The following is a 72,089-nucleotide window of genomic DNA, read 5'->3' as shown; positions in this document are numbered from 1 at the left end:
TGTTTTGATGGAAAATGGCCAATGCTTTGAAACGGAGCTTGAGGCTCTGGCTATGAGCTCTTGAACAACAGTTTTAATTTGGGCTATTTCTTTACAAGCTTTATCACAATGTTTTACTTTTATCATTTGTTTTATGTCTCTTTCTGTGGAAATTTCAATTAAAGTTCCTAATAAATTATTCTAAAGTATCACATGGTGGTCGTCGTATTTTTTATTTTATTTAAAAAAGAATGAATACATTTTATTTTACATTATTATTTTATTTAGTTTAGCAGGTTTCTACATGGTGATTGTGTTTTCATTTATTTCAATACATGGTAAATTCTTACTTTGCCAGGTCTTTTCTGAGTTGAATGCTGGTCCTGGCCTCTCACCTGGTGCAATCAGAGGGCTTTGAAGAAGACATATGCTGTGCTAATAATTTCAAAACCTGTTATGTCTTGGAAAAAAAGAAAACTGTGGCTATGTTTATTAAAATCATATTGGAACCATCTCCTAGGATGACAGACATGTTGTGCCTGAAAAAGCAATACTCTGTGATTCTACACTGGGCAGCAGAACCCCATTTAATGACATACTCTCTCAGAGACCCCTATGTAAATGGCTGCATTTATAAGCGATTTTATCCAAAGCGCTTTACAATTTGTTCCTCACATTTTTACCCATTCACTCACACATTCACACACCGACGGCGGGGGCAACCATGCAAGGTGCCAACCTGCTCATCGGGAGCAATTAGGGGTTAAGTGTCTTGCTCAAGGACACATCGACACGCTGCCCGGGAGGTGCGGCAGTGGCGTTGTTAGCCCTGGGCTTCCGGGGCTTTAGCCCCGGATGTTTTTCTCCTATCCCCGGAGCTTAAAAAGATTTTTTTTTTTTTTACATTTTTCTTTTTCTTTTTTGTTTTAATGGCAGCATCCCCATTGTCTGTGCTGAATGTTTGTTAGTGTTTGGTATTTTTTGTTGGTTTTTAGTACTTTTAAACATCCATTTTTAGTAAGTAGTAGTTTTCATTTGATCCTATAATTTGTTCATTAATTTTTTTAGTGTCCTGAAAGGCGCCTTATAAATAAAATGCATTATTATTATTATTATCATCCAGGAGGGAAAAGACACTTTGGATAGTAGGGACTGCATCTCTGCCTGTCCTGGCCAGGAAACACTTTGCAACTGTGATCTCCTCTGGCAGTAGTTGGATATTGTAATGTGTGGCGAGGGGTTGCAGCAATTCCAAACTGGTCTGAGGCTGGATAACATGCCTGTATGCCTCTCATAAGTTGTTCTCCAACTCATGAGAACCTGCTCTCAAGCTCTTGCAGCATTCTGTCGAGGACTGGATAGAACAGTCTCTGTCTCAGCTGATCTCCTGAGCTGAGGTCTGAGCTTGTGCCACAACCCACAAGATGACTCAACTACACTCGTCCATCCTTTTCTGCTTCCTCCTTTGGCTGGTAGTATGTTCCTCAATCCCAAGGCCATTACATATGGCCTTTGTCCTGTCATACATGTCCACTGCCATCTCTGAGGTGCGATAACCTTTGAGTGTGTCCTGCACTGTGCTTTTAAATAGTACAGATAGGTATTGAAGATGTGCACTTTAACGCAGCAGCACCTGGAGCCATCCATACCCATTTCCAGTGTCCACTGACAAAGACATGCTCATGATACTGTGATAAACTATAATAACAAGCTTTAATCGAACCCTGGTTCATTTCCTCGGATAGTCCGGTTGGTTTGGGGTGGTGTGAAAGCTCATTCACTCTTGCAAGTGAACCCTGCTGCGGTTCATTTGAGATGTGAATGCAAAGCGGACCAAAGGCAGGAAAATACCCCAATTTATTTTTATTTCTTTTTAATTTTATCCACTTTTTCTCCCATTTTCTATTTTTCTCCCATCCCAATTTTTCACGCTGTTTCATGCCTCCCAGAAGCCGGCTGCAATGTGGACTAAGTCATACATAGCACGAGTCCCCTCCGATACTCGAGGTAACAGCAGTCGCATCTTTCCACCTGCGCGGCTCGATCTTTCAGCGTCAGGGGTCTGGGCTTTGGAGGGGCCCCGCCCCCGTCGCTTCCTGATTCTACTGCGCAGGCGCACCAACCGACCTGTAGGAGTCGCTGTCCACAACGCCCGATCCCCATCCTTCAGTTTCCCTCCCCCTAATACTGCCAATGTGTATTAGTGCGGACGACCAGCTAAACTGAAAGCAATGTGGAGCGCTGGGCTCGAACAGGGAGGCGAACCTGTTCGAGCCCAGTCTCCAGTATTCGTGGTGAGTTTTTTTTACGATTGCTTAAGCACGATTTTGAAAACAGGGCCCGGTGTTTCAAAACACTACACACAATTAGCACAACCACACGCACAATTATCAGAACACCTCAGATCCTTTGCTAAATTAAACACTTGTCCAAACTATACACTAATTTATAAAAACTACATTTTGTTACCATATGAAACACGTTTCATATGACTTAATAATGTTTGAACCAGTTACACACTGCTGTGCTTAACCTAAAACACATTTAGCAATTCTACTTCTCAGTGATTAGAGTACTGTAAGTGAAGTACACAGAGAATGTGCAAATATACAATACATTCACCAAACACTACACAAGACCAATGCTGTAGACTGATGAAAATATCCATATACCCAAATCAATGATGCAGACTGATGAAATTTTTTTAATTTTCTCTCCATATACCCAAATCAATGATGCAGACTGATGCAAATATAAATTTTCTCTCCATATAACCAAATCAGTCAACATTTCAACATGGAGAATCACAACACAACATGTCCCAGTTTTCACAGTGTGCATAACACTGTAAGCTCAGCAAATATCAGACAAACATAAAATGCTGTATCCAGTACACGTTAAAATGACAGTAAAACAAAAATAGAAAACATTTAAATAGAGTACAGAAAATACTAGACGTTATCTCTTTGCCTAGCTGGATCTGGCAAGAGCATTTTTTGTTGCAATTCTCCATGTTGACATGTTGACTGATTTGGGTATATGGAGAGAAATGTATATTTTCATCAGTCTGCATCATTGGTTGTCTTGTGTAGTGTTTTGTGAATGTATTGTATATTTTCACGTTCTCTGTGTACAGTACTTCACTCTCCTTCCATTTTGGTTGAAGACAGGTGAACTCACCTGCTGCATTTTTATAGTGCTTAAACCTGATTGGTGTATCTACAATTAAGCAATGGTGTGCAGCTGATGGCTGTGTTTAACCAATTGGCTCATGTGTGGTAATTTGACATTCTGTGTCTTTAGTGTTTTGCAAATCACTGTGTGTATTGTTTTGCAAAAAGTGTGAGGCTAACTTTGTGCTTATAGGGGTGCAAATCTGGGCCTATGTTTTGCTCCTTGAGTGTAAGGTTTTGATAATTGTGTAATACTTTTGATTTGAGTATTTATGGTATATAGTGCGCACTTTGCCACTAGGGGGAGCCCTCTCACTAGGAGAGCCATTACTTCTCACCCTTCCAACGGGGAACAGAGGGATACGATTAAGATCCTCTAACACCATGGGAGCACCAAATGTTGTCTTTTTTCTTTGAGTTATGTTAGAATCTCACATTTACAGGGCCCAGTTTTGAATGACTCTCCCGTAGGTGCTCTTTTAGAGTGCTTTTTTTTATCTACTTTTTTCTCCCATTTTCAATTTTTCTCCCATCTCAATTTCGTATCGTCCAATTCTACCCTCCCCTGTCTCGAACGCTGTTAGGCCATGCCTCCCACAAGCCGGCTGCAATGTGGACGAAGCCTTACATCACGTGTCCCCTCCGGTACTCGAGGAAGCAGCCGTTGCATCTTTTCACCTGCACAGCGCGATCTCTCAGCGGCGGGGGTCTGCGTGGGAGGGACACGCCGCCCCCGTCGCTTCCTGATTCTGCTGCGCAGGCGCACCAACCGACCTGTAGGAGTCGCTGTCCACAACGTCCGATCCCCACCATCAGCTTTCCCACCCCTAACACTGCCAATTGTGTTAGTATGAACGACCAGCCAAGCTGATAGCAATGCGGAGAGCTGGGATCGAACCCAGCGTCTCCTGCATTGGTGGCGAGCGCCTTGCCCACTACACCACCTAGCCGCCCCTTTTAGAGTGGTTTTGAAGGTGGGTGATTCACATTCCTTTACAGCTGTGGGTAGGGCGTTCCACATTGATGGCATAATAATAATTGCGAAACGTGTTTAGTCCCTTGTTTGAGCCGAATCTGGGTTTAACATGATTTGTGGAGCTCCCTCTGGTGTTGTGGTCGTGGTATTCACTGACCTTTGGGAAGTATTTTGACATGTACATGGGTACCTTAGTGGTGTAGTGTATCTTGTAGACCAGGCCCATTGCAAGTTGCTGTACTCTGTCGTCTACTCTAAGCCATCCTAGGTTGTCAAAGTGGGCAGGGGTGAGGTGGGTTCTAGGAGTAAGGTCAAGCAGTAGTCTGACCAGTTTGTTTTGTGATGTTTGTAATGTTTGTTTTTAGCGCCTTTGAGGTGCTTTGGTACCATGAGGTGCAAGCATAGTCATCCAGAGCCAAGAATGTAGTTCGTTGGTTGACTTTTTTGATTACATTGGATGCCATTTTGTCACAGGAAAGATTTGCCTCTAGGATCATGGAACCCAGGTATGTAATTTCATCTTTCCTTGTGACAATATTGTCACCCACTGTAACTGAGAAGCCGTCCTGGTGATCATCAGTAGATTCATACATATAGGCACAACAAATAATAATAAACGATAACAATCAGTTAAGACAGTTACAAGTCGACACAGTGGTCAGATATCATACTTTTAAATGCAGCAAGAGAAGGAAGAACCTTCAGCTTCAGAAAGTTTGAGTCCTCTTTCTACTAATCACAGGAAAGCTGGATCTATTTCTGTATACCGGAAGCCGATTTTCTGTCGCAGCTTGGAAGCTGGAACAAGCCAAGATATTTACAGTATACTCAGTGACTCAATGTTAGAACCACTTACAGTAGATATATGTACTTCATCATAATCAACATTTCTGGCTATACATTTAGTTTTATTTGCATTGAGTAACAACAACACACAGTGACTACATGCATCATTGTTTACAATGAACGGTGGGGCTAATCTAAAGGACTGAACACGGACGCGTTAAACAGCAATCAATTAATTTAATATAACAGTCCGGTTCTGTGTTTGTTTGTGTCTGTAGATTGTTGGTGACTCTTGACTCTTGACTCTCTTTCTGACTCTCGCTCTCTCTGACTCTCTCTCTCTCTTTCTTTGACTCTCTCTCTCTCTCTCTGACTCTCCCTTCGTCTTCCCATTCCTAGTCTATAGTTGTTTTGTTTTAGTTTTGTTTTTCTGTTTAGTCTCAGACTTTATTGTAGTATCATGTTTTCTCTTGTCTTGGTTTACTGTATTTATGTTTCCCTGTTTAGTGTGGTTGTTTGTCTTTGTCTTGCTTCTCCAGTTCTATGTCGCTGCTTCCCTCCCAGGTGTTGCATCTGGTTGCTCTCCCCGGCGTTGTTTGTTGTTGTTACCCTGTGGTCCTCCTTCAGGTATCTGCATTTTCCCAGCTGAATTATTTCAGTGCTCTGTTTTGTTGGTTACGATCAGGTCAGATTTAATAACCACCTTTGGAACATCCTCCTGCCACACCCTCCATTGTTACATCACAAAAATAATCTCAACGGAAATGGATAATAAAATGCATCGTATCGTGTCACAAATGCAGAAAATCAAGTCATGTTGCTCGGATTGCCGACATGTTACAACATGGTTCTTGGTATCAGGTTTTAGTGTTGAGGACATTCTCTGATAGCGATACCCTGTTTTAGCCTGGTATCCGTATCAGCGCAGCCCTACCCAGGACACAGCAAAGAGACCACAAACCTGACACTCAAGACGTCTGTGGTGTTCAACATATTGATGCTCCAATACATCATAATATACTACTCGATGAGAGGCTGGAGATGTTGTGGGTGTGAGATGCCATCAGTGGTAAACAGAGTCAGATCCCTCACACCTCTTCCCAGGGGTATTAGCTTGGACTGAAGCCAGCAGGGTTTACTATCTCTCTCCTCCCCTGTCACCCCTCTCTCTCTGTCACTTGACTCTCTCTCTCTCTCCTCGTCTGTCAACTCTCTCTCTCTCTGCCTCTCCCTCTCTCTCCCTCTCTCTTTATCTCTCTCCCTCTCTCCCTCCCTCTCTCTCCCTCCATCTCTCTCTCTCCCTCTCTCTCTCTCTATCTCCCTCCCTCTCTCTCTCTCCGTCACTTGACTCTCTCTCTCTCTCCTCGTCTGTCAACTCCCTCTCTCTCCTCCTCTGTCACCTCTCTCCCTCTCTCTGCCTCTCCCTCTATCTGCCTCTCTCTCTCTCTCTCCCTCTCTCTCTCTCTCTCTCTCTCTGCCTCTCTCTCTCTCCCTCTCTCTCTCTCTCCCTCTCTCTGCCTCTCTCTCTCTCTCTCTCTCTCTCTCTCTCTCTCTCTCTCTCTCTCTCTCTCTCTCTCTCTCTCTCTCTCTCTCTCTCTCTCTCTCTCTCGCTCTCCCTTGGACTTGAGTTGTTTTGCCCTCTCCAAAGTAAATGAGCTGAGCATCTGGAAGAGGTATCCAGAGCCAACACAACACACAGCTCCCTTCTCCCGCCGCCCTCAGACCCCTCTCTACCAGCCGGCCACGTCCCGGTCATTTCTTCTCCCCGTTGGATTATCCCACCACGTCCTTTAAAAGTTTCACTTCAACTCAACTTGCAGTTGGATTTCTGTCACTTCCTCTGTTTTTGTTGCTATAGTCATCAGATTGTGACGCCTCTCTGCGTCTCACCTGGGTTGCGTTTCCTCGCCGTCGCCAGTGTGCTGTCACCCGTATATTGTGGGGACAATGTCTCTGGGAGTCCCACGTCCGGATGCGAAGAGTCCCCTGAGCGGAAGCACGTTTCTCTGCCGCGGCTCCGTAGACGAGCTGAGGCTGCCGCCGCCGCCGCTCCGAAGCTACCTGTGTTTCACCATCTTCACCTGCTTCTGCCCCGCGTACCCCGTCAACCTGGTGGCTCTGGTCTTCTCTATCCTGGTAAGTGACCTGCTTCTGCCCCGTCAACCTGGTGCCTCTGGTCTTCTCTATCCTGGTAAGTGACCTGCTTCTGCCCCGTCAACCTGGTGGCGATGGTCTTCTCTATCCTGGTAAGTGACCTGCTTCTGCCCCGTCAACCTGGTGGCGATGGTCTTCTCTATCCTGGTAAGTGACCTGCTTCTGCCCCGTCAACCTGGTGGCGATGGTCTTCTCTATCCTGGTAAGTGACCTGCTTCTGCCCCGTCAACCTGGTGGCTCTGGTCTTCTCTATCCTGGTAAGTGACCTGCTTCTGCCCCGTCAACCTGGTGGCTCTGGTCTTCTCTATCCTGGTAAGTGACCTGCTTCTGCCCCACGTACCCCGTCAACCTGGTGGCGATGGTCTTCTCTATCCTGGTAAGTGACCTGCTTCTGCCCCGTCAACCTGGTGGCTCTGGTCTTCTCTATCCTGGTAAGTGACCTGCTTCTGCCCCGTCAACCTGGTGGCTCTGGTCTTCTCTATCCTGGTAAGTGACCTGCTTCTGCCCCGTCAACCTGGTGCCTCTGGTCTTCTCTATCCTGGTAAATGCTGGAATACTATGTCAAATGTGTCGTACATTGGTGCGATCGCACGGTACAGCAACGGGTAATACAATGTGACATGCTGTGTATAGAATAGAATAGAAGTACTTTATTGATCCCGCACTCCTTTTCCCAGCGCTGCGCCTCGCGTTTTAGCGCTCTCTGCGGCCAGCGTTTTTGGGCGGAGCGCTCCCAGCGCCTAAAGTTGAAACTAGTTCAACTTTTGGAGAGGAGCGCCGCTCATCAAGGTAATTTTTTCCGACCGACCAATCAACATCGAGCAAGTGGGGGAGCCGCGGCAGTCGCGAGACTCAGGAAAACGCTCTGAGCTTCTTTTTTTTTGCTTTTCAAAGCGGTCCGTCTTGAAAGAAACATCCCCGGTGGACACAAAGCCTGAGGCGTTATACAGTCTGATGGCTGTTGGAATGAAGGACTTCCTGTGACGTTCAGTGTTGCATCTTGGGAGTCTGAGTCTAACACTGAACATGCTCCTTCTGTCGGCCAAGTCTGTGTATAGTGGTGGGTGGGAGGGGTGGGTGGTCCATGATGGCATGGAGCTTAGCGAGACTCCTCCACTCTGACACCACCGCCAGAGAGTCCAGCTCCACCCCCACCATGTTACTGGCTTTCCTGACCAGCTTATCCATGTGTATGTTGTATATTAACTCATTTTAAACCGCATAAATCTTTCTGTCAACTTTTCTCAGCTTTAAAAAATAAAAACAATCTCTTTAAGGTAGGGCTGGGCGATGTGAAATAAATTCACATCACGATAATCATCTTACCTGGGATTGATGTGTTTTTAGAGACTGGGAACATTTTGTTCACTTGAGAGGCTATACACTATCTGTCCATAAACACTAGAACACTAGAAATTGCCAGGATGGGTTCACCCTGGCGTCTGTGTGAATGGGACTGACTGGCATTGTGGGACAGGGGTGTGATGTCTTGTAGGTCATATCATAACCATAACTATTTTCATAAGTGGAGCCTGCCCCATGACACTATCCCTGGCTGCACCACCAAGCCGCGGGAATATTGCTTTGTCTAACGAGCAGTTGTCGCAGGAAAGGATAGAACAAAGGCTAACCACATGATATAATAATGGCTTTGGGATAAAGCATTTAATGAGGGCAGGGGTAATGCCTGTCACGCACTAGAATATATTACAAATCCTAACCGATATTGAAACGGTGGTAGACCCCTCACATAATGTAATATAAAAAAAATTGTCTTTCATTCGTTAGAGCGCATTCTATGATTTTGGCAAAATTAAGCACCGTGCACTTGAAGGTCTCGAATCTCTGAACCTATAATCTTGCGAGCACCGCCATCTGCCAAATGCGGGAAGAATTTGGCTAAAAGAGTGGCTTTTGGGGCATTTCAGTGCCAAAGAAATGCACTTCCTGTGGTGGCATTTTGAAACGGACACCACCATCACATTCACCGTCAAAAACTACATGTATGACTGCCTTGTATCTTCGTTTGGACCCCCGGAAATATTAGTACTAATTATTTTTGGAAAGTTGTGCGTCGAGAGAAAAATTAAGAAAAAAGGCTGTACACTTTCAATGGGCTTTAGTTTGCAGGCCATGATATCAGACGACAACATCAGAAAAAGTACAATGGGTACATAATGAACACGGCAAATAAATAGGCTACATTGATCTGTCAATGAACAGATAGAAAATGTACAGAAGGTATTCGATTCTGTCAGAAAGAGACGTGAGTGCATGAACCCAGGCTTCATAGCAACAGCCTGACAATGACATTGATTGACACAAATTCAGATTCAGATGCTTGGTGCGTTGTTGATGTTTTTCTATTGGTTAAAAGCGGAACAGTGAATGTTGAAAACTGCCCATAAGTCCAACGGGCCATTGGGTTTTGTTGTTGGGATAATGGACTGTCAGACCAAAGGGCTTTCGGTCCAATGTGAAATTCTTCGCCCCAATTGAGCTGTCGGAATAATGGGCCATCAGACTTATGGCATGGCACCGGTCGTGGTAGGTTGTCCCCCTGGCCACAAGCAGCCTACTAGAGCGTGTGATTTTCCCTTGCATGTTGTACAGAAAAAGATTACAGACTACTGAGTGTGTGTGCAGGCAGACCAGGCGCCATGGGCGGGCATTAGGGGGCCGGGCCAGCCCACAGAGTCAGCTGTGCCCACCCTGGTAAATTTTTTTTTTTTTTTTTTTTTTTTTGTCAATCAAAGTCAACTATCCAAATCCTTAGTCGGGGACAGCCCTAGTGGGCACTGATGTCAACAACAACACTACTGAAGCTAGCACGGCACTCTGTGAGAATTCGTTTTCTACCCTCAAGAACGTCTTTACAGAACATCGCCTTAGTATGCTTCATCGACGCAAGGCCAATTTAATTCAGTTGGCATTTGAGAAGGACTTAACAAAAAAATTCAGGAATGAGTGGAGGGACAGTGTTTTAAGAAGATTTCACTCTGTCCCCAAAACGCCGCTTGCCGCTCTACTAATGATGGTGAGTAGCCTGTGGAGACATTTTGTTTGCTTTTTTATGCACCTTATTTTTGTCAGTTCAGTTTCAGTTTATTCAGAATTCAGAAGTGTTGAATAAATGGAGACTTTTCAAAGATATAGAATAGAAATGTATTATCCTGAGGGAAATTTGACACTGCAAATCACTCAACATTAAACATTTAGACAGAACAAGTCACGAATAAGAATAACAAAACAAATGGCCTAAGAATAGAATAAAATGAAATAGAATAAAAATAGAATAAAAGATACAGTAAATAAATACAGTAAAAATATACTGAAGTCTACAGTAGGTGTAATATTGCACAGTGCTGTTTAAAAAGTAAGAGTCCAGGAAGATGGTAACTGTCACTCTGTGCTCAGTGATGCAGTGAGGCACAGTGATGCATTGTATAGTCTGATGGCTGTCGGAATGAAGGACTTCCTGTGCCGTTCAGTGCTGCATTTAGGTAGTGTGAGCCTATAACATGCTCCTCCTGTCAGCCAAGTCTGTGTATAGTGGGAGGGGTTTTCCCTGATGGCCTGGAGCTTAGCAAGGTTCCTCCTCTCCGCCACCCTCGCTAGAGTCCAGCTCCACCCCAACCACGCTACTGGCCTTCTTGACCATCTTATCCAGCCTGTTTGTGTCCCCTGCTCTCAGTCCCAGCAGGTCTGTTATATATATCCGTTCAGTCTGTTTTTGTATAAGTGAATGTTCTTAAGATAGAGAGAAATTTGATTTTTCAATTGCCTCTCTGCTGTTTAGTTCAGCACCGTGGGCAGCGCCAAGCAAGCCACAGCACCGCTGTCCCAGCTGAAATGTATAAAAGGGAACCTGTGTTGAAAAACCATTGTGCCCCCCCGAGAACATTTTATGCCCCCCCACTAATTTGTTTCTGCAGCCTGGTCTGTGTGCAGGCCTATAGCTTGCCAACGTAACATTAGCTTAGCTCTTACAATTAAAGTTGGTTGTACTTCCTTTCACCCGTTGTGTCTGTCCACTCTGTCAGGGAACCTAATACCCTGATATTGTTAGTGAGTCCAGGATTTCCTTCATTACTAGGAACTGAACTACTTGCTGGAGCTAGACCATTTCCATTGCATATAAATGGGTTAGAATGATTGTTTTTTTCGAGGTATTACTTGGGATGCTATGGGTTGAATAACTCTCTGTTTGCCTGGTTCTTTTTAGTCTCGGAAGAGCTATGATATCGGGGACTATGACGGGTCCAGGCAGCTGGGAAGAACTGCTCTCTACGTTGCCATCGCTTCCTTCATCATCGGCCTCCTCGTGATCGTTGTCTTCTGCACGGTGCACTTCACCCAGGTAAGAGCCCGTTCCACTGTTACACCAACAATTAACTGTCAATAAATATAGAATCTGTGGAACAATGAAGGAATTAATGTCTTGATGAAATGAAGAAATGATACAACTGAAAGTTATTTCAGCTCAAAGGAACGACATTTCCACAAGAAATAAGGCATTGTGAAAGTTAATCCATTTATTACACAGTGGTGGAAGAAGTACACAGTTCCTTTATCTAAGTAAAAGTAGAAATACCCAGATAAATGAGTACTCTGTACTTAAGTATCTAAAGTAAAGGTATGCATTCTACATAATGTGTGTGTATTCCAGTGCTTGGGAGCATTCAATCCTCGATCCATTGACCTCTAAAAATAATTTTAAAGTGGTATGTGGTCCAGTTATGCTGCTCTGATTATGTCCTCTTGAAATGGACGGGCTTCAAATAATATAGCATATAATCTTCATACATTTTTGCCATGTTTTCTATGCAAAATATTTTTAGTAAAAGTATAAAGTTCCCTAAAATGAAAACACTCACGTAAGGTACAAGTAGCTCAAAATTCTACTTAAGTACAGTACTTGAGTAAAAGTACTTTGTTACTTTCCACCGCTGTTATTAGACATCTACAATTGTAATAGATCATACGGTCTCTGAGGGGTTCTAAACCATGGGATGTTGTGTTATGTCTCCTTCTATAGTTAGAAAGGTGTCAAGCAGTGGACAGCATGTTTAATCTAATGATAATAATCATAATATAATAATGATAATCCTTTCTATGTGATGCCTCTCTCTTCCAGTTGCACCTTTAGCCCTGTGGAGGAGGACGGGGTGGATACAAGGATCTAGGGACTAGAACACTCGGATGACATGGTGAACTGGAATGAACTGTTACCTCTGGACCGGCTCAGATGGATTGGTTTGTAAATCTGTAGGTCATTGAGTGAAGCATGTAACCAGTGAGCTAATGCGAAAAATGCGTCCGAAACATATTGTTTATTTCAATAGTGTGCCAGATTGAAAGGCAGCTTCCTATTATGGTCTAAAGGTAAATGGTAAACGGACTGAATTTATTTAGCGCTTTTATACCAAAGTGCTTTACAATGTATGCCTCACGTTCACCCATTCACTCACACATTCACACACTGGCGGAGGCAACAAGGTGCCGACCTGCTCATTGTGGAGCAATTAGGTGTCAAGGTGCTCAAGGACACTTCTACACGCTGCTGGGAGGAGCTGGAATCGAACCGGGAACCATCTGATTACCAGACGGGAATTCACCTAATGCGCTCCATCCAAGCTGATGTGAAATGATGTCTCTCCCTCTCTCTCTCTCTCTCTCTCTCTCTCTCTCTCTCTCTCTCTCTCTCTCTCTCTCTCTCTCTCTCTCTCTCTCTCTCTCTCTCTCCCGCTCTCTCTCCCCCTCTCTCTCTCCCCCCCTCTCTCTCTCCCCCTCTCTCTCTCTCACGCACACACACACACTATGAATATGTGAAGTTCAAGAAGAAAACTGGTTGTTGTTTTTTCTGTCATGTTTATTGAATTTGATTGAACTTGTTATTATTATGTTAACCCTTGTGTGGTGTTTTCAATGTTAACTAAAAGAGAAATGATACAATGAATTATTTTCTCAACCTGAGACTCATTGGCCTTGGCTCATTTTCTGTGAAGAACATATAAAAGAACACATTTTCATTGAGAGGACACTGTGCACCCCCCCCCCCCCTTACACATTTATATTTAGCTACATATGTGGTCTTTCAGATCTTATCACAAAAAAAAATAGCACTTTTATTGATAATGTGATCTTGCAGAGGTACATAGAAAATATTGATAAAGATAAAGTGAACATCTGTAATATTTTACATTCATTGTTGTGGCTTTATTGTTTTAAAATCCCATTCATGTTGTGGGTCCAGCAGACCTGTGAACATTGGGTGAATAACAAAAAAGGGTTACGGTCAATAAGCACTTTCTCATCAATGACTTTGTATGACAGTTATTACATTTAATAAGTGGACCGTGGGTGTAAATGGACTCGGCTGCTCTCTGCACTTGGCATAACACTCCTCCATTGGGGCTTGATTTGCACCATACAACAGGAGTAGACCCTGCAACCTCATATGCTGAGATATTTCCAAACATTTTCATTAACACCGGATAGTCTGACGGTTATACTACAAGGTTATCCCCCTTAGTTCTTTGTTACAGTGGGTTTTGATTGCATGTCAAAAAGCATTTATTGATTTGTGTGAGGTTTTCAGCTCTTATCCTGTTGTCACGTGTTACATGCAATGCTGTTAATGAGAAGCTTGATGGTTTGATATTCTAAAGGTGAGCAAAGCTGACAGGAAAGACTCTGAGGCTTTAAAGACTTTGAAATGGCAGTCTTTTGAAAATAGAGAGTTAGTTTATGTTCTTTTGGAAATCTACCTGTTAATGTTCTAGAAGGTGTATAATATTTTCATAGGGTGCCCATTGTGTTTGCATTTGGCTAAATGCCCTTTCTGAGAAAACGATGCCCTTTGACAGAAGTTTGATGATAATGAGGGTGAAACACAAGATGTTTGATGATAATGAGAGTGAAACACAAGATGTTTGATGATAATGAGAGTGAAACACAAGATGTTTAAGATGTTTGATGATAATGAGAGTGAAACACAAGATGTTTAAGATGTTTGATGATAATGAGAGTGAAACACAAGATGTTTAAGATGTTTGATGATAATGAGAGTGAAACACGAGATGTTTGATGATAATGAGAGTGAAACACAAGATGTTTGTCCACATTTGTCATTTAATTCCAGTCTCTGTTGATGTGTGGCAACGTTAATTGATGATAGCATGAACAAATAAAACATTCGTTTTATTACGTAAGTAATTCTCTCTCTCTTGTTTGGGGTCACAGTGGTATTTGGTTCTGAGTTGATAAAATACTTGAGATACTTTACTATTCTTATCACTAAAACCATTTGTAATTTTTCCTTAGTACAGTATGGGGTCATTATTGTTCCAATATTGTGTGTGGAGAACTGTGTAACTGTATCTCAATCCATACACAGATGTGTAAATGTGTACACAGACCTGTAAATGTGTACACAGACCTGTAAATGTGTACATAGACCTGTAAATGTGTACACAGACCCGTAAATGTGTACACAGACCTGTAAATGTGTACACAGACCCGTAAATGTGTACATAGATCTGTAAATGTGTACACAGACCCGTAAATGTGTACATAGACCTGTAAATGTGTACATAGATCTGTAAATGTGTACACAGACCTGTAAATGTGTACATAGATCTGTAAATGTGTACACAGACCTGTAAATGTGTACACAGATCTGAAAATGCGTACACAGACCTGTAAATGTGTACATAGACCTGTAAATGTGTACATAGACCTGTAAATGTGTACACAGACCTGTAAATGTGTACACAGATCTGAAAATGCGTACACAGACCTGTAAATGTGTACATAGACCTGTAAATGTGTACATAGACCTGTAAATGTGTACACAGACCTGTAAATGTGTACACAGACCTGTAAATGTGTACACAGACCTGTAAATGTGTACACAGACCTGTAAATGTGTACATAGACCTGTAAATGTGTACACAGACCTGTAAATGTGTACATAGACCTGTAAATGTGCACACAGACCTGTAAATGTGTACACAGACCTGTAAATGTGTACACAGACCTGTAAATGTGTACATAGACCTGTAAATGTGTACATAGACCTGTAAATGTGTACACAAATCTGCGTACCATCTCATCAATGGTTTTCACTCCCAGACGTCGCCTGTGGGTAACTAGTCTACATTAACCAGCAGTATTTTTTCTCATTTGTTTGTTCCAGTGTTTTTTCTTATGCTTCTGTAACAGGTTGACAGGACAGGTTGGTCCCCATATGGCATGTTTGGGATACACATGGAATAGTTTTTTTTTGTGACTATGAATTACCTGCGGATGATAAACTGTTGGAATTAACCTCTGGAACACACTAACTGTTGAAACTACGTTTGAGTGTATGCCTGTGGATTACTGCGCATTTCCGACACAACTTTGAACAGCTTGAACTACGCGCTGCAGCGTGTCTCTTGCACAGCTGTGAGCAACAGACCTTGTCTGCAGAGAGCCTGGGATTGGCTGACGAGCAGACCCCAGGTGGCTCCCCCAGTCTTTCATAATTGCGTGAGGAGGTACTGTAATGGAGACACACTTGGGCTTTATAATAGAATAGAATAGAATAGAAATACTTTTATTATCCCGTGGGAAATTTGACACTGCAAATCGCTCAACATTTAAACATTTAGACAGAACAGGTCACAAATTAGAATAATAAAACGAATCAAATCAAGTTGCCTAGGATAAGAGTAGAGTCAAATAGAATACAAATGGAATAAAATATACAGTAAAAATATACTGAGGTCTACAGTAGGTGTAATATTGCACAGTGCTGTTTCAAACTAAGTCCAGGAAGATGGTAACTGTCACTCTGTGCTCAGTGATGCAGTGAGGCACAGTGATGCATTGTATAGTCTGATGGCTGTTGGAATGAAGGACTTCCTGTGCCGTTCAGTGCTGCATTTGGGTAGTGTGAGCCTAGCACTGAACATGTTCCTCCTGTCAGCCAAGTCTGTGTATAGTGGATGGGAGGGGTTTTCCCTGATGGCCTGGAGCTTAGCAAGGCTCCTTATCTCCGCCACCCTCGCTAGGGAGTCCAGCTCCACCCCAACCACGCTACTGGCCTTCCTGACCAGCTTATCCAGCCTGTTTGTGTCCCCTGCTCTCAGTCCGCTGCCCCAGCAGGTCACAGCATACAAGAAGGCGCCCGCCACCACCGACTCATAGAACATCCTCAACATCCTTGTACAGACATTGAAGGATCTCAGCCTTCTGAGGAAGTAGAGTCGGCTCTGGCCCTTCTTGTACAGTGCCTCTGCCCGTTCAGTTTGTTGTCGATGTGCACACCGAGATATTTGTACACCTCAACCATGTCCACATCAACTCCCCTGATGGAAACGGGGGTCACAGGTGCACTCCTCCTCCTCCCCAGCTCCACAACCAGTTCCTTGGTCTTTGCCACATTTAGCTGCAAGTGGTTTTTATCGCACCATGTGACGAAGTCCACTACCAGTTCCCGGTATTCCCTCTCGTCACCGTCCTTTATACATCCCACTATCGCAGAGTCATCAGAAAACTTCTGAAGGTGGCAGGACTCTGACCGATAGTGGAAGTCGTTGGTGTAGACAGTACACCTAATAGCAGCCCACAGTAAAGATGGCAGACTTTTCTAAGGGCGGAAGTCTCAGACAGCTGTAATACCCCACCTCGACGTTATACCCCACCTCACCTCATTCAGTTCCATCATCTGACCTCGTCTTCCATCTACCAGACTTCTTCTCCACTAGGGATGCAGACACCCACTCACCTGGGGGCCCTTCACCTGGGTCCTCCCCCCAGATAAGTTACCTCTTGTTAAAGGAACACGCCAACATTTGGGGAAATTAGCTTTGGAAGCGGACATGTACGGGTAGCCTACGCTTTGTCCAACTAACACCTCTCCCGAAGGCTAACCGGTCATGTCCGCTTCCATTCATTGTGCTAAGCTAGGCTAACATGCAGCCAGGTAGCTTTCTACTGAACGCACAGAGAGGAAACTGGTATCTATCTTCTTGTCTCTCTCTGGAGAAGATGATGAGCAACATGTTGGTGTGTTCATTTAAGAGTGTGAGTAAATATAGAAGTAGTGATACTGTATATCCAATTTTGTGGATGGTGATTTTGTACCCACTTACACACATGGCCAGTCTGCGTTATTGAACTGTGTACTGTGTATATATTGGCCATTTCGGCAAGACTACTGTTTGTATGTGCCGCCATTTTGGTGCCAGGGTCCCGCCCGGTCCTACTACAGGCTGCTGCGGCCACACGAGGTGCCTCGTCACCAGTCCGGTAGAGCGGTCATCTGGTAATCGGAAGGTTCCCGGTTCGATTCCCGCTCTTCTCGGGGCGGCATGTCAAAGTGTCCTTGAGCACTTAACCCCTAATTGCTCCCGATGAGCAGGTTGGCACCTTGCATGGTCGCCTCCGCCGTCGGTGAGTGAATGGGTGAATGTGAGGAACAAAAGATTGTAACACGCTTTGGATAAAAGCGCTATATAAATGCACCATTCGATTTTTTTTGGATTCAGGCCACTACCAAGTTATCAGAAAGATTTCCTACCCCCATACCATATTGTGTTTTCTACACCATTGTAATACATTTACCAAAGAAAGATTCACCTAAGTTACACCTAATCTGTTGTCTTTTGTGTTATTGTTTTCAATGTTTTGTGAACCTGTGGAAAGCAGTCCAGGTTGATTCCCTCGACTTGTGATACTTGGTGACTTATTACCCCTTCCTCTGCCCCAGGACCATCACACCAACCTGCCTGTCCCCTTCCTCTGCCCCAGGACCATCACACCAACCTGCCTGTCCCCTTCCTCTGCCCCAGGACCATCACACCAACCTGCCTGTCCCCTTCCTCTGCCCCAGGACCATCACACCAACCTGCCTGTCCCCTTCCTCTGCCCAGGACCATCACACCAACCTGCCTGTCCCCTTCCTGTGCCCCAGGACCATCACACCAACCTGCCTGTCCCCTTCCTGTGCTCCAGGACCATCACACCAACCTGCCTGTCCCCTTCCTGTGCCCCAGGACCATCACACCAACCTGCCTGTCCCCTTCCTCTGCCCCAGGACCATCACACCAACCTGCCTGTCCCCTTCCTGTGCCCCAGGACCATCACACCAACCTGCCTGTCCCCTTCCTCTGCCCCAGGACCATCACACCAACCTGCCTGTCCCCTTCCTGTGCCCCAGGACCATCACACCAACCTGCCTGTCCCCTTCCTGTGCTCCAGGACCATCACACCAACCTGCCTGTCCCCTTCCTCTGCCCCAGGACCATCACACCAACCTGCCTGTCCCCTTCCTCTGCCCCAGGACCATCACACCAACCTGCCTGTCCCCTTCCTCTGCCCCAGGACCATCACACCAACCTGCCTGTCCCCTTCCTCTGCCCCAGGACCATCACACCAACCTGCCTGTCACCTTCCTCTGCTCCAGGACCATCACACCAACCTGCCTGTCCCCTTCCTCTGCCCCAGGACCATCACACCAACCTGCCTGTCCCCTTCCTCTGCCCCAGGACCATCACACCAACCTGCCTGTCCCCTTCCTGTGCTCCTGCACTCCGTCTACATCACTCCCTCTACATCACTCCGTCTACATCACTCCGTCTACATCACTCCGTCTACATCACTCCGTCTACATCACTCCCTCTACATCACTCCGTCTACATCACTCCGTCTACATCACTCCCTCTACATCACTCCGTCTACATCACTCCGTCTACATCACTCCCTCTACATCACTCCCTCTACATCACTCCGTCTACATCACTCCCTCTACATCACTCCCTCTACATCACTCCGTCTACATCACTCCGTCTACATCACTCCGTCTACATCACTCCGTCTACATCACTCCGTCTACATCACTCCGTCTACATCACTCCTTCTACATCACTCCCTCTACATCACTCCATCTACATCACTCCGTCTACATCACTCCATCTACATCACTCCCTCTACATCACTCCGTCTACATCACTCCCTCTACATCACTCCGTCTACATCACTCCTTCTACATCACTCCCTCTACATCACTCCCTCTACATCACTCCCTCTACATCACTCCGTCTACATCACTCCCTCTACATCACTCCGTCTACATCACTCCGTCTACATCACTCCGTCTACATCACTCCCTCTACATCACTCCCTCTACATCACTCCCTCTACATCACTCCCTCTACATCACTCCGTCTACATCACTCCGTCTACATCACTCCATCTACATCACTCCATCTACATCACTCCGTCTACATCACTCCTTCTACATCACTCCGTCTACATCACTCCCTCTACATCACTCCGTCTACATCACTCCCTCTACATCACTCCGTCTACATCACTCCCTCTACATCACTCCCTCTACATCACTCCGTCTACATCACTCCCTCTACATCACTCCGTCTACATCACTCCCTCTACATCACTCCCTCTACATCACTCCCTCTACATCACTCCCTCTACATCACTCCGTCTACATCACTCCTTCTACATCACTCCGTCTACATCACTCCGTCTACATCACTCCGTCTACATCACTCCGTCTACATCACTCCGTCGAGCCACTGAGTCCCGCCGCTGACATTCATCGCCTGCCTTTTGTTATTGTTTCTTTTTCTCAATAAATACCCCCGGGTTGTGTTTTGCACTTTTCCCAGTGTGAAATAATGATCCCCTCCCCCCTCCTGGCTCCAATCCAATCCAATACCTGGGCCATTCTACCCAGAATCCCTTTCTCTCCACCATAAAGACCTACGTCTCACTGGATTCTGGGAGCTCTCTGGGGACACATCAGGCCAATGTCTCCATTGAGTCATCCGCTGTGACTTGTTTTACTTGTGTTTGGGTATAATAAACCTGTGTTTAACCAAGTCTATATTTGACTAAATACATTCATTGATCCGGTTATATTCCTCCACACCAGCCTGTGTCTGCAATCGGTTCTTAAAACACCGCTACCTAACATCAGCGCCGCTACCAACAACCTCCTTGAGCCAACAGCAATCTGCCGAGTCGAAGGATCTCGTAGCGTGATATGTCATAGTATCTCCCTCGGCTGTCTAAATATAGCAGACGTCCCTTGATGTTGGACTGCTGGTGAGTCCAGTATGTCCTGTCAACTGTGCTGAGTGTTGTTCACATGGTCGACCAGAACCTGAGTCAGCGGGGCCCAGTTGCTGTGGAACAGAACACTAGAACATTAGTGGTCAAAAGGCGGTCAGGGAAGAGAGTGATCCAGGGCCCCCAGAAAGGTACATTAATACGGTTTTAATAAGGGCCCAACAGGCATCTAGTCAAATGACTGGATAGGAGCACAACGACAAGTCAACAGGAGGTGTACATCATCTCTGGCAGCTAAGGGCATGCCATAGTAGTATAGACATTATTAGCATGAAAGGTAGTAGTATGATACCAGTATAATGATAGAAATATAGTGGTAAGGTACAGGACATAATAGTAAAAGAATAAAATGTTTTTTAATGACATAGACATGTGGCATGGAGTGTAGAATACTTAAAGGTGCTACAGATAACATTGAGCCACTAGATGTCCCACTGGAGCAGCAGCACGTCAGCGTGTCTCAACTAGCAGCACATTCCAATCAGGTGCATTCCACGTGGGGAAATGGGAAGTAGGGAGGGGGATACATGCACACACATGCAACAACAACATTCATTTTGGACCCGCCAAAATATTTTAAAATCATAAATCAATAATTTGGGGGGGGGGGGGGGGGGGGGAGCAATACTTTTATTCTGCACATTTTCAAACGATTAGTCTATGTAAAAATGTTATCTATAGCACCTTTAAGGAAAACTTAAAGAATGTCCAAGGCACACTGATCTGTTGATTAAAAAAAGAAGAAAAAAAAGCTGTTATTGTTCCATGGTTTGGTTTAAAACCGCTGTACTGACCAACACGGTTCAATTCAAGGGTGCAAAGGTCATGACTGTCATTAGATAGCGACGTCAATCAATGTGATAATTTAGGGGGGGGGACAACGCAGACGAAGCAGCAACACCACGAGTGGAGTGCGCCCTAATCCCTGCAGGGGGCATCTGACCAGTCAAGGTACAACACATGGCAAAGACGTTGTTTCGACAGAGCTCTGCCCTTATTCGGTGCCCCACCATGACACACCAGCAGCTGCTGGGTCGACCTGAAACCCTTAGTGTGCCAAGTAAATGGAATGAACACGGATGGGGCACAGCAGGTGCTCAGTGACGTTGCTCAGCAGACGTGATGGCCAAGAAAAAAGCTGTCCGATGTAGCGTCCTATAGCCTCACACACCAAGCCTGGGAAATGTGCCTTTGTGTGTGCCCGCTCTGGATGGTATTAACCCTTTAACCTTCTGTATTGTGGTTGTGAAAGGGTTAACCCTTTGGTAGTGTGGTAGTGAAAGGGTTAATACCTATCCTCTCTAGGTTCAGCCTCTCAATAGCCAAGCCATGGGCCGCTGTCCTAGGACATGGGGTTGGAACACACTGCCATGCGCCTGGGACAGAGCTCACTGAGACCCCACAGGGTGGGCCGTGGCGGAGCAACCAGGATGGGGAGCCAGTGAGCTGACCCCTGATCCTGGGCTGTCAAGAGGACAGTCCTGCGCTCTAGACCCACCCTCTCCAACGGCTGATTTATCATGTGGATAGGAGGGGACATGTCCAGGAGTCTGTTTAGCCACGGGAACATGGAGAAGGCATCCACACCCAGAGGGGTGTTGTCCTTCTGACTGCCATTGTGTGGACTTCCTGTTTGCAGACAGGTCCGCCCAAGCTTCCAAATGTGTTTCACTGTGTCCAGGCCCAGCTTCCACTCGTCCAGGAGGCGTGTAGCCTTTTTACAACGCATCCGCGTTTCCGGGTTCCCGTTTGGCGCTCTGATTGGCCAGGTCATGTGACATGTGTGCCCAATAGCGTGTTTGCCCATTTCCGCGTCGAACAGCCTGCAAACTACCTGGCGTTCTATCGCCATGCTCTAAGACAAACTCTAACCTTAACCAACTTCGAAAGAGTGCCTAAGCTTAACCGGCGAAAGAACTTGCCGTCACGCTCTAAAAGACAAACTCTAACCTCAACCAACTTCAAAAGAGTGCCTAAGCTTAACCAGTGTAGAAACTTGCCGTCCCACGATTGGCGCTCATGTCACATGACCTGGCCAATCAGAGCGCAAAGCGGGAACCTGGAAACGCGGATGCGTTGTAAAAAGGCTTCAAGCGTCCAGGAGAGGCCCCCCTCGAGACATGAGATCCGCTCCCACATTGTCCGCTCCAGGGATGTGGAGAGCCCTGAGACTCTGCACAAGAGGAGGGGGAGTCCAAAGCCAAAGCCCCCCATGCCGCCTGGAGCGCATTCCGCCCCCCGGTCTGTTTATGTAGACTGCTGACATCAGGCTGTCCTGACTAGTCCGTCCTGGCAAGCACACGCCTGTCTCTCAGCAGAGTTATGAATCTGCCCAGCAGGCACATTACAGACAGGGCTGTAACCGTCCTGCGAGGATGGAACTCTCTAGGACGTGTGCAACTAGCATGTCCCCCTCTCTCACTGCTGAGAGAGCAGGGCTGTCATCAAGCCCGCATCCAGAATGTTGCCCAAAATTCCCTGGAAGAGCTCAGATGAGAACTGCCACAACTCAATGTGAAGAGGGCGGGTCGCGGTAAATCTTCCTCTACCACCGCCTAGGTATCTCCAGGTATTTCTTGGTGTCTGGCCCATCCTTGACCTGTCTTCTCTCAATCAGCTGATTGCAATGAAAACGTTCAGAATGTTAACACCTACTGGGCTGAGGAAGGGGGAGACTGGTTCACATAAACAGACCTGGAGGATGCTTAGCCTCTTAAAATTAACATGCAACGGCCCACATGTGGGCCCTCTTGAAGACGATTTGCCCACCGGCACTTTGGCGTCCTCTAGTGGCTCGGGTGTGCATATTTTTTAATACAATATAGCTTACTTCCACATCCCCATTTTTCCTCCTCACAGGAAATGTCTGCACTTCTCTTTTCAAGGGAATGCATATAAATATCAGAGGGTGCCTTTGAGTTACCCTCTGGCCCCACACATTCCCCTGGAGACACCAGGGAATAAGGATAGTCAGTCAGAGAAAATGGCTTTGTCCAGAGGTGAGTGTTGTGGAACATGAAGGCAGTTCTGTTGGACCCGAGAGAGTTCATTCACCTGGTGAGAGACAGGCACGTCTTGGTCAGGACAGACAGTCTGACCACAGCAGCCTACATAAACTGACAGGGTGGAGTATGTGCCCCAGGTGGCGGTGGAAGTTTGGCCATCACTCCACCTGCACAGTCTCAGGGCTCTCTCCACCAGTGATGCCAGTAACTAGTTACTAAGTAACTAGTTACTCTAATCTGATTACTTTTTTCAGTAAATAGTAATCTAACTTGTTACTTTTTACAAGCCAGTAATCTGATTACAGTTACTTTTCCAAGTGGCTGTGCATTACTATTTAGTTACTATCTCATAATGCTGATGATAAGAGAGCCAGGGGTACAGTCAGCTAGACCGGAGATGGGACGTGCGCTCGTGCACGCACGCACACAGCCACACACACAACAAACTATAATACCATGTTTTATATTACACAACGGTTTTACAATTTAATTTTTAATTAAAATTACATTATATACATTTTCTATTTTATTTCGTTTGGGAACCACTGTCCTAGAGTGCCTGAGCAGTGGACAGCTGTGACCTTATATGGCCTGATGGCTGATGACGTCTCATGATGACCTGTCTGAGCAGCCAATCATGATTTATGACATTATGCACTTTCAATAAAGCATTATTAAAAAAAAAAACTGTTGTCATTCTTATGTTGTGGCAGCAGCAGGGGGGGGGGGGGGGAGACGACGACTTCGTAACCTAGTTACTTTCAAAGTAACTAAGTTACTTTGATAATCAAGTAATCAGTAAAGTAACTAGATTACTTTTTAAAGGAGTAATCAGTAATCAGATTCTTTTTACAAGTAATCTGTGGCATCACTGCTCTGCACAGTCTCTCTCCACAGTCTCTCTCTCCAAAGTCTCTCTCTCCACAGTCTCTCTCTCTGCACAGTCTCTCTCTCCACAGTCTCTCTCTCTCCACAGTCTCTCTCTCTCCACAGTCTCTCTCTGCACAGTCTCTCTCTCCACAGTCTCTCTCTCCACAGTCTCTCTCTCCACAGTCTCTCTCTCCACAGTCTCTCTCTCTCCACAGTCTCTCTCTCCACAGTCTCTCTCTCTCCACAGTCTCTCTCTCCACAGTCTCTCTCTCCACAGTCTCTCTCTCTCCACAGTCTCTCTCTCCACAGTCTCTCTCTCTCCACAGTCTCTCTCTCTCCACAGTCTCTCTCTCTCCACAGTCTCTCTCTCCACAGTCTCTCTCTCTCCACAGTCTCTCTCTCTCCACAGTCTCTCTCTCTCCACAGTCTCTCTCTCCACAGTCTCTCTCTCCACAGTCTCTCTCTCCACAGTCTCTCTCTCCACAGTCTCTCTCTCTCCACAGTCTCTCTCTCCACAGTCTCTCTCTCCACAGTCTCTCTCTCTCCACAGTCTCTCTCTCCACAGTCTCTCTCTGCACAGTCTCTCTCTCCACAGTCTCTCTCTCCACAGTCTCTCTCTCCACAGTCTCTCTCTCCACAGTCTCTCTCTCCACAGTCTCTCTCTCTCTCTGCACAGTCTCTCTCTCTCCACAGTCTCTCTCTCCACAGTCTCTCTCCACAGTCTCTCTCTCCACAGTCTCTCTCCACAGTCTCTCTCTCCACAGTCTCTCTCTCCACAGTCTCTCTCTCCACAGTCTCTCTCTCCACAGTATCTCTCTCCACAGTCTCTCTCTCTCCACAGTCTCTCTCTCTCCACAGTCTCTCTCTCCACAGTCTCTCTCTCTCTCCACAGTCTCTCTCTCCACAGTCTCTCTCTCCACAGTATCTCTCTCCACAGTCTCTCTCTCCACAGTCTCTCTCTCCACAGTCTCTCTCTGCACAGCCTCTCTCTCTCCACAGTCTCTCTCTCCACAGTCTCTGGGCTCTCTCCACAGTCTCTCTCTCTGCACAGTCTCTCTCTCCACAGTCTCTCTCTCTCCACAGTCTCTCTCTCCACAGCCTCTCTCTCCACAGTCTCTCTCTGCACAGTCTCTCTCTCCACAGTCTCTCTCTCCACAGTCTCTCTCTCCACAGTCTCTCTCTCCACAGTATCTCTCTCCACAGTCTCTCTCTCCACAGTCTCTCTCTCCACAGTCTCTCTCTGCACAGCCTCTCTCTCTCCACAGTCTCTCTCTCCACAGTCTCTGGGCTCTCTCCACAGTCTCTCTCTCTGCACAGTCTCTCTCTCCACAGTCTCTCTCTCTCCACAGTCTCTCTCTCCACAGTCTCTCTCTCCACAGTCTCTCTCTCCACAGCCTCTCTCTCCACAGTCTCTCTCTGCACAGTCTCTCTCTCCACAGTCTCTCTCTCCACAGCCTCTCTCTCCACAGTCTCTCTCTGCACAGTCTCTCTCTCCACAGTCTCTCTCTCCACAGTCTCTCTCTGCACAGTCTCTGGGCTCTCCACATCCCAGGAGTGGACAAAGTGAGGGGGGGGGGGGGGGGGGGGCCTCCACACCACGAGTGGAGGCTGGACCCGGACATAGTAAAACCGATTTGTTTAAACGGTTCAGGGAAGCTGTTTTGAACCTGTTGGTGCACAGCAAGTCCTCACAACGACAATGGTTTTCAGCCAGTCGGAAGGACAACCCCCCCTCTGAGTGTGGATGGCTTCTCCGTGTTCTCGAGGGCAGAACGGTCTCGTGTATAAATCAGTTGTTGGAGAGGGTGTGCGTCCAGAGTGCAGGACCACCATCCTGACCGTCCCGGAGCGGCAGTCAGCTCACTGGTTCCCCCGTTCTGATGCAGCTCCTAGGGGACGCTCCCAGGGATGCCCCTCCTGCCCCTCCTGCCCCTCCTGCCCCTCCTTCCCTGCCCCTCCCGCCCTGCCCCATCCCATTTATTTAAATTAAAAAAAAAAAAATTACGTTTATTTGAATAGGGACAGTGCACATTATTCAACAGTAATGAGACAAAGTACCACCACTGTAAATATGCCAGTGTTAGCTGGGTAGCTAGTTTTCAACTGCAGTCCCTATAGGCAAGGTAAAAACAGGATAGATACAGACATTTTAAGAGCATAATAAATACAGTATTTGAATATAACAGCATAGTTAAAAGTGGTTAAGGCTATAAAACACATAATTTGCTATTGGCACAGTGGGGGAAATACAGAATAGGACGGGAGAATACAGAAAACAGAATACAGGAAAGAATGCTGAGACAGAGAGAGACAATGTAACATCAGCAACATGTAGGCATGCAAACAGGCAGACAGACATTAAAAAACACACACTACTAATTAACTGCCAACACACACAAAGTAACACACAGACTAACAGGCACATAGAGATCAAGGCTAGCCCAGTCCCAAGCACACGGCACAATAATCAATCCTCTGGTCCTAGAACAATGTTGGATGCTGAGAGGCTGAACCTGGAAGGATACATTGACTCCTCTGTGATCAATGCTATCAGGAGCACACACACTCCATCCACTACCACTGTTTACGCAGGGAAGTGGTGCATCTTCCAGGAATGCCGTGAGGCTAGGAACCTGGGATCCATCATCCTGTCCGGTTCTGGCTGTCCTTCAGTCTATTCTGGAAGGTATATGCTTCAGCTATTGCCTCCTGCCATTCTGGCTTTGATGGCAAGCCTTGTTTGTAGTGTGTGTGTGTGTGTGTGTGTGTGTGTGTGTGTGTGTGTGTGTGTGTGTGTGTGTGTGTGTGTGTGTGTGTGTGTGTGTGTGTGTGTGTGTGTGTGTGTGTGTGTGTGTGTGTGTGTGTGTGTGTGTGTGTGTGTGTGTGTGTGTGTGTGTGTGTGTGTGTGTGTGTGTGTGTGTGATTGCTGGCTGCATTGAAGCTGACAAGGTGAATCATAAGTGTTACGATAGGGGGGAGAGAAGAACCCAGTATGCGGTTTTGACAGACGAGCACCGAACTGCGGAACTGCGGAATGACAGGAGGAAGGAGACGGTAGTTGCTCTTCTCAAAACGAGGTGTATCTTTTAATACAAGATCACAGGAGCTATGCAGACATATATATAACAGATACAAACAAAACAAAAGGCACAGCCGCGCTGGCGCTAAATACAAACACGGACTGATACACAAAAACAAAGTTGAACAAAACAGAATACTAATAAAACGTACTAAGACTTTAACAAACAGCAGGGCAAGGCAGACGACAGCAGTGAACCAACAGGAACGGGAACACGGAGGTATGACGCCACACAGGAAGTGAGAACAGGACACACTAATATACACAGACTAATTACAATTGAAAACACCTTTCTCAGACCCAGTTCTCTACGTACCAGGACTAGTGCGGCGGTACTTGTTCCTTGCCTTGTTTTGTCTCACTTAGGTTATATTGTTTTGTGTTTCTCTCAGTTGACGTCCTACGTCTGCCTGTTTTCCTGCCTGCTCTGAATTCTTCCATTAAAGAGGATTCATTGTTCAAAGAGCTTACCACCTCTCCGTCTCATTACTTGCCACCACAACTGGAACTCAAATATCTCTTACCTGCGTAACACATAAGTAGGGGAGTTATTCCTCCATTGTCGAATAACGTTTTAATAGACACATTTTTTTATTCCAAAATAATTGTCGATCTCTCCCATCTGAGGAAATTTGTCCTCCATTGAAGGTATTTCGGTTTGCACAGTTGTATGCATGTCTTGCGTGCCGCAAATCAGTTTAGCAGAGCACACGTCACATGTCAAACTTTTTTTCTTCTCTTTGGAACATTTCAAATGGATTTGATTAGCCTTTGCTATCTATAAAAACAACATTTACTAAACATTTACTAAACTAAAGGCTTTACTAGATAAATGAAAGGGAACCCCCAAAACCGTCGATTGTTTTGATTGATTGATTGAAAACTTTATTAACAGATTGCAGAATGGGTACAGTACAGTACAGCTCAATACATACAATTGTTAAGGGGATGCAGACCAGAGAAAGACTTTCGTCTTGTTTACATCAGGGTCCCCCATTTTCAATTCATCATAACATATGACACACACGACATAAATAGGCTATTCTCTCACTGAAGAGGATCGACTATATTTTAGGTGCATATGGTGTTCGAAGCACAGTGGGTGTAGAATGAATTTTCAGATTAGAAGCCCTCTTTGGAGACTTCGAGGGCCGTTCCATTGAACTTTCCTAGTAGGAGGTCGGAATTTTCCCAGTTCCCACTATAATGGAACGCACCATCTGGTTCGACACTGGCGAGTGTAAACTGGTTGGCACGGCAACCATCGTACACATTTGCGCAGTGTGTTGTTTGCAGTGCGTTGTTGTGGAGTATAACGTTAGCGTTTGTAGCAGAACTTTCTTGAAGACAAACGTTAACCCTTATTTTCAATAGTTGTACGTTAATTTACGAACGACAACTTTGTGTTATAAACATAGTCAGACAATTGTTTTGTATCCGTTTAACTATTATTATGCCTGTGCCCAACACAACTGGAACTGTGAGACGCAAGAAGGTAACGTCAATCAACTAATTATAATAAGTTAACTAATGTACATAATGCTGTGAGGAGGCAACATTAAGACGTTAACTAACGTTAACTGCTTTCTTTGATTGATGATCTGTTTTCACAGGGGTCGAAGGCACCTGCTGCAAAGGCTACTAAAGTTGCCAGTAAGAAAAAGGTGAGTAAAGTTAATGTTATTTAAAGGGATATTTCACTTTATTAGAACGTGTCAAGTTTCAGCAGTCTTCTATGTGTAAGTACATCAACAAGTAAACTAGCACCTACGGGAGGCTGCAATTCGAAACTGGCCACCGTAAATGTCCAACCCCCCCCCCACCCCCTCCTAATAGACAGTCTCCTCCCCACCGTATGTAGGCCTATATATTTTCTCCCACCCACCCACCCCCTCCTAATGTACAGTCTCCTCCCCATCATATGTATATACTCTCTGTTAGGATCTATGGAGGGTAACAGTACTGTATATTTGCATATAGTATATGTCACAAATGTAACAGTACTATATACCTGTATGTCATGTATGTCCCTATGCCATACATGTCATGATGTCATGTATGTTGAGTATACGTCATAAATGGCACTATGAAATGAAAATGGGGGACCCTGATGTAAACAAGACAAATGTCTTTCTCTGGTCTGCATCCCCTTAACAATTGTGTGTATTGAGCCGTACTGTATTGTACCCATTCTGCAATCTGTTAAATAAAGTATTCATTCATTCATTCATTCATTCATTCATTCATTCATTCATTCATTCATTCATTCATTCATTCATTCATTCATTCATTCATTCATTCATCCATTCACCCACCACTGCTGCCCCTGTAGTCTGCTGTCAACACCACCATTCCTCCCAGGTGTCAGGCTCCTCATCTACTTCCATTCATTTAGAAGACAACGTCTAAATATCATACTGGAAGAACCCTCTTTGTTGTGAAGGATCAGATTAAACCGAATATATATATTTATTTATGGATATATATTGAATAGTATTTGTATATCGTTTGATATCCCTTGTATATTCCTTGTACATATACACGGAATATCCCTTTAGTCTACTACAGCCCATAATAGTTCATTCTCTCATTGGACAAGGACCTGGCGCCAGGAGACAGGCCCCTTGAGTCAAGTTCAATGGTACCGACGAAACATGTCCCTACTAGCCCCGGCTCTGCGCAGGAATACGGCTACCGAAAAGAGAGTGGCACTATTTGTTCACCGTGCATATAAATATGGCGCAAGAAATGTAGAAGACCTCTTATCCCTTAGTCCTTTTACCCTTCTACCCAACTAAGTAACAGAACGTGAAGCCTCACCCCACGATACCGCGTGCGGTGTAGTATGGCCTGTTTGGCCTTAGAATAGCATTGAGACCTCGTGCGAATTAATAGCTGAATTGTCAGAGTTTGGCACCGTATTTCTATTAAGTAATAATAGTCTATCGTGTATGGTGCATCGTGCGGTTAGAGTTCTAAAGTGAGCAGCACCCCCATCGCTTCCTCGTGTTATCTAGAGTCTTAACCAGGTTGGGCAGACCACACGTGGTGCTTTCATCCGAGGAGTTCTAGGCGAGGACCGAGTGGACCTGTACATTGGATTACCTACCCGACGACTGCTGAGCCCTATGCGGCATGGAATATATATTTGCTTTGGTACTTTGATTTGTGGAGCGGATAATCGCCAACACCGGTGAGTGTTGGATCTACCCCGAGAGGAGTCAAGGTGAGACGGCGCTCAGACCAGACTGAGGTCGCCTCGCTTCTTCTTCACTGTGGAGCTACAGCTACAGCTACAGCCTACAAGAGAGCCAAGGTGTATTCATCTGTGGATCAAGATTCTACTGCACTGTCTTCTGTACGTGAAGTCTCCCTAGACATCGTTGACCAGACGGGATACTGCCGACGGCTCTCCTACCCCCCCTACCGGCTTACGACCGGGAGGACCCCTACAGTATATCCAGCTATAATCATTAAGTGTGCCATCGTTATATTCCCTAAGAGCCAGGTTGTATACTTGCTTCCTGCGTAACCAGAGATTGGACATTCAGTGTTGATTTGCCTACGAGTACTCATTTGCCTTACAAGTGCATTCAAATCATAAACGTAATAGTGAATGTTATATGTACCTTTTGCTATATATTAAATATTTGATTATTACCTTTGTGTGGACCCGATTTCATTGTGGGAAAGTGTTCATCATATTTAGATATCGTGTACTGTATGGCCAGTAGTTAAAGTACATAAAGCGGTAGTGGTTTAATGATACCATACTTATCAATACAGTCAGGGAATTGTACCCCTCAGTTACAATTGGTCCTTCGAGCCGGATGGTAATTAGTGTAATATTAATATAGTGGTATTAATATTGAAATGGCCTATGATGAACACTCCACGAAACGGTCCTCCTAAAGTAGAACGCCCGCAGCGTAGACGACAGCCACCTCAGTACTTAGAGGATTACGCTGCCAGTATACTACCTAGCCTTCTACAAACGGTAAACGCGGTAAAAGTAGAAAGTAAAATTATGTCCGACCCTATCAACCAGGATACCCCGACCACAGAGGCCCTAGTGGGTTCTAATGTAACTGACCAAGCTCACGGTGGGGACCAGGAGGGAACTGACACGACTTTACCCCCCGCCAAGACCGAAGAAGTAGTCCCCCAAGAGCTCCGGGAGGAAGACAACCCTTCAGAGATGGAACTCTGCACGGAACAAGATGAGGAGAGCGCCGAGGAGATAGAACTCCAGGACTCCCCGCAGGGGAACGCATCCCCGACCGGTACTGCCAGGAGCGGATCACCTCAACCAGCGTCTTCCCCCAGCGAGGCAGAGAGGATGCTGTCACAGGCGTTCCTCACCACCCTGGCAGCCTCTACCGAACGCGATCGACTTCAGGGTGAACGCGATCGACTTCAGGGTGAACGCGATCGACTCCAAACACAGCAACGGAGCGAAGAAGAGCACATACGTCTGGAGCTGAGACGCCTTCAAACGGAAGAGAATATGGCAAGAGACCGGGCCGACACCCAGCGTGCCGCTGCCGGTGCCCAAAGAGAAGCAGATCTCACCAAGCGCGAAGCCGAGCGCGACAGACTACAAGCGCAGCTAATGGAGCAGCTGATCACCAGGGCAACACCCCCTCCCTCCACAAGGGGTTCCAGGGCCTCGTCAAGACACGGGTCGAGGGCACCCTCCCCTAACCGATTAAGCGACCCTGAGCCCGACCGCCAGAGAGAGCCCACACCCCCCTCCGAACTCCTTCCCCGACCGGTCCAAGTGAGACCCAGCTACAAGGAAGGAACAGCGGACACCGCAGAGAGGCTAAATAGACGACTACAGGATCTAGAAGACCTGGCAGAGGAAGAAGAGGGAGAAGAGGAGAGTCAAGCCCGACAGCAGCACATTACTCCACAGGACCAGGAGGTCCAGTACAGCCCAGGCTATACCCCCGCGGCCCTGCGCTACAGACCCCCGACTCGATTCACGGGTGAGCATGACGCACGACCAGTCCCGAGGAATAGCACCTGGACCAGCGGGCCATGGTACCCTGCCAGTACCAGCCCACCGAGAGGCGTAAGAGGAGACTCGCCCAGGAGGCCTCTCTTCCAACGCTCACCGATGTGCCAGCCATCCACGGCGTCATACATTGGCACACCGACGTTTCCAGACTTCACCCATGAGAACCGAGCACAGTACACGGAGCTACGGATGTGCTTAGAGACAATGATGGTGGATGTAGCTGATGAACGCCACAAGTATGCGATCCTATTGAAGCACCTGAAAGTGCCCAGAGCGCACAACATAGCGCTGGCCTATGCCACCTCTACTACCCCATACACAGCGGCTCTAGCAGCACTAGACCAAAGATATGGACGTATATGGGATTACGTAATACAAGAGATAAGGCATATTGACCGCCTACCCCCAGCAACAGACAATCGCTCACTAGACGACCTGTCTATCAAAGTACAATCCCTGGTAGGGATGCTGGGGGCGCAACGAGAAAAGGGTATGCACGAACTATACGCAAACTCGAACGTCGAGAGGATTTTAGAGAAGCTGCCGCCCGCCCGACAGGAGCGCTTCAGGCGGCAAAGAGACCACCGTGATCCTAACGGTCCCGAGCCATCCCTCCTAGACCTAGCCGACTTCCTGGCGAGAGAAGTCAGCAGCCTACGGCTGGATACGTTCGTGCGGAGCACACCAAGCTCCAGAGAGGGACCTAGGAGAGTAAACGATGGCCGAAGATCGGTGACTGTCATGCACCAATCAGAATCAGTACCGAGCAGCAAGAACCACAGTACCCCCTCGATGAAAGAGAAGTGGAAGATGGTGTGCCCGTACTGCGAGAAGGAACACTGGTTGTCACAATGTGACCAGTTCAAGAAGATGACCGCTGAAGAAGTGAGTCACTGGATAAAGTCCAACAGGCGCTGTTACCGATGTGCGCGCAGTCACATGGCAGCCGAGTGCCGCCTCAAGAAGAGGTGTAGTCGGTGTGACGGAGCCCACCTAGACGTCCTACACGACAGTAACAAAAGAAAGCCTGCACCATCCAGCAGCACAAAGGCAAGTGTTATGTACATTGACCCCGCTAGCAGCAGCGGCGCCCAAGTGCTCTTAAAGGTGGTCCGTGTAACACTGAGTTACCAAGATAAGGTCATGGACACTTACGCCGTCCTTGATGACGGGTCAGAGAAGACCCTTCTCCTCGCGTCCGCTGCGGCCCAGCTGGGGCTGCGGGGGAGCGAGAACCAGATGACGATTCGGACAATAAGAAGAGATCTAAAGACGATAAAGGGCGAGAATGTATCCTTCACTATCGCAGCAAGCGGGCAGCCCGAGAGACGGTATAGGATTACTAATGCTTTCACCAGCCAAGAAATAGGACTATCGCAGTACACCTACCCCATCGCCAAGCTGATGGATAAATATGTGCACCTGCGTCAACTCCCTATCCCGCTCATAGACGGTGCCACCCCGACCCTGCTGATAGGCTCCGACCATGCAGACCTCATAGTCCCGATAGACCGGGTCCATACAGGACCCATAGGTTGTCCTGCAGCAGTCGAGACCCGCCTAGGATGGACATTACAAGGCCCCCTCGCCAAGTCTCTTAACCGAACAGCAGCCACTAGCTGCCTCCACTCCAGAGCGACAGAAGGAGACACCACACTCCTGCAGCATGTCGAGAGGCTATGGACACTAGAGACAATGCCCTTTAAGAACGAAAAGAAAGACATTCGTTCTAAGGAAGATATCTACGCTATAGCCCTCCTCGAGCACGGGACAAAGAGAGTCAACGTCAACGGAGTGATGAGATACGCAACTCCACTCCTGAGGCGAGAAGGAATGCCCACCTTTCACGCCACAAAAGAGGCGACGGAGCGGTATCTACTGAACACAGAGCGGCGCCTAGCCAAAGACCCCGCTCAAGAAGCTGTGTACCGCGCTGAGATTAACAAACTAATCACAGCGGGACACATAAAGAAAATTGACATTAAAGAGGCCGATCAGACGACCGAATCATGGTACGTGCCGCACCACAAGGTCCACCACAACGGCAAGGATCGCATTGTGTTTAACTGCAGCTACCAGATCGGATCACAAAATCTGAATAAAGAACTCTTGGCCGGCCCAACACTCGGCCCCTCTCTACTAGGCGTGCTACTACGCTTCCGCCAGGACAAGGTGGCTATCAGCGGCGACATCAAAGGGATGTTCCTGCAGGTGAGACTAGTGGAGGAGGACAAGCCCCTGCTGCGGTTCCTATGGAGAGAGAGGATCGGAGATGAGCACCCAGCCATCTATCAATGGGAAGTCCTCCCTTTTGGAACCACATGCAGCCCATGCTGTGCTACGTTTGCACTACAAAAACACGTCGCAGAGGACCCAGCAGCAGATGAAGAGGTCCAACAAAGTGTGACAAATAGTTTCTACGTGGACAACTGTTTACAAAGCGTCTCGACGCCAGAAGAAGCCGAGGCTCTCCTACTCAAGCTCCGCGCCTCCCTGATCAAAGGCGGCTTTGATCTCAGGCAGTGGGCCAGCAGCGACCCGCAAGTACTGCGCAGCCTCTCCCCCGAGGACAAGGCAGCGAGCAGCGACACCTGGATGGCGACCATCCCAGGAGAAGCCCAAGAAATGACACTAGGACTAGTCTGGCGCTTCAAAACAGACTCGCTCCATTATAGACACAAACCCCTGACCAAGGAGCAGGGAAGGTCGACGGCAATACCGACCACCAGACGGAGTGTATACAGAACACTCGCCAGACAATATGACCCGTTGGGATGTATTCTACCTTACACCACCAGGGCAAAGATGATTGTAAGAGCGCTATGGGACAAGGACCAGAGCTGGGACGATCCCATACCCGAACACCTTGCATCCACATGGAGAGAGTGGGAGACGGAACTCCGCTCACTCCCAGGTGTTAATATACGCCGCAGCTACTTCCCACCCACAGTGAGGCCAGAGACATGCAAGATCGACCTGCACGTATTCAGCAACGCCTCCGAAGTAGCCTACGGTTCGGTGGCCTACTTGCGTGCCCGAGAGGAGGGAGGAGAAATACATACTGCTTTCATCCTGGCTCGCTCAAGAATAGCCCCACGAAAGCAACAATCTATCCCGCGTCTAGAGCTCTGCGCAGCCCTAGCAGGAGCGCAGCTCGCCACGTTAATCCAACGTGAACTCACCATCCCGGTGCAAAGAACAATCTTGTGGTCAGACTCCACGACCGTACTCACATGGATCCGGTCTGATTCGTGCAGATACAAGGTCTTCGTGGGAGTCAGAGTCACCGAGATTCAAGAGTTAACAGAAGTAGCGAGCTGGAGGTATGTGGACACCAAACACAACCCAGCTGACGTCATCACCCGGGGAATGTCCCTGGATGACCTCACCCGTCACAACCTCTACAGTGACGGACCAGAGTTTCTCAAGCTCCCCGAAGAAGAGTGGCCTACACCCACCCCACGGGAGGCGAGTAAAGAGGAGGCAGAGAACAAGAAACCTATGTTCTGTGGGTTGACACACACACTCGTCCCCACAGACCCCGATCTAGACGATTGCCTCACCCTACAGAGTGCGCAGCTAAAGACATTTCTGTGGCACCACCCAGAGGTTCAGCCCACAACTGACATTTCAGCAGCTGACTACGAAGAAGCAGAACTTCTTCTACTACAACGAGCCCAGAGAGACTCGTTCCCCGATGAGCTAGCCTGTCTACAGGGAGCAAAGCCCGTCCCATCAGACAGCAGACTGCTCCACCTAGCCCCCGAGAGCGACGCCCATAATCTCATCAGAGTGGGTGGTCGTCTGCGGAGAGCCCCAGACTTACCGGATGACGTCAAGTACCCGATAGTCTTGAACAACCGACATAAAGTCACAGAGCTGATCATAAAGAAATACGACGAGGATGTGCACCACGCAGGGGCAGAGAGAGTCTTCGCGGAGATCAGACGTCGTTATTGGATACTGCAAGGGAGAGAAGCAGTGCGGCGCTTCCAGCGAACCTGTCTAGACTGTCGTAAGTGGCGAGCCCAGCCCAGTATACCCCGGATGGCTGACCTACCTCCCTGTCGCCTCCGACTCGGCGACAAGCCCTTTCACTCCACCGGTATGGACTGTTTCGGCCCGCTGTATATAAAGAAAGGAAGAGGAACCGAGAAGCGGTGGGGTATTGTATTCAAATGCATGACCACCAGAGCGATACATATCGAACTCCTTCCAACCATGAGCACAGACTCATTCCTTATGGCCTTCCGAAGATTCACATCACGGAAGGGAAAACCGTCTACATTGTTGTCTGATCACGGGACAAACTTCAAAGGCGGAGAAAGAGAGCTGAGAGAGAGCTTCCAAGCTATGGGCCCAGAACTTAAGACCCACCTCGCTCCATCCCAGATTGACTTCCAGTTTAATCCCCCGAACGCACCTCACTTCGGTGGAACCTGGGAACGAGAAGTACGTTCCATAAAGACAGCCCTGTACGCCGTGCTTGGGGCCCAGACCGTGGCAGAAGAAGTCCTAATGACAGTCCTCACGGAGATCGAGGGAGTATTGAACTCAAAGCCCCTCGGTTACGTCTCAAGTGATGTAGCAGATGTCGACCCAGTCACCCCCAACACACTCTTGATGGTGCGGCTGGACCCCGCGCTACCCCAGACAATGTACAGGCCTGAAGAAGCGAACGGCCGAAGAATGTGGAGGTACAGTCAAGTACTGGCTGACAAGTTCTGGAACAGCTTCCTACTCCACTACCTACCGTCTCTACAGACCCGCCAGAAGTGGGTAAAAGAGAGAGACAATTTGACAGAAGGAACAGTCGTCATGATTATCGACCAGTCACTACCCCGAGCTATGTGGCCGGCAGGCCGCGTAAGCAAAGTGATCACCGGTGCCGATGGAAAGGTCCGAGCAGCTGAAGTGCTCGTCCGAGGGCGGACTTACACCCGACCCGTGGCGAGGCTAATAGAACTGCCAAGGCTCCCCGATACTATCGATGACGACCATGACCCTATGACTTTGTGAGTTGACTGACCCTCACAGCGGACATTGAGTAGTGGACAGTGCGGTTAATCTGTCTCTGCTTAGCTAATTAGGTGGGACTAATTAGGGGGCGGCTGTTGTGAAGGATCAGATTAAACCGAATATATATATTTATTTATGGATATATATTGAATAGTATTTGTATATCGTTTGATATCCCTTTTATATTCCTTGTACATATACACGGAATATCCCTTTAGTCTACTACAGCCCATAATAGTTCATTCTCTCATTGGACAAGGACCTGGCGCCAGGAGACAGGCCCCTTGAGTCAAGTTCAATGGTACCGACGAAACATGTCCCTACTAGCCCCGGCTCTGCGCAGGAATACGGCTACCGAAAAGAGAGTGGCACTATTTGTTCACCGTGCATATAAATATGGCGCAAGAAATGTAGAAGACCTCTTATCCCTTAGTCCTTTTACCCTTCTACCCAACTAAGTAACAGAACGTGAAGCCTCACCCCACGATACCGCGTGCGGTGTAGTATGGCCTGTTTGGCCTTAGAATAGCATTGAGACCTCGTGCGAATTAATAGCTGAATTGTCAGAGTTTGGCACCGTATTTCTATTAAGTAATAATAGTCTATCGTGTATGGTGCATCGTGCGGTTAGAGTTCTAAAGTGAGCAGCACCCCCATCGCTTCCTCGTGTTATCTAGAGTCTTAACCAGGTTGGGCAGACCACACGTGGTGCTTTCATCCGAGGAGTTCTAGGCGAGGACCGAGTGGACCTGTACATTGGATTACCTACCCGACGACTGCTGAGCCCTATGCGGCATGGAATATATATTTGCTTTGGTACTTTGATTTGTGGAGCGGATAATCGCCAACACCGGTGAGTGTTGGATCTACCCCGAGAGGAGTCAAGGTGAGACGGCGCTCAGACCAGACTGAGGTCGCCTCGCTTCTTCTTCACTGTGGAGCTACAGCTACAGCTACAGCCTACAAGAGAGCCAAGGTGTATTCATCTGTGGATCAAGATTCTACTGGACTGTCTTCTGTACGTGAAGTCTCCCTAGACATCGTTGACCAGACGGGATACTGCCGACGGCTCTCCTACCCCCCCTACCGGCTTACGACCGGGAGGACCCCTACAGTATATCCAGCTATAATCATTAAGTGTGCCATCGTTATATTCCCTAAGAGCCAGGTTGTATACTTGCTTCCTGCGTAACCAGAGATTGGACATTCAGTGTTGATTTGCCTACGAGTACTCATTTGCCTTACAAGTGCATTCAAATCATAAACGTAATAGTGAATGTTATATGTACCTTTTGCTATATATTAAATATTTGATTATTACCTTTGTGTGGACCCGATTTCATTGTGGGAAAGTGTTCATCATATTTAGATATCGTGTACTGTATGGCCAGTAGTTAAAGTACATAAAGCGGTAGTGGTTTAATGATACCATACTTATCAATACAGTCAGGGAATTGTACCCCTCAGTTACACTCTTGCTGTGAGGCCACAGTGCTGACCACACTGAGCCACAGTACCGCCGCTATATGTTGCCTTTTCATGTCATGATGAAAGTCTTGCTTCTTCTGTGTGACACTGTGACGGTTTGTCCTCTGTTTGTCCAGGATGAGGAAGATGGCACGGACCAGGGAGACGGCAGAGACGAGTGGTCTCACCCTCCGGGGAAGACTCTGATCAAGCCAGCGGACCAGCTGGAACTCACGGAGGCGGTGAGGAAAGATATGGGTCGTGTCTGATATATTTCATACTGGAACTAGACAGAGCCTGTATTATCCTCTGATATTAGCCTTTTACCATGATCTTATTTTCAAAAGTGCCACTGCCACCAATATATCAGTGTTCCATGTTTTTGTTCTAATATAACTTTTATTTATACATTTTTTTTATAGACTTTTAAAACAATGAGAGAATTTAACAAAAGCAGTCAAGTCACACATGTGACAGTTCCTCTTTACAAGCCTCCCTAGTTTTCACAGTAGAGGCTATACAGTACGACCATCACGCAAATATATACACACAAGATGCCAGGAGTCATTCAGATTACAGTAACTGGAAGGTTACAGTTATGAATCTTGGACACAGTGCCTAATTGAGGTATATAAAACAATGTGAGTGAGGCACCCCAACGGTCTCTCTCAGCAGAAGACTCAACGATGCAAACCGCCCATCTATATTATACAGGCTTCCTGCGCTAAGCGTCCATGACCGTGGTGTTGTTATGGTGATGCAGTTATCGTCCACAGCCCTAGTGGTAGCAATGGAATAGATAATAATGGCGGCTTCTCGATGGAAAGAAAAGAGTGGAAGGAGGTTTTAGTATAATCTGAAATTAATCAACACCCTTCCAGTCAATCAGAATCTCCCTCCACTCCAGGCATGGTAGATTTTGTCTGACCAAGGGGGTAAAAAGGAGAGATTGAACCAAATTTTTGCCTGTACAGAGGTCAGAGGTCACACACTTTCAACCTGGTTTACAATTCTGACAAAACGTTTTTAAAGCCCCAGGCTTTTTACGCTTAGAGAAAAGCATGTCTGGCAAGGAAGAGTTGGCCTCCACCATTCGCCACAAGGGGGCCCCAGAGGCCAAGTTACCCAAAGCACTCAGTTGCCAGAACATTAGAATGTAATATTGGCCCAATACTAGTGTCTGAATACAGGTAAACACAATCCTCCCTCAGACCTGGGTTTTTGCCCGTTCCATCGCAATAGCTATGTATTTTATTTTGGTGGTTTATGATTGGCTTTAGTGCCTTATGATTGATTATATTTGGCACTTTTGTATTATTAGCATGGGCTCTCTATGAGATGACATATGATAATGTATATACATAATTATCCTTTTTTTTATGTGGTATGTAACAGGGGCCACACACCCATGGGTTAGGGGTCGTGATCATTTGTATACCTTGGAAATATTCAGCAATGATATTCAGCATGAATGATGAGGTAGCCTAACAATTTATATCTTTTTTGTGTTTTTATTTTTGACCTCACTAGGAGCTGAAGGTGGAATTCACAAGGATTCTGACTGCTAAGAACCCACATGCCCCACAGAATATTGTTCGCTACAGCTTCAAGGTAAGGATCGAGGCTCAAGGATATGTAACTTCAGCTTCCCTTAACTGATCCCATATTGTGTTCAGTTATGGTACCCATCATTGCATCCTGTATGATAAGGTTGGGTGGTCCTCCTCTCTGGTAGAGAGACGTGACTTGCACTGGTATCTGTTTCTGTATGAAGCCATTATTGATGCTCTTCCTCCCGACATCACTTCACTACTGGACTGGAACCCTGGACCTCATCATACTCGCTCTGGTGATTGGCTTACGCTTATTTAACCCTTTCACTGCCACACGACAGAAGGTTAACCCTTTACTATCACACAACCGACGGCCGTGTGGCAGTGAAAGGGTTAACCTTCTGTGTATTGTCGCAGTGAAAGGGTTAACCTTCTGTGTATTGTCGCAGTGAAAGGGTTAACCGTTTTGGTAGTGCGGCAGTGAAAGGGTTAATATCCCCAGAGAGTTTGCACCGATTTAGGAAAACTGCTTTTTAGCTTCTGTGCCCCGACACGTGGAATGTTTTGCAAAGCACTTTAAAACTCAACACTGTAGCATCCATTGGTCAGTCTAAAGCTATAATAACCAACCATTTCACCTCAGTCTGTAGTTGTTTTAATTAATATAAATAGTATAATTGATGGACTCTTCTGTTTCTATATTGTTTTTGTATCATGTACTGTACCTCTCGACGTCATTGTAAATGAGAACTTGCTCTCCATGATCTTTCGAGATTAAATAAAGATTGAATGAATATAGCTGTTAACACTAGACACTTCTGTCGACGTGGCCGGCGTGGTCAAACACCCCCAGAATAATACCTTCCCTCCCTGTTCTAACCAACGCGCCCTGGCCTTGTGTGTTTTCACGCAGCCTGTATAATATGTAAACTGTGTTAGGTAAACTTGCGTAAAAAAAAAAACACAGCACTTTATTTACAGTGTCTTATAAGATTAATTGTGGGCAGGTTTTATTCAAGATGATTTATTATCATGTGCACAGTTAAACAGACAATTTGCCGAACAATGAAAAACATACTTTGCTAGTCCGCCCTTCACACAACATCACACAATACTTAACTAGAACGAACAACTTAAATACAAGCGAATGCTAAATTAGAACTTGCAAACCTATACTGTCATGAAGACCGATGTCCCTCTCTGGGGATGGGGAGCCGTTTGCAACAGCTGCTCAGCGACGGGACATTGGGGAGAGCGGGAGACTCGTCGCGTAAAGGTGCTAGAATTGGAAGCTTTAGTGCATTTTGCCCTCTGGATACAAGGTCATCCTGTGCTGATACTAACACAGTCACTGTCTTCATGTATATATATACCAACAGGGTCTGATCTCTGGCACCACATAGCAACACATATCCTGTACATCTGTGGCTCACATGCACTCCTTGCCAACAGCGCACATACAGGGCCAGTTGAATGTGGGAGCAGATCTGTGCGATGTGTGCCTGGCAGGCACTGTTGTGCCTCATAAAATAGTTGCCCTTTTTATGCCATTTTTTTTTAAAGTCAGTGATAAACGTGTCTTTCAAGGATAAGTGAGCTCCTGCACTGATTATTATAGTTCAATATTCTTTTCTACTTTTTCTCCCCATTTTCTATTTTTCTCCCATCCCAATTTCGTATTATCCAATTCTACCATCCCCTGTCTCGAACGTTGTTAGACCATGCCTCCCACTGGTCGGCTGCAATGTGGACGAAGCCTTGCATCACGTGTCCCCTCCGGTACACGAGGAGGCAGCCGTCGCATCTTTTCACCTGCACAGCGCGATCTCTCAGTGGCGAGGAGTAACGTGTGGGAGGCTCACGCTGCCCCCGATACTTCCTGATTCTGCTGTACAGGAGCACCAACCGACCTGTAGGAGTCGCTGTCCACATTGTCCGATCCCCACCCACCGGCTTTCGCACCCTCTAACACTGCCAATTGTATTAGTATGAACGACCAGCCAAGCCGGAAGCAACGCCGAGAGCTGGGCTCGAACCCAGCATATCCTGCGTTAGTGGCGAGCGCCTTGCCCACTGCGCCACTTAGCCGCCCCTATAGTTCAATATTCAATATTTGATCACCAAAACCCCCAAAAAGCATAAAAAGGGGCCCCCCGCCCAAAAAGGGCCCCCAAAAATGGGTCTTGAATGCTTCGCACGCTCGCTTCATAAAGGGCACAGGCCCAGTGCCCTTTTCAGCCTTTGAGCACATGCCCCTGTAAATTCCTGTGCACGTCCCTGGTGCCTGGTGCCAGTGTATGGCAGCCATTGAGCCCGCGTAGCCCAAGGTTGGGTGCTACCAGTGGTGGTTTAGTTTAGTTTACTCAGTTTATTTGATCAGGGACAGTGCATATCAATCAACAGTTATACATTTATAAATGAATACAGTAAATAGTAAGTAAATATGCCAACATTAGCAGGGTTGCTAGTTTTCAGTTGTAGTCCCTGGGCTAGATGTTTAAGCCAGAAAGAAACAGAAAAATAGAAGGACATTAAAGCTAATATAAAAACAGTTTAAAACATATTCTGTACATTCACTCACTAGGCATTCGTGTATCTATAAAAAAAAAAACAGTGTACAGGGACAAATCAAAGCCCATACATGTATAAGCACCGTATGGCACACATATGGCAGGCACACATATACATAATCATAATCACATAATCACAATCAGGACAGTCAGGCTAGTGGGCAAGCATTAGGGGGGTGAAGGAGGCAATTTACACCCTACATTGTGGGGAGCGCTTGAAATCTGGGCCCGAGTCGGACCAACACCGATCTCTTAGCGTTGCATCACACAATAATAAGAAAGAAATGGGTATAAAATTAGCATAGACTTGACACATGAATTTGACAGTAAGTGCATAAAAATAGGCAGAATAGAAATAGTCCAGCTACTCATGATATGTCACTGATATCCAAAATACACTGATCATTTGTGTCATTAAAATTATTCTGCATTAAAACTATCCAAAATATTAACAATAATCAGTGTCGATGAGTCTAGCGGCACAGTGCATCAAAAGGTCAAGGTGTAGAGGTAGTGTGAAATAGTCTTAAAATGTGCATAGAACTGACACATGAAATTGACAGGAAGTGCATATTAAGTGGCCTCCCTGATATCTAATTCTAATTTAAATGCCTGAGCAAAGAGATAGGTTTCAAGCTGTCTTTTGAAGATATTTAGCGAGTTGGTTCCCTTGATGTTTTTGGGCAGTTTGTTCCATCGTTCTGGGGACGTACAATTCACAACTCACTGTTACGCACTGACCTGTTGACTCGGGCGGGAGAAGGGGAATATTTGCACCCCTCTCTGCACAAGTGGAAGCTGTTAGCTTGGTACCTGAATGGGAACGTCTGCTGGGTATACAGATGCAGTGAAGTATTTCTAAGAGCATTCTGCTGCCAGTAATAGACTGTGTTGATCCTGATATCATTTCTCATGGAAGTGCTGTTCTGTTATCTGCCACCAGGAGTCGCATTCTTCTAGGCTGGCTATCTGTCAAGTTTCAAGTTTCAAGTTTTGCTTTATTTGTCACGTATAAAGTACATCCAATCCAATCCAATCCAACTTTATTTGTATAGCACGTTTAAAAACAACATGGTTGACCAAAGTGCTTCACAGTAAAAACCATACTATAGTAAAAAACACATAAACACAATACAAAGTAGAAAGTACACAGAACTACCAACAAAATTATGGCAGCAGACTGTACATTTTCTTAAATGCTAGGGAGAACAAATGTGTTTTAACATGGGACTTAAACACTGGGAGCGTTGGGGCTAGCCTAATGTGGGGGGGGGGGGGGGGGGCAACTCGTTCCCCTGTTTGAGGGCTGCAACCGCAATGCACGGTCCCCCCTGTTTTTTAGCCTGGATTTAGGGACAACAAGGAGGGACTGGTCAGCAGACCTCAGAGACCGTAATGGAGTGTAGGGATGCAGGATCTCTGTGAGGTAGGGTGGGGCCAGACCATTCATTGCTTTATAAGCAAACAGCAGGATCTTAAAAAAAAAAAAAAAATATATATATATATATATATATATTTTTTTTTTACAGTACCGAAATGTGGCACCGGTGGATCTCACGTGAATCGGTACTCGGTACCGACGTGATTCGGTTGGTACCCTTAATTCGGTTCGGTTCGGTACCCATCCCTAGTGAACTATGTGTGATCTATACATGAAAACAATAACTTTTTTAGTTAGAACAAGTTAAGCTGTGTTGTGTTTATGTGAAATATATTTTAATGGTTATTTGAGATATCTCGCCATCAGTGAGTTAACTAGGTTGTGTGGCGCAGTGGTTAACAAGATATCTTGCCTTCAATGAGTGAAATAGGTTGTGTGGCGCACTGGTTAACAAATCTGACTGCCAAGCAGGTGACCCCAGTTCGATTTGTGGAGGAATTCCTTTTGGTTGCTCCAATAGCTTAATTCACACCTAAGTGAGAGGCAAGGGGCTACGGCCCCCATCCCTCTCTATACTTAAGCTCATTGTCGCTCTCTTCCTGGCCACGATGAGAGCACTCCTCTAGCCAATGCTCATTTAACCTATAAACTTTGTAGTAGGGATGTCCGATATTATCGGCCTACCGATATTGGCATTAAAATGTGATATCGTAAAATATCGGTATCGGTTTAAAAGAAATTAAATTTTTTTTAATTCTTTTAATTTTTTTTACATTTCTATAACCTTTATTTACCCAGGCAAGCAAGTAAGAACAAATTCAGATTTTATTTATTGTCAAAAGTATGCATAATGTTGTGTTAATTCCACAACAAGAGATATGTAATGTTAATTACCTGAAATTATTCCGTTTTTGGGGGGGGGGGGAAACCCTGCATATATCGGTATCGGTTGATATCGGTATCGGAAATTAAGAGTTGAACAATATCGGTATATCGGTATCGGTAAAAAAGCCAATATTGAGCATCCCTACTTTGTACTATTTGTTTTTACTATTAAACCTATATTGATCAGAAGATCCGTCTACAATATAATTGATGAGTCCGGATCCACCACAGATTCCTAAAGAAATATTTAAAAAATGTTTTTATTCTAACATTCTCATATTGTCAACGTTTTATTAACTTAATATTCAATCCGCTTTATTGGTTTTGATAATTGTGCACGGCAAAGTACGGCCAAACTGTTGTGTTTACTGTCAGGATCCTAGGCCCGGTCCTGGCTGGACTGGGCAGGATGGTAACATTGGGCAGTACCCTCCATCTAACTTTGGGCAATGCCCTCTATCTGACATTGGCCCTCGGCCTGACATTGGCGCCCTACCACTCTCTAGTGGTCACAAACAATCGGTGCGCTCCAGTACACTGGACATCCTGACTACTGTGATAACAATAATTAATAGTATGATTAATGTGGTGTCATGGTGTGTACTGTTATTGTCTTTCCCTTCCCTGGTGTGATGTCATGCACTGTTTTGGGTTGTTAGGAGTTGCCTTTGTGTTTAGTTGTGTTTAGTTGTTCTTTGCTTATTGTCTAGGGGTTGTTTGTGATTCTGTGTTGGCCAGGTGTTCTTAATTGTTAATTAGTTGGGGTATATAGGGTTCTGTCTGTCCTCCCTTCTGTGTGGCGACATTCCTCCAGTTACCCCCTGTTCCTCCACGTCGTGTCGCACCGTTCTCCCTCTAGTAAGTCTTAGTGTTTGTTGTTTTGTATTGTGAAGTTGTTATGTAGTTTCTGTATTTTTCCTTGTATTGCACTGGATTCTACAGTAAACACCCTTCTCCAAGCTTCACTCCTCGCCTCTGCCTCCTCCATTCCTTCCCTTTCTGTATTATTGCATTCTACCTAACCCCATCGTGACAGTTTACTATATGTGAAGTAGACAGACATCCAAATAGTGATCTGTGAAAAGCATAGTTAACTGTTAATAAGTGCATAATAAAGGATTTATTTACCTAATACGTTCCAATAAATTTCTGTAATCTGTTACAAAACATGATATGCACCCAGTGGATAGTGGGGCGTAGAAGAAAAAAAAGTCAAATAATAGCAAGGTTAAGACAGGGGAATACAATTATAATATTAAGAAATGTAATTACGTCTCTCACCCTTTGTCACTTCAGCAACTTCAAACTGTCTGTTAACTGCGCTTACACTGGAAAAAAGAACTCTTAACATGATAGTGGTGTCTTTAATTTTTCCTGATGAGAAATTACACAACAATACCCTCCATACCGGAGCTGACTAGCACCACACCGATACATATTGTTGCTGTCTCCTATACTTTGACCCTTCTAACCTCCCTCTCAGGGCCAGCTCCCTCCCTCAGGGTGAGATTCCCTCACTCCCTCTCTTGGGCGAGGCTCCCTGTCAGGGCGCAGTTCTAGGCATGGGTCCCTTTCAACTCCAATTAAAGGCACCTGGATGGTTAATGTCCAGCCTGTGCTATTGGGACCTAGAAATAAAATATAATAATAAATAATAAAGACACCAAGACTTCCATGTTACTTATGTTTATAGTGTCCTATATGTTACTTTATGTTTATATTAGATTTTTCGTTTTTATATATACACCGTGGGAAGGGGTAAACGTAATTAATGTCTCTGTATGTCTTGCACATTATGAGAAGCGACAATAAAGCTGACTTTGACTTCGACTTTGACTGTAAAGCCTTTCACAGACCAAAACTTCCGTCTGTGGGAAAACAGCAATTGACTAGTACGGATGTCCAGCCTTGGATATAAAAAATTGTAACGTTCCCTCCGGTCCTGCTTCACAACTCCCATCTGTCCATGGACATTCCCCACTCCTGAACTATGTCTTTCAACCACCAGGTGGCCTAGTTCAGGTGTTTTTTTTTGTTGTCTTGTATTTATTAATTTACTTTCTGTCATCACCAATCTGTTGTTTGTTCATCTGTTGTCTGTGCTGTGCCCCATTGTCTAGTCTAGTTTTGTCTCCCTTGTGTCTGTATCTATGTGCTGTTTGGTCTCGTCTTGTTTCAGTATATTACCCAGTTATGTTTTCTGTTTAGTTTGTTCCACCCAGCTGTGTCGTTTACCAATCACCCTCATGTCTCTAATTAGTCTGTGTATTTAAGTGTTGTCTGCCCAGCATTCCTTGCTGGGTCATTACTCCTGTTACCCATGTCCTGTTCACCCTGTGTGCTGTCTACCTCGTGTACCTCCCGTGAAGCTTCCTGTATTTCCCCGTGAGTCTGTTCATGTATTGCGTGCCCACGTTTTCCAGCATTGCTGAGGTTTGTTTTCGTGTTTGAAGTTTGCTTTTGTTTATTGCCAAGCCTTGTAACGTTCCTTGTTTGCTACGTTCAAGTAAAGCTTGTTGTTTTCAACGTCGACTCGTGCCTCGTCTCTCTCACCCTCCACTGCCTCTCCTCGTGTCTAATTCTGCATTTGGGTTCTACACACCTCCACCACCGTCATGCCATCTAAACGTTCCCATTGTAAAATAGAATAAAAACATAAAAAGGGAATAAAAACATGGGGAATGCAATAATAATAAAACATAGAGAAATAGTGCAATATAAAATAGTGCAATGTCAATCACAGAGAAATATTGCAGTATAATAGTGTAAAGTCAGTAAAATGCTTTGGTGAGGTTTAAGCTGCCTTTTAAAAATGTCTAACGTATTGGCTCCCTAATATTGATGGGTAACGTGTTCCACAGTTTTGGGGCGTAGTTTACAAAGGCTGTTCGTGTTGTTCTTCTCATCCCTCTCTTGGTTCTGTTTCTGCAGGAGCACTCCTACATACCTATCGGCGAAGTGGATCAGATGGCTGTCCACTTTGTTCTGGAGGGAAACCTGCTGCATCGAGACTCAGACGAGGCCTGTAGGCAGAGTGCCAAGCAGGGCCTGCCCGGAGGTAGTCAACATGCTGCAATACCTGACGTCCTAATAGCCACTTGTCAACACTTTAGAATAACTATCCCTTACAGTTAATAGATTATTCCCTTGCTCCTGTGTCTTCTGTAGCTCTGTTCTCTTGCTCCTGTACCTTCTGCAGCTCTGTTCCCTTGCTCCTGTACCTTCTGCAGCTCTGTTCCCTTGCTCCTGTACCTTCTGTAACTCTGTTCCCTTGCTCCTGTACCTTCTGCAGCTCTGTTCCCTTGCTTCTGTACCTTCTGTAGCTATGTTCCCTTGCTCTTGTACCTTCTGCAGCTCTGTTCCCTTGCTCTTGTACCTTCTGCAGCTGTTCCCTTGCTCTTGTACCTTCTGTAGCTCTGTTCCCTTGCTCCTGTACCTTCTGTAGCTCTGTTCCCTTGCTCCTGTGTCTTCTGCAGCTCTGTTCCCTTGCTCTTGTACCTTCTGCAGCTGTTCCCTTGCTCTTGTACCTTCTGTAGCTCTGTTCCCTTGCTCCTGTGTCTTCTGTAGCTCTGTTCCCTTGCTCCTGTACCTTCTGCAGCTCTGTTCCCTTGCTCCTGTACCTTCTGTAACTCTGTTCCCTTGCTCCTGTGTCTTCTGTAGCTCTGTTCCCTTGCTCTTGTACCTTCTGTAGCTCTGTTCCCTTGCTCTTGTACCTTCTGTAGCTCTGTTCCCTTGCTCTTGTACCTTCTGTAGCTCTGTTCCCTTGCTCTTGTACCTTCTGTAACTCTGTTCCCTTGCTCCTGTACCTTCTGTAGCTCTGTTCCCTTGCTCCTGTGTCTTCTGTAAAGGTCTGTCACATGATGTGTTTATTTTACAGAGAGAGTAGAAGTTGATGCTGTTGAACCTGAAGAGGAAAAGCCAGACAGTCCGGTAATGAAAAAACAACCTTCCCACCCGTCACAACCTTACAACCCGTCACAACCTTCCCACCCGTCACAACCTTCCCACCCGTCACAACCTTCCCACCTTCACAACCTTCCCACCGTCACAACCTTCCAACCCGTCACAACCTTCCCACCGTCACAACCTTCCCACCCGTCACAACCTTCCAACCCATCACAACCTTACAACCCGTCACAACCTTCCAACCCGTCACAACCTTCCAACCCATCACAACCTTTCCCACCCGTCACAACCTTACCACCCGTCACAACCTTACCACCCGTCACAACCTTTCCCACCCGTCACAACCTTACCACCCGTCACAACCTTACCACCGGTCACAACCTTACCACCCGTCACAACCTTACCACCCGTCACAACCTTACCACCCGTCACAACCTTACCACCCGTCACAACCTTCCCACCGTCACAACCTTACCACCCGTCACAACCTTACCACCCGTCACAACCTTACCACCGGTCACAACCTTACCACCGGTCACAACCTTACAACCCGTCACAACCTTCCCACCCGTCACAACCTTACAACCCGTCACAACCTTCCCACCCGTCACAACCTTCCCACCCGTCACAACCTTCCCACCCGTCACAACCTTCCAACCCGTCACAACCTTCCCACCCGTCACAACCTTACCACCCATCACAACCTTCCCACCCGTCACAACCTTCCCACCTTCACAACCTTACCACCCGTCACAACCTTCCCACCCATCACAACCTTACCATCCGTCACAACCTTACCACCCATCACAACCTTCCCACCTGTCACAACCTTCCCAACCCGTCACAACCTTCCCACCCGTCACAACCTTACCACCCATCACAACCTTCCCACCCCTCACAACCTTCCCACCCGTCACAACCTTACCACCCATCACAACCTTCCCACCCGTCACAACCTTACCACCCATCACAACCTTCCCACCCGTCACAACCTTCCCACCCGTCACAACCTTACCACCCATCACAACCTTCCCACCCGTCACAACCTTACCACCTTCACAACCTTACCACCCATCACAACCTTCCCACCCGTCACAACCTTACCACCCGTCACAATCTTCCAACCTGTCATAACCTTTCCCACTCGTCATAATATAGAATAACCACCCTAATGTCGAATAATGTCTTACTTTTAATATAATATTGTAGCATTTAACCTCTTAACAATTGTGTGCATTGAGCCGTACTGTAGTGTACCCATTCTGCAATCTGTTAATAAAGTTCTCAATCAATCAATCAATCAATCAACCAAGGGTTTCTGACGCCATCAACACATAACTCCAGACTACATCTCAGTGTCTGTGTTGTTTCTCTGCAGGTTCCATTCGGGGAGGACGGAGCAGATGGAGCAGAGGCAGATGAGGCTGGAGAGAAGGAGAGGGCTGACAACGTGGCATCCAAGACTGGCAAGAAGGAGGCGAAACTTACCAACCAATTCAACTTCAGTGAGAGAGCCTCCCAGACCCTCAATAACCCACTCAGGGTAAGAGATAGCTAACCTCAGAGTGGGAACAGCAAGGACTAAGAAGCTAATTTCATAGCCCAGTAGTATTACAGTATATCTGCTATTTACAGAATAGGACTTTTAAGGTGGTGGTGTCTAATAACAACAACAATGATAATAATAACAATAATAATAATAATAATAATAATAATAATAATAATAATAATAATAATAATAATAATAATAATAATAATAATAATAATAATAATAATAATAATAATAATAATAATAATAGCAATACTACTACTACAACAACTACTACTACTACTACTACTAATAATAGCAATACTAGTGATAACAACAATAACAAACTAATTACGATTACTACTATAACAATTTGCTCTGAAATACATGATGAAACATTAACGGGAGACATAACATTGGAGCACAGCGGGAGAGAGGATTAATAGAGGGGCCAAACACTGACATGAGGGAATCTATGTATCTTTGCCTGTCTACATTTGAAAGCCGTCGCAGCAGTGGAAATAGTTCTATTTGATTTGACAACCTGTTGAGTTTAGTGGGCTGCTAACGTTAAGTCACAGCGTTAGAGCCCTGAGAGGGATTTCTGGCCAGAGCAGTCGTCTTGGTCTGCCAAACAGCAAACATTGGAAATACTTCACCTATAATCACAACCTGCTTAGCTTACACAATGTTGTTGTAACTAAGATATTTGCTTAGTTACACACGTAGCTTCAGCCATGTGTGTGAACTAGGTTTCACGTGAGCATTTCCTGGAGGATAAGACAACAGTGGCCTAAATAGGCAATAGTGAACGTTAAATACTTAACCTGCAAACATAAGACTGTTCTGACAGCACAACGCTGATGTAACTAAGAGATTTGCAGGGGACATTTTTGTATGTATATCAATGACAATAGGTTCACTATGGCATGTTGTAAACAAGCATTCAAAAGGTGTAACTTTATATTAATATAATATTTCAATGGACATTGATTGGAAATTCATTCAAACTAGGCAGCACACAGACAAACACACCAACACACTCACCACTCTACTTATAGTTATTAGCTGTAATAATATACTGTAATTTGAAGCATAGGAAGGGTGATAGGAAGCATAGGAAAGATGTTAGGAAGCATGTTAGGAAGCATAGGAAGGATGTTAGGAAGCATAGGAAGGATGTATAGGAAGTAGGGGTGGAATGGTTCACATGGTTCGGTTCGGTATGGTTCAGCGGGGAGAAAGAATTCCATTACTAATAGGGATGCACCGAATGGGAAATTCTTGGCCGAAACCGAAAATAGGAAACAGTTGGCCGAAAACCGAATGCCGAAAGGCCGAAAATGATTCATAGAATAGAATTTATTTTTACCAATGTTGTTCAGCTACCTGATTATGGAAAAATATATGATTATGGCAAAACTTAACTTAAATAATAAATAATCACTATTATGGGTCCATAAAACATTTATTCAGCACTTCTGAATGCATACAGTACATTAATTCCAAGTCAAGTGGCGGACATCTGTGCTCTACTGAGCGCACCTTTCTAGTCCGCAGATGAATGTGCTCTCAGTGGCACAGTAGACGCGCGACGTGTATTCTCGAGAATGATAATAATAATAATGCTCTTCAGATTATATTATCAACGACAGACAGCGTCAATGTGAGAAACACAATCCCCCCCTCTTAAGTTAACCGCGACGGGCATATAGTAAATAAGGATATAAAGCATGTTAAAGACGCATTTATTGGACGCGTTGCGCGCTGAGTTTACATAGAAACAGCGCGACACATAGAAACAGCGCGCATGTAATGACTGAAGCCACGTTTTGATGACATCATCACAACAACACGCGTTAGGTTACAGGTTGTTTCTGTTTCGGTGATACATTTTCGGTGAAAAAACTCTTTCGGCCAAAAGCCGAAAGGCCATTTTTGGTCATTTTCGGCCGAAAACCTTCGGTGGCCGAAATTTCGGTGCATCCCTAATTACTAATTCAAGTTGTATTTGTTAAAATTATTATTATTATTATAATTTTTTTTCTTTTTCCCCCCTCCTTTTTCCGATTTTTCTCCCATCCCACTGTTAGTCGTTATGCCAATTCCCAACCCCTTTCCTGGTTGTTGCGCACCCCCCCCTACTGTTGGTCTGAGAGGCCGGAGACTGTCACATGCTATCCTCCGACGCATGTGCAGCCAGCCGGCAGCCAGCCTGGCAGCGCAGATTCTCACCGGGAGAGTGTAACGTGTGGAAGGTCACACTACCTCCCTCCAGATCCTACCCTCGCTGTGCAGGCGCCCCGACCGAACTGTAGGGGTCGCTAACCACAACGCCCAGGACCCACCCATCAGCTTTCCCACCCCTAACACTGCCAATTGTGTTAGTATGAACGACCAGCCAAGCTGATAGCAACGCCGAGAGCTGGATTCGAGCTTTTTTTTTCATCTTTCATCTCATCTTTGTAATCAAAGAGCTGTAGGCAGTCTGGCCACTTTTCTCTGGAGGTCCATCCCTCTGTGGATGTGTTGGATAACCCACTTACCAGTAGTCCGATCTCCATTTCTGAGACAAACTGATTGACATAGCTGCACTAACCACCTCGCCTGGACAAACTAAAAGGCCTTGCTCAGGTTTGGATTTAAATGCAGCGGGTATGAATTACTAATGTTAACTGAACTTAGTATTTCTTATTCTCAGTGTTGTATGGCAGTAAATTAAATAGTCAAAGGCCAGTTAAACAAACAAAATCACTCCATACAAGCCCCAGGAGTGTTGTATTAGGCTACAACAAAGGGTTCCACAGTCGGTGACCCGAACCGTGGTGGTCAAACGAAAACATTTGGATTTTTTACACAAACTGTTCCATCCCTAATAGGAAGGGTGATAGGAAGCATAGGGAATATGTTAGGAAGCATAGCAAATGTGTTAGGAAGCATAGGAAGGGTAATGGGAAGCATACGGAATATGTTAGGAAGCATAGCAAATGTGTTAGGAAGCATAGGAAGGGTGATGGGAAGCATAGGTAGTATGTTAGAAAGCATAGGAAGGATTCTATGAAGCATATCTTGTTGATTTCTTCATCATTTCCAGGAGAAAAGCTGCCAGAGTGAACCTCTTCCACGCTGCACCTTCTCAGCCACTGCCAACCAGGTAATAAACTCATCTGGCCTGTTCCAAAATCACTACCTACCAGGTAATAAACTCATCTGGCCTGTTCCAAAACCACTGCCAACCAGGTAATAAACTCATCTGGCCTGTTCCAAAACCACTACCTACCAGGTAATAAACTCATCTGGCCTGTTCCAAAACCACTGCCAACCATGTAATAAACCCATCTGGCCTGTTCCAAAACCACTGCCAACCAGGTAATAAACCCATCTGACCTGTTCCAAAACCACTGCCAACCAGGTAATAAACCCATCTGTGGCCGACAGCGGTATATCCCTGAATGGCGCGAATTATGAATCCACCTTCTCACCATCCTCCTAATCTGACTCCTTTAGGAGTAGTTCATGTTTCCAGTTTTATGAGAATAGCGCCACCATTAGGCCAATAATAATAATACAAATAAATAGGCCTCTTTCTCTAGGGGTCATGAATTTGCACAGCAAAATTTGAAAAGATTTGAATGAAAGCTATTCGCGATACACAAATTGAAAAATTTAAAGTTTGGCCTGATGGTTGCACTACTAGAGGAAAGGTCACAGGGTCACCAAGATCAATAGAGTTCATGAATGTGCACTGCAAATTCATATTGAAGATTACCATTGCTTGGCAGTGCTTGGCAGAAAATAACTTTGCTGGCCCAACACTCTCCACACGGCACTCTCCAAACTAGTAGAATCCATCTGACAGATTACAGTCATTGCTGCTCCATTTGTCCCTGTCTACACTGTCGATGTAAGTGGTGCGCCTAACTCTTGTGCTGGTGCTCCTAACAATTTCCGTAAGGATCACCAGTGCTCCTAGTGGAGAAAGTTAGTTCCAGTTTATCTTGCAATCAGATGACTGTAATCCTATTCCATTATAATTAGGGATGCTCGATATTGGCTTTTTTACCGATACCGATATTGTCCAACTCTTAATTTCCGATACCGATATCAACCGATACTGATTATGCAGGAATAATTTCAGGTAATTAACATTACATATCTCTTGTTGTTGAACTAACACAACATTATGCATACTTTTGACAATAAATAAAATCAGAATTTGTTCTTACTTGTTTGCCTGGGTAAATAAGGGTTATAGAAATGTAAAAAAAAAATATATATATATATCACATTTTAATGCCGATATCGGCCGATAATATCGGACATCCCTAATTATAATCCATTATTTTGGTGGTGCCTGAGGGTGACTGACCCCGTCCCTCCCTCCCTCCCTCCCTCCTCCACGCAGTGGGAGATCTACGACGTGTATGCGGAGGAGCTGCAGAAGCTCCTCAAGGCCAAACAGAAAGGAGCGCCGCCGAGGAAGGAGGACGACAGAGGCGAGAAGAAGGCCGTGCCGGCGGAAACTCAGGTGAACAGAGAATAGAATAGAATAGAAGTACTGTATTGAAGAACTCGAAGCACGGGGGGGAAACTGTTAGTCTAGCTCCATCAAAAGTGAAGAAATACACCTCGCCAACAACTCCAAAAACATGTCTTGGACTACTCCCGTATTGGAAAAACTCTGGGACATCTTAATGAAGAATATATAAATACATTTTTGATTTAATGTAGCAGTAGCTTACCGTTTACAGTAGGCCTACTTCCGACTGAAATAGTTTCACCCCCCCTTCTCTCTCTAGAGCGATGACATCACCAAAGTGGCCAAGATGGCCAAGATTATCGAGCGGATGGTCAATCAGAATACGTATGATGACATAGCACAAGGTAAGTGCTTCTGTAGAAACCGTTTGAACTGACCTCTGACCTTCCTAATTAACGATACGCCACAGTCAGTACAGTCAATAGACTATTGTGTATAAATGACAATCAGAACTAGAGACTCACCCTTTTCTTGTCATTTGACTGATCTCATCCCTCGTTCTCTCCACTCCCTTGATATCTCCTTTCAGATTTCAAGTATTTTGAAGATGCCTCTGATGAGTTCAGGGAGCCGGAGGGCACCCTGCTCCCCCTGTGGAAGTTCCAGTATGATAAAGGAAAGAGGCTGTCTGTCACTGCCCTCTGCTGGTCAGTAGTATGCATTGATTGATTGATTGATTGATTGATTGATTGATTGATTGATTGATTGATTGAAAATTGTATTAACAGATTGCAGAATGGGTACAATACAGTACGGCTCAATACACACAATTGTTAAGGGGATGCAGACCAGAGAAAGACTTTCATCTTGTTTACATCAGGGTCCCCCATTTTCAATTCATAATGGATTCATATCACAGCAGCACCCATTCTCTTGTTGATCAGAGGAATTCCACCAAATTTGACTTTCAGGTTGTGTTGGTGTCACACCAGCCAGGGCAGGTCACAATGCTAGCTCTAGTGTAGTGATCATGTTGGTGTCACTGTCACACCAGGGCAGCACAGGTCACAATGCTAGCTCTAGTGTGGTGACCATGTTGGTGTCACACCAGGGCAGGGCAGGTCACAATGCTAGCTCTAGTGTGGTGACCATGTTGGTGTTACACCAGGGCAGGTCACAATGCTAGCTCTAGTGTGGTGACCATGTTGGTGTCACACCAGGGCAGGGCAGGTCACAATGCTAGCTCTAGTGTAGTGACCATGTTGGTGTCACTGTCACACCAGGGCAGCACAGGTCACAATGCTAGCTCTAGTGTGGTGACCATGTTGGTGTCACACCAGGGCAGCACAGGTCACAATGCTAGCTCTAGTGTGGTGACCATGTTGGTGTCACACCAGGGCAGCACAGGTCACAATGCTAGCTCTAGTGTGGTGACCATGTTGGTGTCACACCAGGGCAGGTCACCATGCTAGCTCTAGTGTGGTGACCATGTTGGTGTCACACCAGGGCAGCACAGGTCACAATGCTAGCTCTAGTGTGGTGACCATGTTGGTGTTACACCAGGGCAGCACAGGTCACAATGCTAGCTCTAGTGTGGTGACCATGTTGGTGTCACACCAGGGCAGGTCACAATGCTAGCTCTAGTGTGGTGACCATGTTGGTGTCACACCAGGGCAGCACAAGTCACAATGCTAGCTCTAGTGTGGTGACCATGTTGGTGTCACACCAGGGCAGCACAGGTCACAATGCTAGCTCTAGTGTGGTGACCATGTTGGTGTCACACCAGGGCAGGGCAGGTCACAATGCTAGCTCTAGTGTGGTGACCATGTTGGTGTTACACCAAGGCAGGTCACAATGCTAGCTCTAGTGTGGTGACCATGTTGGTGTTACACCAGGGCAGCACAGGTCACAATGTTAGCTCTAGTGTGGTGACCATGTTGGTGTCACACCAGGGCGGCACAGGTCACAATGCTAGCTCTAGTGTGGTGACCATGTTGGTGTTACACCAGGGCAGCACAGGTCACAACGCTAGCTCTAGTGTGGTGACCATGTTGGTGTTACACCAGGGCAGCACAGGTCACAATGCTAGCTCTAGTGTGGTGACCATGTTGGTGTTACACCAGGGCGGCACAGGTCACAATGCTAGCTCTAGTGTGGTGACCATGTTGGTGTTACACCAGGGCAGCACAGGTCACAACGCTAGCTCTGGTGTGGTGACCACGAGTGTCACAGCTCCTCTGGAAGTGGTCTTTGAGGTACTCTGGTGCTCTGTTGTTATACATGAAGGACCACTCTGAGCTGCAGTTGAACTGCCCTATCCTTCAGGGGAAGCCAACCCAGCTGCAGTTGAACTGATCTATCCTTCATGGGAAGCCAACCCAGCTGCAGTTGAACTGACCTATCCTTCAGGGGAAGCCAACATGGTCCCACATTTTCCCACATGGTCCCTCGAGGACAGAACCAGCACTAGTCTAACTAATTTATTCTGGGAAACCTGCAACTTGTCTTTTAGTACTTGTGTAAACTATGGATGAGTTGGTCGCAACCCTTTAGCTCAGCTGGCTAGTGCGGCCGACTGTGGATCCTATGGTCCCAGGTTCAAATCCACTCGGTTACATTGGTGACAGCGGTGGGTTCTCACTGCCCTGTGGATCTGTATCTAGGTTCACATAGCAATGGGGGTGGGATCTCAGTCCTTTAACCCTGGGAAAGTGGGTCAACATCGACGAAAGAAAGTGCAAGGACGCACTTCTCGGGTGGACGACTGTAAACTATGGATGAGTCGGTCATCACCTGCTATTGTGTCTGATCCTTTAGCTCAGCTGGTTAGTGCGGCCGCCTGTGGATCCAGGTTCAAATCCACTCTGTTACACTTGTGTCAGGCCTCCATGCACACCCCATACACCTGGAGACGGGTCTAGAATCCCCAGCATCTGACCTATTGCCCTTTCTGAGTAGAATGCTTCATGTCATTTGGAACAGTACCTTGCTCTAAGGACAGGTTGATTGCATGTGCAACGCAAGGAGCTATCAGGTCGGTTGCGTCCTTCAAAAACCCAGCAGAGATATTATCAAGGCTATCAGTTAAGGTCCTTTAGCAAGCTTCTATTTTTTCCCACTGAAACTAGATTGGTATGACCCATAGATTTGAATAGAAAATGTGATTGATTGATTGATTGATTGAAATCTTGTCATCAACAGGAATAAGAAACACAAAGACATGTTTGCCGTGGGAATGGGATCCTGTAAGTACAATACAACAGACCGATGGCAGGGGTTTGAAGATCGATTGTGTAGATTCCTACTGTTCCTATAATGTAAACCATCATTAAACCCCTAAAATATGAACCGATTCCCTTTTGCTTCCACCTCACAAACCCTCTCCCCATCCCCAGATGACTTCAGCAAACAGGGGCACGGCATGCTGGTGTTCTACACGTTGAAGAACGCCACCTTCCCAGAGTACATCTACCCCACCAGCTCGGGCGTCTTGTGCCTGGACATCCACTGTCAGCGGTCCTACCTGGTGGCGGTGGGCTTCTACGATGGCTGTGTTGCCGTCTACAGCCTGAAGGAGGAGGGGCCGCAGCCCATCTACAAGAGCACAGCCATGGCCGGCAAGCACACCGACCCCGTGTGGCAGGTCATATTTTGACTGATTGACCTTTTGAAATCCATTTCCTTCAGTTTTCACATGTATTCTTATCCCGCACCTCGGTGTGCACACAGCTACTCTACTAGGGCTGACCTCGACTAGTCGAAGGGTCGACTAATCGATCGAAAGGAGCTGTAGTCGACTGCCAATCTCTCAGTCGAGATAATTTTTTTTGGATCATTCTTTCCAAAAGCAAAGAGGCCTAGAAGCGTGGCTAACGCTAATGGCACGCATACCGGAGAGGCTAACTGCCTAAGAAAACGGGCACAGAGGCACTGAAAGAGGATTTCACCCGTCTAATGAACACGCTAGACAAATATCAAGATGTATCCATCAGTGGACCAATTGCATGCTTTGAAGAAGCCTTCAGTCGACTCCTTCAGACATTAAGCACCCCCCACAGCCCAAATGGAATGATACAAAAAACATTTTGGCCAATCATCGTCGACTATACAAATCCTTAGTCGCGGACAGGCCTATACTCTATACTCTGCCTCCGTTCCATGTTCTTCTCATACTTCGACGTCTTGTCTCTCCAGTTTGTGCTTTAATCTCAATGTGCGTCACATCACAGGTGTGCTGGCAGAAGGACGACATGGACAACAACCACAACTTCTACTCCCTGTCGTCTGACGGTCGAGTGGTGTCCTGGACCCTGGTCAAGGTGGGACATTTTCCTCTCTGTCCTACAGCTCATAGTCTCTCTCTGGGTTGATCGTTTACAGTGATTTGCCCAGCAGAGTATACCACACTGTCATTTGGAGATGTGTTTGTGTATGTGTGCACTGCACATGCTTACATGTCATAATATATCATTTCTGACCTCTTGCTTTTAAGGGTTCTATTTTTATGCCAGTTAAGTTGTTGATGATTTCATCAGGCACAAGGTAAATTCTCTCCACCTGCGCCCGGGGCTCAAATGGTGTGGGTTGGAGGGTATCAATACAGATCCCCTATTTTGGTATCCATTTTGGCATAAAATGGCACCTGCTCAGACCAAATATACTGTAAGTGCAGATGTTAGTGCTCTGTGCTATTTTCGTAGCAGTAGTCTGGGTGAGAATGCAAAGAGTGTGACAGAAAACGAAATAGCAGTCCGTGCAATCGAGTAGAAATCATATTAAAGTCACAAAGAAATGGCATTTAGAGACCATCGCGCTTCCCTAACGAATGTATTTCAGAGTGAAACAGTCAGGCTGGACCTAGCAAAGCTGTATGCTAGCTTGCTGGTTCCCGGCTGTATATGTAACGCTACACTAGCTTCATATCACAGCCGGGCAAATTAACATACAGTAGAGTGAAATTAACTTAGGATATCACAGTCACAGGTGACGGTATGTTGTGCAATTAAATTTCACTGACTCAGATGCATTCTATAGTATACCTAAACATACAATCCAGGCCACCTATTTGTCAAACTACCTTTGATGCTGGCTGGAAAACATACTTATTTCTATATAACTGAGCAAACATTCCTTTCGCATGTGCTTCCTGATTGGAGAGCTTTGAAAGTGACAGAAGACATGGAACACTTTGTGAGGTTGAGTTATTACATAATTATGCAGGCTGCCCGTCATGTTTATTTTTCAATTTGAATTTCAACTTATTTGATACATTTCAACCCGATTTTAATTATTCAGATTGGACATTTCAGATCAAGCTAGCTGCACAACTAACTCATATAAATACATACAACCGTATAACTACATTTGTAACCATGGTTCTGTCCATAGTCCTGTGTGTGTGTGCGCATGTGTACATCTGTAACTGCATAACAGTATGTTTATGTGTTGCAGAATGAGCTAGTCTACACTGATGTCATCAAGCTGTCATTGGAAGGGGTCGTCTCTGAGGGGCCAGAGGTTGTGCAGCAACCTGTTACAGGTTAGATCTCACTTTGTGTGTGTGTGTGTGTGTGTGTGTGCAAGCTTGTGTGAGTGTGTGTGTGCATGTGTGCATGGTTGTGTTTGTGTGTGTGTGCATGTGTGCATGTCATGTGTGTGTGCATGGGTGTGTGTGTGTGTGTGTGTGTGTGTGTGTGTGTGTGTGTGTGTGTGTGTGTGTGTGTGTGTGTGTGTGTGTGTGTGTGTGTGTGTGTGTGTGTGTGTGTGTGGATGCATGTCGTGTGTGTGTGTGTGCGTGCATGTCATGTGTGTGTGTGTGGGTGTGTGTGTGTGTGTGTATGTCTGTTGTGTGCGTGCGTGTGTGTGTTTACCTTTGTGCTGAAAAGGTCCTTGATGTCTCCGTCCTACAGCTTGTGGCACATCGTTTGACTTCCATAAACAGATCGACTACCTCTTCCTAGTGGGTACAGAGGAGGGCAAGATACACAAGGTAAGATCTGAATTCTACAGCTTCTCATACAGACAGAACATAGCCCACTTTAGAGCTCCTTTATCTTTGTGCCCAGCTGCTATTCTATTCCAGTCATACTTTGTATTCTCTTATTCATCGTAATTCTACTTTATTCTATTTTGATTCTATTTAATTGTATTCAATTTGTATCCTATCCTATTGTGGCTGCGGCCGCGGCAGGGTTGAACCTTAGCCTCTGTGCTGTAAAGGCGACGTGACGATGAAGATCCTGATTGTTATTCTGAACGCTCCGTTACGAGGACTTTCATCTGGTTCTCTCTTCCCGAAGAGAGGCTCCTCCTTACGCCGCAAACACACCACCGTCCAAGCGCTGCGAAACTAAAATGTGCAGCCTGGTTGTTCACACCAGCAGCGATTCCTAGCAGGTTGTTTTCCTAGCAGGCGTTCTGACTCTGTCTCCTAGCAGGTTGTTTTCCTAGCAGGCGTTATGGCTCTGTCTCCTAGCAGGTTGTTTTCCTAGCAGGCGTTCTGACTCTGTCTCCTAGCAGGTTGTTTTCCTAGCAGGCGTTCTGACTGTCTCCTAGCAGGTTGTTTTCCTAGCAGGCGTTCTTGTAGCCTGAGTAACAGAGTTTTTAGGTAAGACAATAGTGGACATTTCCCCCTGACCTGTAGGTAGTGACTTGTGTTTATTCTTGACTTCCTCTGCCAACTGGGGTCTGTGTGTATTCACACAATTGATCCAAGATCCAACAATTATCTTCATATACGAAATATGTTCTTCATCTGGAGTCATAAAGGAGGCCTATACAAGTCCTTCCCTGCCATAACTAAAACGGTCCTCGCTGAACGGTGACCATGTACAAGAATAACACATACATGGTGTGTGGTCAAGGCGGGGTCACTCAGGTCACATGGTTTCATCTGCCATCTTGTCTGTCACTGTGTTAACCTGACGTTTCACAGCCTTAGATATAGGCCATTATAGTATTATGCTTTATGATGCATGCCTATCAGAAAGGTCAAGATATGTTGTGTATGAGTTTGGCCTGATGGTGGTGCTAGAGGACAGGTCATGGGATGACACAAGTCAATAAGGTTGTTCCTCTATTATGGGTCATGCATTATTCACAACCACTACTGGGTCAGGAGGAGATACACTCATTTGAACATGTAAAGTATCTGACTAGTAGCCCGGCAGCACTGCAGCTTTATCTGACTAGTACTGGGGGGGGTCTACTACTGTATCTGACATCTGTCCCCACAGACACCTGTTCCCACAGGCCAACAGGCTACTTGATCCTGGATTTATCTTCACAATCGTATCTCTGTCACAGTGATGTTGTTGTTGTTGTTGTTGTTGTTGTTGTTGTTGTTGTTGTTGTTGTTGTTGTTGTTGTTGTTGTTGTTGTTGTTGTTGTTGTTGTTGTTGTTGCTGTTGCTGTTGTTGTTGTTGTTGTTGTTGTTGTTGTTGTACCAGTATTACTACCATTACTACCATTATTACTACAACTGTAGTGGTTGTCTGGTAAGCGTCTGGTAATCAGAAGGTTCCTGGTTCGATTATGGCTCCTCCTCCTGATGTCCTGCCTTAAAGGAACACTCCAACATTTTGGGAAATTTGCTTATTTGCCATCTACCCTGGAGTTAGACAAGAAGATACATACCTTTTTCTTCTCTGTGCATGCAGTAGGAGTAGGAAGACGCGCACCATTAGCCTAGCTTAGCGTCAGTCACTGGAAGTAGGTTCCTCCATTAGCCTATAGTTCCCAACGTCTTCCTACTCCTACTGCATGCACAGAGAAGAAAAATGTATTTATCTTCTTGTCTAACTCCAGGGTTCCCAAAAGGTTGGAGTGTTAAGATACATACCTTTTTCTTCTCTGTGCATGCAGTAGGAGTAGGAAGACGCACACCATTAGCCTAGCTTAGCGTCAGTCACTGGAAGTAGGTTCCTCCATTAGCCTAGTTTTCCTAGTGTTCCTTTAAGACACTTAACGCCTAACTGCTACCATTATTCCCTCAGTGGCAAGCAAATGCTGAATTTCCTTTAGCAGAAAAGATTATATAATTGACCTAATGTAATAACTGCATCAGATATAATAATGACAACTCCATTGCATTCCCCAGTGCTCTAAGGCCTACTCCAGCCATTTCCTGGAGACCTACTACGCCCACAACATGGCAGTGGACGCTATTAAGTGGAACCACTTCCATCCCAAAGTCTTTATCTCGTGCAGCTCCGACTGGACTATCAAGATCTGGGACCACACCATCACGTAAGGCCACTGATATGATCTAAAAGTGGTACAGAAGCAGAATATAAAGTATTCTGGTATCTGGGACAGATATGAAATATGTCTCATCCCTGTAAAGATTCTGTCTCAAATAATTTTGTCTAGTGATTCCAAGCTAATGGTCTGTATATACTGTATACGATATACTGTCCAGTAAAAGCAATGGTTGGATTGGTAGTCTGTATCAGCCAATGCTTGTTTAGTAGGCCTACTCAAGTACACAATAACATATATAATAGTTACTGTAACAATAACAACATGTTATAGATATCCTGCCTTAAGTACACAATGACAACAAGTTACTGGTGTCCTGCCTTAACACTTTGAGCGCCGGACCCAAGTATAGTCGGGTTTTGGTCGTAATTTATTTTATTCGCTATTTCCATTCATAATCCATCGAGGGAGCCTGATGTTATCATTGGGAATGGGTCTGAGATCGCAAACGTCCAATACTGCCGCCTGCCGCCTTGCGGCCAGTATTGCACATCCTTGGAAACTCTCGGCTTGGTCTGTGCGTCGATCTAAAAAATCCGGTCCGGGTTTTCCTCGTCGGGCAGGACAAGCATTTATAATGCATGGATGGAGGAGAATCAAGCACTCCCTGTTCATGTTCTTTGGTGGATTATGTTGGCAAAACGATCAACATCAATACTTGGAATGGCGATCAGATAATTGGAATATTGTTTTTGGAGTACATCCTAGTCAAGGTAAGGGCTATATGGTATCAATCTTGCGTTGATCCAAGAATCCATTCACAGCGATCCGACCGTATGTGTGTAATGTGTGTGTGTAACGTATCCCGTTGGTGGCGATCAAAGCATGGAAAAATGACCCCCCCCCCCCCACCCTTTCATGCATTCATGATGAAACATAATACCGATAATATAGCGTTGATTTCAGATTGATTGTTGATACAGGCGAGAAACAGCACGCTTTTTAGTGAAATGCACTAAACGCTGCATAGCGGCGTTTTCTGGGACTAGACAGGATTACTCTAAAACTATACTCATATTCACCACGGTATAAAACGGGAATGTATGGATGAAAAAATTATTTCTTTTTCACAAATTGAACGATAGATACTCGATGTCAAATGGGCAATCGTTTTATATCCATAGCTATGATATTTAATAGAGTTTGAGCCCTGCAAACACCGCCATGTATCCGTATACTTTAGCGGTGGCCTAATTACCACACGGTACACAGCGACCTCTGGTGCTGAAAGTGTTAACACAATGGCACCCGACCACGTATATATCCGTGTTTCGAATCCATGCTTAAAGGACCGAGGACGGATATATCTGTGGCAAGTTGTTTTGGCTTTTATTCCATTTTAATAACCTATTCAAGGTCGCCGAGCTGCACTGCAGATGTACCCTACTCTTTGAATTCGAGAAAGTGCATTACCGGCCAGATCCTCTTAGGGGCGCTATCGCGATAATGCAGTGTTCCCTGTGGCCGAAGTTGTCTTTTTTTTTTTTTTATCTCTAATGTCGTTTTCTACTCACCTGAAGCGATAGCTATTGTCTGTTGCACGGAATACGTTTTGGATCGCGGATTTCACTATGATGCAATAAGGGGATTTATCATCAGCCAATGGACATATCGATCTACCAGATGGCGATCGATAACGGGGAAATGCTCGGGGGGATCCAACCGGCTCATGGTAAGATCTTTTTCACGTAAATTACATGCTGATCGGGCCTTGTTATGATACTCAACCGGGTGATTAGCGTATGTGGCTACTTAGTAGTCTTAGACGAACACGGTTATTGGTAATCAATAATAAGAAACAACCCCCCCCCGCCCCCCCCCCCTTTCATGCATACATGCTTGAGGATCGTGCCGACCATATGCAGTTTGAGTTTTAACTGTAGCTTATGTATAACGGAAATGCCATTGGATATAACGTTAGTAGCTATTAGCCCTTTATCTAGCCTTCCAGGAAATATACTAGACCAAATGCTGTATAACACTTCACGGCGCTATAAAATGAGAATGTATTGATTACTGATGTCCTGCCTTAACTCTTTCTGCGCCAAAAAACGAATAATCTCGTGTTTTGTCGCCAACACTTGAGTGCCAAAAACGAGATATCTCATTTTTAATTCCTTTGATCTTTTTCCTTTGATCCCTGTTCTAAACACTCGCTCGGAGCTCAGGGATTAAAGCGCTCCGTCTTGAGACGGATTTCCGTCAATTTGATTCGGAGTCGTGACGGATTTTCCGTCAATTGGCTACCTAGTATACTGGGAACAAAATAAGCACCCGCCAAGCGCCAATGACGTGTAGATTTACTATTTGGCTGGTAAATTACAGAGGCTACTGTTGTCAGCAGTCCGTGTGTCCGCGCGCGTGTGTATGTGTGTGTCCAATGTCCGTTCGTAGCATGAGATGCACACACGGCTTACTTCACTTAACGTTACTTACTAAAATGAGGATACTCTTCCATAATGCACACACAATAGCGAATAAATCAAGACCCTACAAGGACTTCGCCTGGATGTGCGAGTACTTTTATTGTGTTTGTGTTATAACGTTAGTTCCGCAGGTTTATATAGATGTGTCGGCTTTCACTTTCAGTAAGTTATGTTTGTAAAGCCTGGATGCTAATGTTAGCTAAAGTTAGCCAGCCAAATTGTTTGCAGAACAATGCTGCAAAGATACAGCCATCACTATTTAAACCCTAAATTGAGGAGCCTTTTCGCTCTCTGTGTGTGTGTGCGTGTGTCTGTGTGTGTCCCGAGTCCCGACCCCACTTCTCCTAGTCTCACACACGACACAACTGTTTCACACACAAGTTTAACATGCAGAGGAATACTTGTAGTACAACGATGATTCAGAATGCATGTTGCCAACGCAATTTGACGGTGACTGTCTCGGGTTGCTACTAGATAGAACAGAATGGTAGCCAACACTCTTGATTTGTGATTGATTGGTTAATTATGAAATGTTAATCTTATTGTTTCTAACAGTGTTTTTACAGAAAGAGTATTCGAATACTCGTTTGGAAACACCAAGGAGTATTCAAAGCCTGTAAATGGTATTCGGGACAGCCCTACACTAAATAATATATGAATAAATTATCTGCATTTTAAACTATTAACGCTGACTTATTCCTTCAGTCCACTCAAAATGATGCTAATATTCCTTATGTTGTTCATGATATTAATTGAAAAGGGCAGAAACTGCTGCTCTACAGTACTTGATTAGAAATACAAAACAATGAAAATTTTTTTTTACCTAAAACATGCTTCTGTACCAATCACAGTGTCGTATTTTACCGGACCTAAAACATGCTTTTGGTAACGATCGCAGTTTCTAGTGATTTTGTGAAGACACATATGTATATGGTATATACCTTTGATTTGGAAGTATTTGGAGTTTCAAGCGAGCAATCCAAACGATTTGGGCATATTGCATATAACACGTCATTTATTTCATAGCGATCTATGAAAAAATACTGGATTATTTTGGAAAGGGGCGATGTTTAGCATGGAATAGCGCACAAACTACAGTATGTAGAAATGAACTTGTTAGTCATTGTTGGACTATGAACAATGCCTGTCAAATGAGCCATACTATTGTCTCCATAGCTATAATACAGAACACACGATGGGTCCGCAAACATCGCTAAAATGGTCAATAACGCTGGCGCCATTGAGTAGAGATGAGAAAACAGCGTGGCGGTCAATGAGTTAAGTACACAATGACAACAAGTTACTGATGTCCTGCCATTTCTTTTTATGTCCATGTCTGCTTCCAGGAGCCCAATGTTCACGTTTGACCTGAACGCAGCAGTGGGAGATGTAGCCTGGTCTCCGTACTCCAGCACAGTCTTTGCTGCTGTCACCACTGATGGCAGGGTATGTAACCAATATCTATATACAGTTCACCTCAGGGACCAGCTCTTTAAGTTTTGAAGGTTTACTGTATTAATAATTTAGCAAATGACTGATTAGGAAAAGCTAGACATGTGCTGTTGGTGGCTGACAGCGAGTATTATCCTCAAATGGCCCGAATTCTTAATCCCCTTTTGTAACCATGCCCCTAATCTGAGCCGTTGAAGAGCAGAATGTTTTTAGTTTTATGAGAATAGCGCCACCATGAGGTCAGATGACTCAGAACTTCACAGGCCTCCTTGCTTCGGTAAGGCAAACAAATTAGTCAAGTTCAGTGGAAATTGAACAGTGCGCTCACAAGTGAAGAGTCACTTCTGAATAATGAACGTTTGGCCTGATGTTGGCACCAGAGGAAAGGTCACAAGCTCACTAAAACCAATAGGATTCTAGGAGTCTAGGGGTTGTGAATGTGCTGTGAACATGTGAGAATATTCAAATGAAAACTGTTAGAGATACAGTCATTTTGAAGTGGGATGTTTGGCCTGATGGTGGCACTAGAGGAAAGGGTCACCAAAACCAATAGGCTTCTTCCTCTAGGGGTCATGAATGTGCACAGTTTAAATCAGTGGTGATGAAATGCTTTTACTCGAGTGCTGTACTTAAGTAAATTTAGCTTGTTCTTTCTTAGGTTCATGTCTTTGACCTGAGCATCAACAAATACGAGGCCATCTGCCAGCAGCCAGTAGTGGCAAAGAAGACCAAGCTGACTCACATTGCGTTCAACCCAGTCTATCCTATTATCATAGTCGGGGACGACCGTGGCTACGTCACCAGCCTCAAGCTCTCCCCTAACCTGCGCAAGAAACCTAAGGTAAGAGCCGGATTCAGAGGCTAAAGATGTTCTGTAAAAGAAACCTAAGGTAAGAGTCTGATTCAGAGGCTAAAGATGTTCTGTAAAAGAAACCTAAGGTAAGAGTCTGATTCAGAGGTTAAAGATGTTCTGTAAAAGAAACCTAGGTTAGAGTATTAACGCAGAGGCTAAATATGTTCTGTAAAAGAGACCCAGAGGCACAATCCACAGACACAACTGTAGAGCAAGGTGGGCTGATGAAAGAGGATGCAAAATTGCAAATGCCATTGCTGCATTACATTACTTTTATGATGTGAGGGGCAAAACATTGATATGATGACAGACAGCTAAATGCCCCCAATACTATCATAGCCATACAGTTAACCAAAGTTAGAGATAGATAGAGAGCTGTATAACTATAATACAAATAATGTTAGCTACTACTGTGAAAGGCAGAGCATGAGAGAGAAGAGAGAGAGAGAGTCACACAAAGCTAATACTTCAATGACTTTCAGATGTAACGTAACATGGTAACATTATCTTAGCTATAGCTTCATTTCCACTTTAGCTTTAGAGTGTGTTGATCATGTTTCTGCATTTACCTCATGTCTGATGGGCTTGTCGTCTGAATCAGTGTTCAGTTCAAGTGATTTCTGGCTTTTTGTGTGTGTGCGTGTGCGTGTGCGTGTGCGTGTGTGTGTGTGTGTGTGTGTGTGTGTGTGTGTGTGTGTGTGTGTGTGTGTGTGTGTGTGTGCAGGAGAAGAAGGGTCAGCAGCTGCCCACTGGTCCAGAGGCGGAAATAGCCAAGATGGAGAAGCTACTGAGCTTATTGAGGGAACCAGAGCCAAACTCAGCTTAAGATCACTATGTCTATTAAGATCTATTATGATCAGTGATGGGAATAACGGCGTTATAAATAACGGCGTTACTGACGGCGTTACTTTTTTCAGTAACGAGTAATCTATCGGATTACTCTTCCAATCTTAATAACGCCGTTACCGTTACTGCCAAAAAATGCGGCGCGTTACTATGATTGAAGCAGTTTCTTTCATCAGACCAACTAGATCTCTGAGCCGAGAGGCAATACTTTTTTTTAACTGTTCTTCCTTGGTTAGTGGGCAGTGCGCGAGACAAGCGCATACATGCTGACGATTGGCTGAGGTTGAGTACAATTTCATGGTAAGCCAATCAGAGGTAGAGTTGGGCGAGTGTTCGAAAGCATGCATAGTCGGACACACAACGAAAACACAAGCGAGTCAGTCAACGAGAGACCGCGGTCCGCGGGTCCGTGTACGTTTTGATTTGGCGAGCCCAAATAATCCAAAACTAATCCAACGAACAACACAAGCGAGTCAGTCAACGAGAGATGGGTCCATGAGCGTTTTTTGTTGACTCTTGTGTTTGTTGTGTTGCAGCGCAGGGCACTACAGTAGTGGAGGCTCTACTACTGCTGACAGCCTTATCAACATAGTGCTGCACTTCCTGGTTTAATAGCACAGTCTTCAGGTGCTCGGAGAGAGAGAAAGAGAACTAGAGAGATACAGAAAGAGAGTGAGAGACACACACGACACATCTGCTTTTTTGTTCCAAAGAGTGTATATGTGTATGTCTTAATTGTCATGATTAGATTAGTTTAGATGATTAGATTCTTATATCTGTATATCTGTATGTTGTGTATGTCATAAATGTCATTATGAATTGAAAATGGGGGACCCTGATGTAAACAAGACGAAAGTCTTTCTCTGGTCTGCATCCCCTTAACAATTGTGTGTATTGAGCTGTACTGTACTGTACCCATTCTGCCCATCTGTTCATTAAAATGTTCAATCAATCAATCAATCAATCAATCAATCAATAAATCAATCAATCAATCAATCAATCAATCAATCAATCAATCAATCAATCAGTATATATTTGTTATTTATTTTTGGTATAGTGCTTAAGAGGAACAAGGGTATAGTTTTCACTGCAGTCATATAAACTATATCAGCATAGTCCATTATGGGTAGTATGAGTTGTGAAATTAGCTTTTTTCTAACCGTAAATGTAAAACTATTTCTGTTTCTGTAAAGAACACCTATACTAAAGTAAATTTTCCTCATGATGTTATCTATATGACATTTAAATAGTTGTTGGTCTACTCTAAGCAGTGATGAACCGTCAAGGCAAGTACTATTATAAGATAGATTTTCTGTTTTAGATTTAACATTCTGAGAAGTACCAAAGAGCATTGCATAGGTTTTAGTTTTATTGAGGATTAATTTGTTAGCTGCAAGCCAGAATTGAAGACCATTGAAGTTTGATTGTAAAATTGACTGTATTTTTGACAAGCTAGTTTGTGATGTGTAAAAAACTGTGTCGTCTGCATAGAGTTGAACACTACATTCAGAAAAACTAAAAGGAAGGTCATTTATGAAAATAGAAAACAAAAGTGGACCTAAAGTTGAGCCTTTTAACCTCAACCTTGCTGCACTGTTATATTTGAGTTGTTACCTTGTATTGCAACACAATGTTTTCTGTTGTCTGTTGTCTGCTGTGAAGATAATAATAATTATGATGAAGTGCTACATATATCTACTGTAAGAGGTTCTAACATTGAGAGAGTATAAATATCTTGGCTTGTGGCACGATGAACATTTTTCATTTAAGTTCCATGTGGATATTCTTGCTTCCAATCTGAGACAGAAAATTGGCTTCCTGTACAGAAATAGATCCAGCTTTCCTGAGATTAGTAGAAAGAGGATTATCGAAGCTGTTTTCTTTTTGGACTATGGTGATGTGATTTATAGGCATGCTGCAGCTTCAACTCTTAAACCTCTGGACTCGGTCTATCATTCTGCCCTTACTGGTGACAGATATGATATGATATGAAGCAGGCACATGCACACATAGAGCCCAAGGGGTGCTTGAGCACCTGCCTTTTTGAGCCTCATAAAAAAGTGCCCTTTAAAAAAAAAATATATTTTTTTTTTGTTACGCATATAGACTGACCTTCCAACTGAAAAATTTCAGGATAGAATAAAAATATTAGGTAAAGAGAGAGAGATGCCCCATATTCCATTGCAGTTTGCACAGCCTCCTCAGTGTGCCTCTCCGCGGACCTATATTTTATGCATAGCGTGGGACCGTGGGTGATGATGATGATGATGATGATGATAGAAACCGCTGTGGCGCATACAGTTGAATGCTGGTATTACACTAATTGAGGGACACGAAGAAGTCAAGTCCGATGGGATTTGGGAATCTCAAATACAAATCGGGATTGGAATAAAAAATGCATTTATATTAAACAATACAGTATATACAGCACTTCTTGGGGTCTGTAGGGTAAGCACTTATTCCCTCCCCCCTGAACATTTATGGAGATGTATGGGCCTTTTAAGTCAGTGATAAAAGTGTCTTTCAAGGATAAGTGAGCTCCTACACTGATTATTATAGTTCAATATTCAATATTTGATCACCAAAAAGCATAAAAAGGGGGCCCCCCACCCGAAAAGGGCCCTTAAAAATCGGGCTTGCGCACTATGCGCTCTCGGTTAAAACACACACAGGTATAGTGCCCTTTTCAGCCTTTGAGCACCTGCCCCTCTAAAGTCCTGTGCACGTCTCTGATATGAAGTACCACTGTGTATCGACTTGTAACTGTCTTAACTGATTTGTATTGTTTATACTTATTATTTGTGTGCCTATATGTATGAATCTACTGATAACTGTCTTGTTTTGTAAATGAAATAAAGGTTTGAAATTAAATTCATAAAACAGTCTTTGATCAACATGTTTGCAATCAACATCAATATGACTGTTCTAATTTGTATCTAACAAATCTAACAATTCCATTCAGTGACAAAACAGAAAATTATAAAAGAATAAAATGTATCTGCAAAGTTTAGACGCCTGTCTAGACACGTGTACAGTACAATGTGTTTTTATCATTACATCATTACAATCGCAATGATGAATTAAACTGAGCAAAGCAAATAGACTCTGTGACATTACATTTATTAAAGATTATTCATTCACATGCCTCTGTTGTGCATTATTGCATAGTGGCATTGCTTTTCTCCAAGACAGTTTCATGACATCTGTTCTGTTATTATAGCTTTTCATTTAAAAAAGAGTTAACATATCAATCTGTGTTAAATTTCTTAAGACTTA

At 45.2% G+C, this 72,089-nt stretch overlaps 2 protein-coding genes across 3 annotated transcripts in view; both read left to right on the top strand.

Moving 5' to 3' along the window:
• Window positions 1-191, top strand: part of LOC311231099 (RNA-binding protein Musashi homolog 1-like) — a 74,823-nt gene extending 74,632 nt beyond the window's left edge. For both annotated transcript variants that reach the window (XM_084317588.1, XM_084317587.1), the window contains one exon: window positions 1-191. This exon is cut by the window's left edge and continues 2,562 nt beyond it. The gene's annotated coding sequence lies outside the window, so the exon portion shown is untranslated.
• A 28,427-nt stretch (window positions 192-28,618) lies between these two features.
• Window positions 28,619-68,793, top strand: dnai1.2 (dynein, axonemal, intermediate chain 1, paralog 2; the record flags this gene model as incomplete). Its single annotated transcript, XM_084315818.1, has 20 exons — window positions 28,619-28,660; window positions 28,779-28,829; window positions 38,812-38,916; window positions 40,205-40,285; window positions 47,995-48,121; window positions 48,941-48,993; window positions 50,348-50,512; window positions 53,592-53,651; window positions 54,903-55,025; window positions 55,297-55,381; window positions 55,567-55,684; window positions 58,179-58,222; window positions 58,373-58,620; window positions 59,207-59,296; window positions 60,429-60,516; window positions 60,887-60,966; window positions 63,076-63,224; window positions 67,009-67,108; window positions 67,773-67,955; window positions 68,692-68,793. 20 exons carry the CDS (start codon window positions 28,619-28,621, stop codon window positions 68,791-68,793), a joined length of 2,094 nt encoding a protein of 697 aa, XP_084171944.1.
• Window positions 68,794-72,089: the final 3,296 nt, after the last annotated feature.

The sequence above is a fragment of the Notolepis coatsorum genome, assembly GCF_963971535.1.
Source record: "Notolepis coatsorum genome assembly, chromosome: 6".
NCBI classification, from domain to species: Eukaryota; Metazoa; Chordata; class Actinopteri; order Aulopiformes; family Paralepididae; genus Notolepis; species Notolepis coatsorum.
Note: the sequence above shows the minus strand (reverse complement) of the source record. Positions and strands in the feature narration are given on the sequence as shown.